The sequence below is a fragment of the Bubalus bubalis genome, chromosome 4 (assembly GCF_019923935.1).
Source record: "Bubalus bubalis isolate 160015118507 breed Murrah chromosome 4, NDDB_SH_1, whole genome shotgun sequence".
In the NCBI taxonomy this organism is placed as follows: Eukaryota; Metazoa; Chordata; class Mammalia; order Artiodactyla; family Bovidae; genus Bubalus; species Bubalus bubalis.
Genome location: NC_059160.1, coordinates 103,470,115 through 103,542,203, shown reverse-complemented (window position 1 = coordinate 103,542,203; position 72,089 = coordinate 103,470,115).

Below are 72,089 nucleotides of genomic sequence, written 5' to 3'. Positions count from 1 at the left end.
TGTTTGTCAGTTCAGTTTTTCATGGATTTCTGCATCTAACAGGGATTATTAAAATAAGCATATTAACATATTCACATGCAAAATTAAATATAAATTTCCTGTGTTTCAAAATTGTACCATTTTGTTCTTTAGATTTGTCTAACAATAAAACTAGTTTTTTTTAAATCCATACTCTCTCACTATATATTTTAAGGAGAAAAAAAGTCCTAAATCATATTCTCTATAAGAAAAGACACACAGAAATAACATAACTAGAAAACCACCATACCTACTTCATTCACATAAAATGTAGGATTAAAATAAGCATTGTATCATTCCCCCTCTCTTTCACCTGAATTGTTACTTGATAAGTACTTTCCCAGCTGTTTCTAGAGTAAACATGAAACTCTGCCATGATCAGAGAGCCATCATGGTAGAGTGGTTACATGACAGACTCTGGGCCACAGATCCTATATCCAAACATTTACAAGTCATCTAAGTTATTTACGCTAAATACCCATGGCAGTTGTTTCTTCTCTATGTGTTCCAATTTCCTTATCTGTAAAATGATTATAACAGCAGTTACTTTGCAAGATTGTTGGTAGGATAATCATGAAAAAATGTATGTTAAGTGTTTAGAATAGCTTACAGATATACTCAACAAGTGCAAACTGCTATTATTATTATATATATTTTTTTCAGATGCTGTTCTACCACTAGGACTTGAAAGGGCCATTTCAGAGTGAAGGTAAAATACTCTAATCAAAATACTTTTTCATTAACTTGAGGTATTTGGAAGAATTTTAGCAGAAGGAAAGGGCCAAGGTACATTGTTAGGCTAAAAATAAGTGATATCCTCAATAAAGTAAACTATCACATGCAAGAACATGGAAGTTAGGACTATCTTTTGCCCAAATTTTGGAAGGCTTTGAAAGATCTCTTGTTTTCTAGAAAAAGGGTTGGGAAACTGTGCTTATGGACAAATATGGCCCCTAAGAACATTTGTTTTTATTGGTTTTCTGTTCTGTTTTGCATTACATTTTTAAAGCATGAATAGGGAGAAGAAGGGAAGGAGGAAAAGGAAGGATATGTGATAGAAACTTCATGGGGTCCACAAAGTCTAACATGTTTGCTACTGCTAGTGCTAAGTCACTTCAGTCGTGTCTGATTCTGTGCGACCCCATAGACGGCAGACCACCAGGCTCCCCGCCCCCGGGATTCTCCAGGCAAGAACACTGGTGTGGGTTGCCACTTCCTTCTCCAATGCATGAAAGTGAAAAGTGAAAGTGAAGTCGCTCAGTTGTGTCCGACTCCTAGCGACCCATGGACTGCAGCCTATTAGGCTCCTCTGTCCATGGGATTTGCCAGGCAATAGTACCAGAGTGGGATGCCATTGCCTTCTCCCCTAACATGTTTACCTGTATTAATTTACTAGGGTTGCCATAACAAAGTACCATACACCATAGACTGGGTGGCTAAAGGAACAGAGTAGTTTTTTCTCTCACAATTGTAAGATAGAAGTTGAGATCAAGTTTCAGGGGGGTTGCTTTCTTCCAGGGCTTCTCTCCTTGGCTTATATATAGCCATCTTTTCCCAGTGTCTTGTGTGAATCTATGTCCAAATTTCCTCTTCTTATTGAGACACCAGTCATATTCGATTAGGAATCACCCTAGTGACCTGACGTTAACTTAATTATATCTCTAAAAATTTCTATCTCCATATATAGCCACATTACAAGGTACTGGGATAACTCCCAGTAAGCATATGAATTTTGAAAGTCTCTCAGTCGTGTTTGACCTTTTTGAACCTATGGACTTCAGCCTGCCAGGCTCCCTGCCCATGAAATTCTCCAGGCGAGAATACTGGAATGGGTTGCCATTATGAATTTTAGGGAGAGACAATTCAGCTGATAATTCTTATTAGTACACCTTTCATAGAAGAAAGCCTCCACTCGAGAAGCCTGTGGAAGTTGTATCTGCCACAAGACAACCATATTTTCTTTCTGCTTCCTTTATACAAAATAGACATCAGGAGAGAATTACTAAGCTTAAGAATTTACTAGGAAAAAAACATCTCAAGGGACTGTGGCTAAGCTTTTTAAGGTTAGGTCAAAGGAGTAGGGCTTAGTAAACAAGAATATTTACTTGGAGGAAGCTAGATGTAGGAGAAATATGTAGGTGAACATGAATTTGGGACCTACCCCCTGGGACCCCTCCCCCACCAAAGGTAGCCTGATAACCTAACTGAATAACTGGAAACCTAATATCAGGAGTGGGTGTGCAGATGGTGATGTCATAGGAGAAACAGTAATACTTATTACCATTTATTAGCATAGTTGACCCTTGAAAAACTTGGGGCCTAGGAATACCAACCCTCAAAGCAATCAAAAATATGCATATAACTTACAGTTAAGCCTTCCATATATATGGAGGAAGTTTCCTTCATATCTTCAGTTCCACTTTCTTGGATTTAACAAACCATGGATCATGTAGTACTGTAGTATTTACTAATAAAAATAGATCTACATATAAGTGGATCTGTGTAGTTCAAATCCGTGTTGTTTGAGGATCAACTCTGTACTTATGAACAAGCCCCTGTAATACTATTTTACAACACTGTCATGTATTCTACACCATCATGTGACCATTATTATTATTCTTACACACATGCATTAGAAATTAGAAAACTGAGTTGAAATTAGAATATAGATTCTAATTTCCTTTAAGTACTGGGCCAAAATATCTGAAATTGGCAATGAAAAAACAATAGAACTTCAAGGGTCATCTGGAAAACGAAGTCAGATACCCAAACCTTCATCTTCTCCTTACTGACAAGTAAATTCACAGATATAAAACAGGATGGTACAACAGACCCTGACCAAAAAACAAAAAAAGAAGAAGAATAGTTTCTCAGCAGGTACTTGCTTTTGCATCCACATTTTGATCTAGTTAGAACGTTGTCATGCACTTTGAAAATAATTACTTGGTGGTTCCTTTTTATAAGACTTTTATACATCTATTTCCAAATTCCAATACAAATCCAGATATATACAAATATATAAGACCAACTTATATTATGCTTAATTTTCCTCTCTGTATAATTTAGGATATTAAAGTAGGCTTTCTGTACATGCTTAATTCAATATGAAATGTATCTGAGAAATTCAGACTCAGGATTTTTCAGCAGTCTTGTCACCTAAAGAAAACAGCTTCTAGCTTGGATTTGCATCCTATTTTTGTAAAGATTCAGACTCACAGTTAAGGTCAACATCTGGCTGGATTTAATATTTGCATTTTAACATTTTCACTCTTAATAAAAAATGTTTAGCATTTTTTCAAAGCAAAAGCTGTCTTTTATTTTAATAAAAGTTTTCATATATTTGTTCCATGAGGGGTGGATTTGTATGCTTGAACTACCATATGCAGTTGGAATTTGAGGCCATCTCACTAGACAAGTCATTATAGCAAAGTAAATGCAAATGAAAGGGGCAAAGGGCACATTAAAATGAGCAAGAGGATTTAGTGTTTTGTCTTCTATTTCCATATCTTTTGGGAGAAGGGAAAAGTGGGAAAATGAGATATAGTTCTATCTTTTTTCTCCAGTAAATCATGATTTATTTAGCAATTTGAAAGCCATGGGGAATATGCCAACTAATTTCTCAAACTAATCTTGAATTTAGTAATTTTGCTTTAGTAACTTTATAGAGAACTTTAGTGCCAAGTAATAACTACATAACCAATGCATTATTTTGATTACTAAAACTGTATAACAAATGAACATATGCATATACATACATCATTGATGAAAGAGTCACGATGATTTCAAATGGAACATTCTGTATGTGAAATTATAATAAAAACAGGTACTGTTTATCAAGCATATGTTGTGCACAAACTCTGTGTTTGTTACTTAATGTGCCTGATCTTTACTACCTACAAGAATCTAAAAAGTAGATACCATTATACCACCGATGAGACAGAGGTATAGAGGAGATGATTAACCTACACAGATTTGCTTAACAGATTTAAACCTAGTTTGTCTTACCTACAATTCAGTGTTCTGTCTTCAGTGACACTTTAACATATAAAACAGAGTTAAGGGAGAATTTGAAAACATCTGGATGACTAGTCTGGAATCTTCAGTAAAGGTGGATGAAAATTATTGACTGAATATAGGACTGTCCATGCCTTACACGCATATAAGTAGCTACTAAAGAGTCAGGTGTAATTGCTTTCCTCTGTGGGCACCAATTAGAAATCTTGAATATTAATAAACTGGCTGATTTGTGAGAAATATCAGTATGTATTTTCTTTCTACATATGCTTTTAAGCACCAAACATTTCATGGGCACTCAATAAATATTAAATATTTAACAGCAGCTAATAAAATGAAATTATGGCAATATATTTTACAATTAACTCATCATAAGATGAAATAAAAAACAAGTTTTAGCACTAGACCTGGAAGATGAGCAGATTTAGATAGCAGAGTAAGTGAATGAACCCTCTAGGGAGGTAAAAGACATTAACATGTTGCGGTAGAAAAAGTTAACAGGAGGTTAAAACAAAACAAAAAAATTCCAATCTGAAAAATGAAACTACTCCTCCTTATTTTCAGATTTGTTATATTCATCTAACATCTAAAATGTAAATTAAGGGATATATTTCTAAGCTGTTGTCATTTCTGCCCCATACTCAAACATGAAGTGAATATATTTCATTATTTATTGGTATTATCTTACTCTAAAAGAACATAAAGTATGTTCCCTTAAAATTTTTCCCCTACTTATGCCCTCTTTTGCACACAGTCTGAGATTTTCAGAAATGCTAATTGTGATAATAATTTTAAAAGAATGTTAAAAAATGTTAAATTACATTATCCTTTGGCATACAAAACTCAATGAATGATGAAAATGAGACTCCGAAGTGTATGCAGTTTCAGAGAGCACATTTCTGGAGAGTTAAATTAGAGATACAAGCTATTGGGCAGAAATCAGGCTGGAAGCAAGCTCACTTTTTTTTCTTAAGTGAGTGGAGCAAAATGTTCCATAAAAGAGAGAGAAAACTTGTAAAATGGAGCAATCCATAGGGAAACCTTAATTTAAGCCCCAATTTCTCAATTCTTGGAAGATTAATGAAAAAAGAAGCACTTAAACGTACTCTTTGAGGACTCTATCTCCTTCTTCGTTTCCACTTTTGGCTTTTTACAATCCCTCTGAGGATAAGAGAGAATGAACTTAAAGTTGCTATTTGGGTGACTCATTCCTTCTCTGTTTCCTTTAAGCTTCTAATAGTCTCTGGAATGCTCCAAAGAAATTAGAACACATTTAACAAGTGCTTTCCTGAAGCTCAGCCACCATTTCCTCTCTCAAGTCTGTGATTAACCCATTGATGGGTCCACAAAGTCTGTGTAACAGTCCACAAATCCTATGCTGCAGGTCACATGCACCGCTACTCTACCTACCCTAATAGTCATTCCTGACATGGAAAAATATCAAAGCCACAGTAGGTCTCACTGAGTGAATTCACACAATAATAAAACACTTAGATGTGTCAAAAGCCCTCATACAATATTTTAAAATATTTCTTCAGTTTTCATAAACTCACTGTCATTACTATGCACTTACTTTCTGTCTTACACTCCCACCCACTCTGACACAAAACAACCCCCTACAAATACATCCTTAACTTTCAGGAACCATGCACAGAAGTCACCCCTTTCTGTTTTAATATTTCACAGTTAGATTCTAGTTTAGGATAAGGTTTTCTCTATTTTTATTAGTTTAATAAATATCTAGAAGTTTGTCAGCTTTTAAAATTTTACTCTGCTAGTTTCATGTTTTCTATAAATGTATTGAGGTTTTCACTTCACAGAACAAAGTTGGATAATAAATCTTTATAGTATGTGTGCTTAACTAAAATTAAAGCAATTTATCTTAGTATGATGATTCCAAACTCAAAAATATAGAACTGAAAGTCAACAAAGTACACTGATATAATATTCTCAGGAATACTTCCACTAGTTTCTTTAAATACTCTTGTCATTCATATATTCAAATGTCATAAGCATCCACAACATCAAAACCAATAGCAGCATTTGAGACAAAGTTTTGTATTTTGGAATACATGGATAAAATATCATGATTATGTAAAAAGAATAAAACATGTATAAGGTTAAGTAAGTTTCCAAAGTCTGTATTCTCCTTTATTATATAGTACAGCTATAAAAGAAAATCCTCAAGAGAATTCATATGAACTTATGATAATGAAGCCTGCAGCATGGTTTGTTTTTGTTTTGCCTGTTTTTGCTGATAATGCAATTCAAACTATACCCTACTAATCCTTAGTACAGGAATCAGATAATTCTCCTATAAACATGCAGCCATAAAGTGTCATTCTTTAGTCAATACAGACTAAGATCTTTCTCTTTTTCACAGGTTTGGCTCCCCAGCTCATTAGATCATTACCTGATAAACAGGAAAAGGGTAATGAATTGAGAAAACAACTACGTACCTTCAGAGAAAACCTGCCCGATAACAATAATCCATTAGAAAACTGGCAATATCCTCTGATCTATTGCCCGCAAAGCTATGACTTGATGGAGAGTTTCATTCCCTGGGCTCAGTTCTCCAGAAGAAAATCAGCACAATTTAAATATTTCTTGGAATGTGACAGCTCTCTAGATCTCCGGTTGCATTCTGTTCCCTAGGGACGACAATCTGGTGTTCCTGTGTGCATAGAGCAGTGAAGATGAATTGAATACGCTTGAGATAAATTAGGAATGGCTAAGTTAAAACTGTCTCTGCTCCAGACTCTCTCATCTGCAGTCTGTAAGCCTGTTTTTCTGTGAAAAAGCTAGATGGCAGGCTGCCTCAGTAAGTTCTTCCTAAGCGACACAGAGCATTTTCAATGAAGAAAAATTCTCCCATTATCTAAGCTAATGTGACTGCTGCTAAATCTAGTTTTTAAAGTGTCTACTGGCATGGAATTCATTTTCACTATTGCTTTCTTTCAAACTACAGTCTGGAATCCATACTATCCTCATATATACATTTCTATCTGAGAGAAACATGTAAAGTTTTTAGCTAACATATTAAATCATATCCCTTTTTGCAGTTTTAAGAATCATTCATGTATAGGGAATGTCCTCTTTATGTCCTAAAACCACTGTATTGAATTTTATAATATTTAGATGGTTTTGTTTTAAATTACAGTACTGAAGATAGATAAATGTATTTTTATTAACACTTATTACTTGTTGCAATGTAGAAGTATATCATTTTTAAACATTACTTAAAATGCAGAAGTTAGATAAAAATAAACAAAGGGAATGTAGATCCTTAATATGTGACCATAGGCATAAATATTGACTTTGAATATCCTCGTAAAGGAAATAATATGTTCCCAATAAAACCAAGTTGCATAAATTATTCCCTTCTAAATAAAAACAAGTGATTTTTGAATTCTGTTTCAGTTGAATGATATGTTGTGATACGACAATTCCTTGTAAATTAGAAAATTATTTTAGAATTTTAATAATATTCTGGAATGAGAGATAGAACATTTTATTTGGAATATTAGCAACACACGAAACATAAGAGGAAGGATCATTGGAATTTTCAGTTCCATTTCTTTATTTGGAATCTCTGTATGAAACAATATTCATATTTTAAAAAAGCATTTAAAAAGCATAATAATCCATTGATATATGGATGTCTCTTAAATGTTGGCTAAAATATAGAACTTCATTTTTCTATAACTTTCTACATGGCATTCTCTAATGCTCTATGTCTAATTATTTGATAGATAAGCAAGTTGCTGCTTCCACAGCAAGAATGGGGTGTACACATATATATAGAAAGGGAGGTAATGACAATATAGTCACCTGCGAACCAACAGAAGAAGTAAATGAACATTTTTATTTTCTCTCCACCCATCCTGTAGCTACAGCTGATCACTTTATTCAGGAAGGTGGAAGGGAGAAGAAATAGGGGGACAAAATAAAACATCACATAGAAAATGCCTCCAAGCCCTTCTCTCTCTCTTCAGAAGTGGAAACTCTGTAGATATTTCTGAGGAGAAAGCATAGGGGAGTTGGAAAGAAGCAGCCTCAGCATCCCAAGTGTTTAGTGCTCAATATGCATAAAACAAATAAAAAAAGATAAAAGTTTTTTTTGGAGATAAAACTATCTCCAATATTGAAGATATTTTTATATCTCCAAAAATATCTCCAAAATATTGGAGATAAAAATATCTCCAAAATATTAGAGATAAAAATATCTCCAAAATATTGGAGATAAAAATATCTCCAATAACCAATGGTTGATTGAAAATCCAACTACACTGCACAAATGTGCATTGCACATCCAACTAATGTAATAGATAATTATAGTAATAAAGTAGGCACACGCTTTTAAGAAATTCAAATGTCCCTCTCCACTTAGAAACTGCCCATTTTACTAGCACTATACTGCAGTGATAAATTCAGGGTATAAACAGTAAAATATGAGCTATGCCTAAATTATTCTTGGAATATTACAAATTGGCTCTTGTAGGAAGTAACATTTAGAAAAGGCCAAGAGAGCCTTGGTTAAAAAGTTACGGAATATTTCCAGGCACTGAGAACAAAGCCCAAAGGGAAATATGCATATCACATTTGGATAAGTGAAACAATTCAGTTTGGCTGGAGTGTAGAGTGCGGTATGAAGGACATGGCAGGAGATGAGTCCTTTATATTATATAAAGGAGTTTGGACTTCTCTTTGATAGTTCCTAAATGGGAAGGATAAATGATCAATACATTACAAAAAGATTACTCTCATATCACAGTAGTCAGGTAAAAAGTATTCAGTTCAGTGCAGTTGCTCAGTCATGTCCGACTCTGCAATCACATGGACTGCAGCATGTCAGGCCTCCCTGTCCATCACCAACTCCCAGAGTTTACCCAAACTCATGTCCATCGAGATGGTGATGCCAGCTTAATCCAACCATCTCATCCTTCTCCTCCCATCTTCAATCTTTCCCAGCATCAGGGTCTTTTCAAATGAGTCAGTTCTTTGCATCACGTGGCCAAAATATTGGAGTTTCAGCTTCAGCCTCAGTCCTTCCCATGAATACTCAGGACTGATTTCCTTTAGGATGGACTGGTTGGATCTCCTTGCAGTCCAAGGGACTCTCAAGAGTCTTTTCCAACACGAGAGTTCAAAAGCATCAATTGTTTGGCACTCAGCTTTCTTTATAGTCCAACTCTCACATCCATATGTGACTACTGGAAAAACCATAACTTTGACTAGAGAGATCTTTGTTGAGAAAGTAATGTCTCTACTTTTTAATAGGCTGCCTAGGTTGGTCATGGAGAAGGCAATGGCACCCCACTCCAGTACTCTTACCTGGAAAATCCCATGAACGGAGGAGCCTGGTAGGCTGCAGTCCATGGGGTTGCTGAGGGTCGGACACGACTGAACGACTTCACTTTCATTTTTCACTTTCATGCATTGGAGAAGGAAATGGCAAACCACTCCAGTGTTCTTGCCTGGAGAATCCCAGGGATGGGGGAGCCTGGTGGGCTGCCATCTATGGGGTTGCACAGAGTCGGACACGACTGAAACGACTTAGCAGCAGCAGGTTGGTCATAGGAGTAAGTGTCTGCCAAGGAGTAAGCATCTTTTAATTTCATGGCTGCAGTCAACATCTGCAGTGATTTTGGAGTCCAAATAAAATAAAGTCTTCCACTGTTTCTCCATCTATTTGCCATGAAGTGATGGGACCAGATGCCATGATCTTAGTTTCCAATGTTGAGTTTTATCCCAACTTTTTCACTCTCCTCTTTCACTTTCATCAAGAGGCTCTTTAGTTCTTCTCTTTCTGCCACAAGGGTGCTGTCATCTTTATATCCGAGGTTATTGATATTTCTCCCGGCAATCTTGATTCCAGCTTGTGCTTCTTCCAGTCCAATGTTTCTCACGATGTACTCTGCATATAAGTTAAATAAGCAGGGTGACAATATGCAGGCTTGATGTACTCTTTTCCCAATTTGGAACCAATCTGTTGTTTCAATTTCAGTTCTAACTGTTGCTTCTTGACCTGCATACAGATTTCTCAAAAGGCAGGTCAGGTGGTCTGCTTTTCCCATCTCTTTCAGAATTTTCCACAGTTGGTTGTGATCCACACAGTCAAAGGTTTTGGCATAGTCAGTAACATAGATATTTTTTCTGGAACTCTCTTGCTTTTTTGATGATCCAACGGATATTGGCAGTTTGATTTCTGGTTCCTCGGCCATTTCTAAATCCAGCTTGAACATCTGGAAGTTCACGGTTCACATACTGTTGAAGCCTGGCTTGGAGAATTTTGAGCATTACTTTGAGCGTCTGAGATGAGTACAAATGTGTATTAGTTTGAGCATTCTTTGGCATTGCCTTTCTTTGGGATTGGAATGAAACCACACACCTAGTTAGCCAAGCTAGACCCTTAGTGTGTGCGTGCTAAGTTGCTTCAGCTGGTTCAACTCTTTGTGACCCGATAGACTGTAGTCTGCCAGGCTCCTCTGTCTACGGGATTCTCCAGGCAAGAATACTGGAGTAGCCTGCCATGTCCTCCTCCAGGGTATTTTACATCTTGTGCATTGCGTGGCCTGCACTCGCAGGGCCTTCTTTACCAGTAGCACTACCTGGGAACCCTTTTCTTAGTAGTCAAAGGATTCACCTCCTCTTTCTTTACTTCTAATATCCTGTTTGTATCCAGGAACTAGGATCCCAATAACAAACTGGTTCAAATTGGGAAAGGAATATATTAAGGCTGTATATTGTCATCCTGCACAATTAATCTATATGCAGAGTACATCATGCAAAATACTGGGGTGGATGAAGCTCAAGCTGAAATTAAGTTGCTGGGAGAAATATACATAATCTCAGATATGCAGATGATATCACCATAATGGCAGAAAACAATGAGGAACTAAAAAGCCTCCTGAAGGTGAAATAGGAGAGTGAAAAAGCTTATTAAACAACAACATTCAAAAAACTAAGATCATGGCATCTGGTCCTACGACTTCATGGCAAATAGATGTGGAAAAAATGGAAGCAGTGAGATTATTTTCATGGCTTCAAAATCACTGCACACAGTGACTGTAGCCATGAAATTAAACGATGCTTGCTTCTTGGAAGAAAAACTATGACAAATATAGACAGCATATTAAAAAGCAGAGACGTTACTTTGCCAGCAAAGGTTGGTATTGTGAACGCTATAGTTTTTCCAGTAGTCATGTACAGAAAATGAGAGTTTGACCATAAAGAAGGCTGAATGCTGAAGAATTGGTGCTTTTGAACTGTGGTGTTGGAGAGGACTCTTGGGAGTCCCTTGGACTGCAAGGAGATCCAACCAGTCAATCCTAAAGGAAATCAGCCTGGAATATTCATTGGAAGGACTGATGCTGAGGCTCCACCTGATACAAAGAACTGACTCATTTGAAAAGACCCTGATGCTGGGAAAGATTGAAGGCAGGAGGAGAAGGGACGACAGAGGATGAGATGTTTGGAGAACATCATCAACTCAATGGACATGTGTTTGGTTGACTCTGGGAGATGGTGGGAGACAGGGAGACCTGGCATGCTGCAGTCCATGGGGTCATAGAGAGTCAGACACAACTGAGATACTGAGCAACTACAAGAAAGGATCCTGCATGCTCTGTGGCATGGCAAAAAAAAAAAAAAGTTAAAAAAGATGACACAAAGAAAAAAATGTTTGAGAATAAAAAATAATATATAAACATAAGCCAGTCACAAAAGGACAAATTCTGAGATTCTTCCTATATGAGGTACTTAAATTAGTCAAATTCATAGAGATACAAAGTAGCATGGTGGTTGTCAGAACTGGAGGAGGAAGGAATACGTACTATAATGAGTATGGAGCTTCATTGTGAAGATTAAGAAGTTCTGGAGATGAATATATTACTCTTTATCTTAAAATAATGGAATAAAAACATTAATTTTCTTGGGTTAATAATGCAGATATCTAAACACAAACATAAGTTGTATTGTTTCTTAGAAAAGAATTGTAGAAAAATCTGAATACAAATGTTAAGAAGAATAAAATACATAAATCCACCATTGTTAACATTTTAAGATCTATCTCTCCTTCCAATCTCTCTCTATTGAGAAAAACATATGTATAAAATATGTATACACATATAAAGATTTATATATGCATACATTTATAAATTCCTTTGTATGATGGCTCAGAGGTTAAAGCATCTGCCTGCAGTATGGGAGACCTGGGTTTGATCCCTGGGTCTGGAAGATCCCCTGGAGAAGGAAATGGCAACCCATTCCAGTATTCTTGACTGGAGAATCCCATGAACAGAGGAGCCTGGTGGCTACAGTCCATGGGGTCGCAAAGAGTCAGACACGACTGAGTGACTTCACTCACTCACTTTGTATACATATAGAAGTTCTTTGTATGTACAAGGAGCATATGCATACACACACAGAATCTCAGCTGTTCAAGATGAAATGAGTTCTAGAGATTGATCGCTCAACTATCTGAATGTACATAAAACACTACTGAAGTATACACTAAAAATGACTAAGGTGATAATTTTATGTTGTTGCAACTTAAAAATAATAATAAATACATTTTAAAGAATATTTTCTGTGGAAAAATGAATTTTAAAAGTTATTACAAAAATATGTGATAATATTTTTAAAAAACAAGAGTCAATGCGTATTAATACTATAAATTACAATCTATATGAAAGAAATTTAATTCAGCTATTTCCTACAAGTAAGCATCTTTTTCTTTTTAAATTCAAATTTTACCAAGTAAAAATTAGTTAACTTTTATTAAATTTTTTTTATTCAAAGTAAAATGTTCTTGATAATTATATTAAATTTGGCAGTATGTTATGTTATACATTATAACCTGGACTGAAGAGCATAAATTCAAGTACATGGAGTATTCAAGAAAGCTGAAATATGAATATTTCAAAGACCCCATCAAGAGATCCAATGATAGAAACCTCACAAGTAGCTTAAGGCAAAAGACATGGGAGATGTCTTAAGTTTCTTTAAACATGTGAACCCTGACTTTGAAAAAAAAAATTTCAATAGGATTAGCAAACCATATTTTGTTTCTTCAAAAATAAATGAGTTTCTCATTTATTCTTTATAATAAAACACTAAAGAGCTTCAGCCTAGTTTCCTAGTCAAAAGTTATTACTGATTTCCATGAAAATAGAGTACTTATAAATGACTTGAGAAAAATGTAATACTAATCCTATTAGAACTGACATCTCTGATTCAATGAAATTCAATTTTACTATAAACAATAAACTGTTCTGTCAGAAAATATTATTTTAAAATTGTTAAACTACTTGAAAGCATTTTTAAATCAGTGTTAAATATTTTATAAGGTAAGTAAAACACAACTTAAGAGTTCATTTAGACTGCATTGAGAAATAATACTCTTTTGCAGGTACCCAAGCTTTAATAAAGCACCAAATAAAAAATAAACAACATAATTCTTCAATTAAAATAAATGTATATAGGAAATTGTGGCAATCAATTTCCAATCCAAATGATCTGAATTGATTCTAGCCTTCAGAATTGCTGTCTGCTATATATGTCATATAGGAACACTTTGATATATTTCTGGGTACAAATAAAGCACTTGAAATAGTTTATATATCAATAAGGCTTGTGTTAGATGAAAGCTTTAAAATCAATTATGAAAGATAGTCAGCTACATTTTTAACTCTCAAGTGACAATTACAACATATGTCATCAGATTTGTTGTCAAAACAGTGAACACTCTACTGTAAACCTTTAAAAATTTAATATTTTTATGATCTATGTTCTTTTATGATTCAAAAAGTATTTGAATCAATTTTCAAAGTTAAAATAATACAATGTATAACAGAGAACTATGAACTTCAGGCAGACAAAATAATACAATTTCAAATAAAAGTATGTCAAGGCCATACTCAAGGCCAAAAGACTTGGAATGATGTCTTGTTATTATAGAGCAGAAAATTTGGGAAATATGCAAAAGTTTATTTTTCTATGGAGAGTGGAGAAAATATTAAAAATTATACACCAATAGCCAACTTTATTGGATCTTCTCCCAGATTGGTGAGAAAGCTAAGTGTGATAATAGAAAGCAATATATTCTGCCCTCTTGAGAAATAACTGTACGAAGGGCTTCTAGACAACTATTTCATAGTATTTTTTAACATTTTGGCATGTTTGTAAGGCTCCAGGGAAATATAGGACATGTGATCTCTTTTGTGGAGTATAACTTAAAACAGTATACATTTAAATTTATGAAAGAACTGTAGAGGTCATGTACTTCAAACCCTTTTTATTTCCTAGTTTGTTTTCTTCTCTGAAGTCAGAGATTATTTTTAGTTCAATACTCATCCCACCATATCATACTATGCCTTCATCTATGAAAAACCTGGAAATATTAATATATTTACTTAGTATTTTCCAGCTAAGCAAAAATTTTAGTAATTATACTGAATCATTGTGTAAGGCAATCCAGGTGATAAAGTAAGAAAAATACTATGCCTATAAAAAGGTGAAAGTGTTAGTCATTCAGCCATGTCCAACTCTTCAGGACCCCATTGACTGCAGCCTGCCCGGCTCCGATATCCATGGAATTCTCCAGGCAAGAATACTGGAGTAGGAAGCCATTTCCATCTCCAGGGGATCATCCCTACCCCGGGACCGAACCTGGCTCTCTTGCACTGAAAGTAGATTCTTTACCATTTGAGCCACCAGAGAAGCGCCATTCCTATAAGACCATAGAACAAATCAGTAGGAATGCTTACAACTGATCAAAATAGACCAAAAAAAAAAAAAAAATTGTACACAAGGCAAAGCATGATACGACATAAGAGAGTTATAAACAAAGAACACCTGTGACTCTACTTTTGTTTGGTAAATCAGCTCATTTGTATCCTTTTTTAGATTTCATGTATAAGCAATATCATATTTGTCTTTCTGTGTCCAACTTATTTCACTCAGTATGACAACTCTAGGTCCATCCGTATTGCTGCAAATGGCATTATTTTATTCTTTTTTATTGCTCAGTTATAGTCCATTGTATATATGTACCACATCTTCTTTATCCATTCCTCTGTGGGACATTCAGGTTGCTTACACATATTGGCTATTGTAAATAGTACTGCAGTGAACACTGAGTTGCATATATCTTTTTGAATTATGGTTTTCTCTGGATGTATGCCTAGAAATGGGATTGCTGGGTCATATGGTAGTTCTGTTTTTAGTTTTTGAAGGAGGCTCCATATTGTTTCTACAGTGGCTATACCAATTTACATTCCCACAAATGACTTTATTTACAAAAAATCTGGGAGACTGGGGTTGACATGTACACACTGATGCTAAGTCACTTCAGTCGTGTCCGACTCTGTGCAACCCCGTAGATGACAGCCCACCAGGCTCCCCCGTCCCTGGGATTCTCCAGGCAAGAACACTGGAGTGGGTTGCCATTTCCTTCTCCAATGCATGAAAGTGAAAAGTAAAAGTGAAGTCGCTCAGTCATATCTGACTCTTAGCGACCCATGGACTGCAGCCTACCAGGCTCCTCTGTCCATGGGATTTTCCAGGCAAGAGTACTGGAGTGGGTTGCCATTGCCTTCTCCGCATATACACACTACTATATATAAAATGCATAGCTAATTATCTGTAATGACCTATATGGGAAAGAACCTAAACAACAAAAAAAGAGTGAATATATATATGAATATGCATAAGTGATTCACTTTGCTGTACATCTACAAATAACACATTTTGAATTGACTATAATAGTAAAAAAAAAAGAAGAAAAAATAATAAAATGAGGACCTCAGACCAAAAAAACAACCAAAAAAAAGTGTATTTTTATCTAAGTCTTCTGAAAATAAAATCCCTAATTTGCTGCTTGTCTGAAAATGAAAAATAAAATACACAAAGAACAATTAAGAATTGACAGCAAGGATTTGGTAGTCACCAAATATATTGTGAAGAACCAAATCTGATAGAAATTAGAATTACCTCATAACAATAGATAGTTATATTCTACTTAAAAAAGCAAGGTCAAATCTATTCTTCAGCACCAGTAGAGTGAAGAAACACTGTATATTAGGAAAAATCTTATTCAGTCTCTTGAAAATAGCCAATGTAAAACACACAATGGCATGGCAACTATTAAAATGCTTCTAGTTCTCCAGCATATTTTCAAAATCCAACAGCCGGTGAACAATATAAAAAGGCCTTTAGAAAGCTATACAAAAGTTCTCAAATGTGGGAGCTATCTCTAGAAATTAGACAACTGGATATGCCAGCGACCGCATGCAACACTTTGCAACTTCACAACAGTATCAACTTTGAATCACATAGTTGGTTTAATGAAATATGGCAAACCTAGAATCACCATGCCAATTTACACTGATGTATAGAACAGTCTTTTGGACTCTGTAGGAGAAGGAGAGGGTGGGATGATTTGGGAGAATGGCATTGAAATACGTATAATATCATATAAAAAAATAAAAGCTATCTAATGAAAAAGAGTACCTGGCATACAAGGAGTTTATGCTCTCTAGATTCTTCATTTTAACTATAAGTACACTACCAAGTTATCATTCTAAATGTTTTAATATGTTTACAGGTAGTTTCAATTATTATCCTAATAATTCCAATTTTATTGGCAATATACACTAAACCTATTATTAGTTGAAATTTTCCAAAACATCCTTATTAACATTGTTCTCTCAAGAAATAAATACTTGTTATCTTTAAAAATTAAATAAATATGATGTAGCCATAATAAAAAAAATTGGGAAGATAAGCCACATTCAAAGCCACCTTACAGATATCTAGAACCTATGGATATTGCTTAATTTGTTACTAATATATGCAAAATATTAAAAATATTAAAACTATAAGGTTACTTTCTAATTTTATTAAAAAGATAGATGATTCTGAATATACATAATATAACATTATATACTTTATATTTTAGAAGAGTTTTAAATTTTCAGAAAAATTGTAAAGATTTTAGTTTCCATATACCTTCTCAACTAATTTCACTATAATTAAAATCTTATATTAATATGGTATGATCTTCAAAATTAAGGAGCCAATATTGATACATTAACTAAATTGTATAATCTATTCAGATTTCTTTCATTTTTAAACTAATTTTTTTTTCCTGAAATACCACACTTCACATGTTTTTTGTGTCTCTTTAGGCTTCTTTTGTTTGTGACAGTTTCTCTTATTTTCTTTGATTTTGATGATCTTAAGGGTTTTGAGGAATACTGGTCAGACATTTTGAACAATGTCCTTCAATTGGGATTTGTCCAATGTTTTTTCTCATGATATGTCTTGGCTTATGGGTTTTTCATACCAAGAGTGCATAGGATAGACATGACATGTCACTGTTGATGTTGAATTTGATCAGTTGGAAGAAATAGTGTTAGTCAAGTTTCTCCACTATAGAGTTAATTTTTTAATAATGCTTCTTCTCATATTGACCTCTTTGGAATGAAGCTACTATGGCCAGCTCCTTTTTAGGGAATGAGGAGTTACTCTTCCCTAGCTTGAAATTAGAGTATACAAATTATCTGGAAATTTTCTGTTTATTTAGCTGTCTCCATTTATTTAGCTAATCATTTTTATCAGTACAGACCCATAAATACTTGTTTTAAGGTTTGGGCTATAATCCAATACTACTTTATTTTGTTGATCAAACTGTCCAGCTTTGAACATTGGGAACATTTTAGTAGGCCTTCTGTGTCCTGTCATACTCCCATTGTTGAGGGTTTTTTTGAGAACTTATTTTTTGGAAATATAAAATGCCCTAGACTAATTTACATATTTCCTATTCCATCCTACAGTCAGCCATTTACCCAAGGATTGCTGGTTCTGTTTATTGAGATTGTTATTAAAAAACCAATATCTAGATTCTAAGGGTGCTCACTATTACTGGGGTTTTCTTGTTTCTTAGCTCCCTGAGCTGGTAAAGCAAGGAAATATATGCATGTCTACTAATCCACGTATAAGCAAATACTGATAAATATTTCTATATGTAACAATCTATATTTGCTATAGATGACTTTATACTGATTCCTTCCTCTCTCTATGACCTTAGTCTATCACACTTCCACCTGCTCCAAGTAATGAAATCTTTGCTTATCTGTCAATTCCAAATACAGTCATGATAATTTTGGTACCTATCATGAGTCAGCTATATACTAAATTGTTTAGATTCATTACACATGAGTAGTGGTATCAGAATTATTAACATGCACTCCCTACAGAAACAAATTTATTATCTAAAGTACAGTTGCTGCTGCTAAGTCACTTCAGTCATGTCCGACTCTGTGTGACCCCATAGACGTCAGTCAGCCCACGAGGCTCCCCCATCCCTGGGATTCTCCAGGCAAGAACACTGGAGTGGGTTGCCATTTCCTTCTCCAATGCAGGAAAGTGAAAAGTGAGAGTGAAGTCGCTCAGTCGTGTCCAACTCTTAGCGACCCCATGGACTGCAGCCCACCAGGCTTCTCCGTCCATGGGATTTTCTAGGCAAGAGTACTGGAGTGGGTTGCCATTGCCTTCTCCAAAAGTACAATGCTTATACACAAATTCTAATCACCTCTGAAGTTACTTAGGTCAGCATCTTTTTCCTCCCCCTCTCTTTCTGTGAGACTGTTACATGCATTTGTAATAAGTTAGAGTGTTTATCCAGAGAAGGCAATGGCACCCCACTCCAGTACTCTTGCCTGGAAAATCCTATGGATGGAGGAGCCTGGTAGGCTGCAGCCCGTGGGGTCGCTAAGAGTCGGACATGACTGAGTGACTTCACTTTCACTTTTCACTTTCATGCATTGGAGAAGGAAATGGCAACCCACTCCAGTGTTCTTGCCTGGAGAATCCCAGGGACGGGGGAGCCTGGTGGGCTGCTGTCTATGGGGTCACAGAGTCGGACATGACTGAAGTGACTTAGCAGCAGCAGAGTGTTTATCACTTTCTCAATCCATTCTGAGATGCTTGACCTTCCTCACAAATTTTATGTTTGCATATATTAGGCTTCACTCTGTGTAGTAAATTTCTATGTTCTTTGGAAATGTATAGTAACATGTATCCACCATTAACTACTTACAAAAAATAATTTAACAGTCCAGAAATAACACTGCTTCATCTCTTCAACTCTACAATTCCCCTTGAGAACCAAGAAACTATGCTGTTTCTACAGTCTATAATTTTGCCTTTCCCGAAATATCAAATTAGAAACCTATAGCATACATCCTTCTGTTACTAGCACATTTCATTTTGCAGTATGCTTCTAAAATTCAGTAATTTCTTTTCATGGTTTAACAGTTTATTCCTTTCTATTGAGAATAATATTTCAATATATTGAGGCACTCACAATATGTCTATCCATTCAATACCTATTAGAGGACATATTGTTTGCTTCCAGTTTGTGTTGATTATGAATAAAACTTCTATAAATATTTATGTAATAGTTTTCTTGGGACATAATTTTTCAAATCAGTTAGCTAAATACCAAGAAGTATGATTGATGGATTATATAATAAAATTATGCTTAGCTTTGTAAGAAACTGTAGTACAGTCTTCCAAAGTAGCCACTAGCAATGAAAGAATGAATTTTTGCTGTTTACATCCTCATTAGAATTTTTAAATTTTTTGAATTTTAGTCATCCTAGTATTTGTGTTTTAGTACCTCATTATTGCTTTAATTGGCAATGCCCTAATGACAAACGATAGTAAGCATTTTTCTAATGTGCTTGTTCACCATCTGTATATCTTCTTTGCTGAAGATGTCCATTCAGATCTTCTGCCCTTTTTTAAATTGGGCTGTTTATTTTCTTACTGTGGATTTTTAGGACTTCTTTACATATTTTGGCTAAAAATTATCAGATATGTGTTTTGAAAATATTTTCTCCCAATGTTTGCTTTGTTGCTTTATTATTATAACAGTGTATTCCTCAGAGCATATACGTATTTAATGTTAATAAATAACAATGTCATTTATTCATCATTTATTCATAACCACAGATTATGCTTTGGTATTATAAGCTAAAATCTCATTGATTGATCTGTATATCTTTTCTCTTGTAGGTTATATTTTTCTTGCCTTTTAGCATGCCTTGTAATATTTGGTAAAATACAATTATGATATAAGGGGGTAATAGGAAGTGGGGCAATTAGGTTAATATCAAGTTCTGTATTTCTCTAGTCCTGTCAAGTCTCAAGAGAATTTTTATTGGCTCTTCACCATAAGAACCTGGTGGTGCACCTGAGCGTAAAAGCTATAAACACTGCCTCCAAACCTGTGGTCCCATGTGTTTCTCACAACTCAAGCATGTTTACCTTCAGCTTCCAATAGCTCACCAAAATTGCCATCTACATGCTCCTACCACGTATAGCTCCAAAGGGAAGTTCACCTTGGCTGTGATCTCAACATTTACTCTCTTTTCACATTTCAGGGTGGTGGTGTGTCCTACAATCTCATTTATCAGAAGATTCAATGAAAGTTCTTCTTTCCCATTTTGTTCAGTTTTTGTTGTTGTTTTAAGGACAGGGGTGACAACTTTTAAGATCTTTTTTTGCATGTTTGAGCTGAAACTGTAAGTCCTTCTGTTTTGTTTTTGTTTTTTTTTAATCACTAAATAAATGCTTTAAATCATTAAATACATGCTTTAGATTTCAGATTATAGAATTGTTGCTAGAATGCAATATCAGAATAAAATCTCTTTGTATTGAGATTTTAAAATTTTATGACAGAATAAAAAGCAAATGAGTAATAAGAGGTGAAATAATAAGAAAAGGAATGGTTACAAATTCTAAGAATGTGATTTGAATTTAAAGAAATTATATATGGTAATAATTTTTCTATGCAAGATAACTCACCCTATTTAGTCAATCATTATTTTCATTTTGTGTTCTCATGTTAACATGAGTAATAGCCTATACAGTAAAATAGATATTAGTCTGTTAAAGAAAATGGTTTCAAAAAGATCAGTCATGTTTTGTTTTGATCTATATGAAAAACTGTATTAATATGTAGTTCTACATATATACTATAATTATCTGCTAAACAAATTATATAAGATGCAAAAAGCATGGCCATTTTAAAGAAATTGAATTTTAATGGAACTCTCAGACATTCACATTTTACACACTTCCCTTTAAGTCACAGCCTATGCAGAGGTATAGTTATCAGTAAGCAACAGCAGGCACTAGCATCCTGTACTGTACAAGTTGGTGCACAATACTTGTTAAAATACTCTAAGATACTAGTGTTACTTGCTATTGTCATCACTAACAATGAAAACATCATGTCAAAAAGGTCTCCAGAAATGTTATTGTCTCTTAAATAAGGCTTCTACCTAATATCACCTTTTATTATTTATAAGTATTTGTGACTGGGTGATCAGCCGCTTCAATCATGCAACCCTATGGACTAAAGCCCGCCAGGGTCCTCTGTCCATGGGATTCTCTGGGCAAGAAAACTGGAGTGGATTGCCATGTTCTCCTCCAAGGGATCTTCCCAATTCAGGGATGGAACTTGAATCTCCTGTGTCTCCTATATAGTAGGTGCGTTCTTTACCACTAAGCCACCAGGGAAGCCCACGTACATGCATACTGAGTGATAACTGTGTTCCATGTAATAGGTTATACACAATTTCTCAGCATTAAATAATACAAAAATAAGCTTTTCTCATATAGTTTATACTCCAGTGTAGACAAATTCTCTTCTCATCTAATATTAGCCTTCTTTACATTGCAAAAATTGTTTACAGCTAATTTCTAGCATCCAGTCATTCTCAGGAAGAAACATGAGGTGGAATTCAATCTTGTCTCCAGTCCACCTTTTCATAAATGTGTGTAATAAAGGTTTTGGAACTAAGATATTCAATGCTGAAGTGGCTACAGCAGGATGTACCCACTATTTTTATGACTTCAAATAGTAAAAAAAAAAATTTACTTTAAATGCAAATAAAGCAATTTGCTTAAATTTTGTATTTAAAATATAATGCTTTCACTAATAAGGACTCCAAATAAAAATGAAAGTTCAGTTAAACATCTAACATGAGTGAAGAGAGATGATTGCAGTCAAACGGCATCCCATTCATTTGTTTTTGCAGTCTATACATGTAAAGGAATTTTGTGCTGTGGGCTTCTGGTGACCTTCTAGGTCTTAAATGGGATGAGGAGCTGAGAAACTTGGAATAGGCATATTTTTGGAGTTTGAAACTAAAGGAGTAATTTAATGTACACCACAATATTTAATGAAATAATAGATTTGTACTAAGAAAAGCAAATTCAAATAGACCAAACAAGACTGGATTATGATGGAAAGAGGAGTTTTCAAGTGCAAAGATGGGTTAGGCTGTAGTGCTTTCTTCTTACACTCCTGCTTACCACTGCCAGCTTGAAAGTATGTAAGTTTTAAAGGAGTTAAAAGGAGTAAAGAGTAACTAATCCTCACTCATTTTCCACACTCATTCTGAAGCAGCTGCATAATAATCTTTAAATCCTTGACATTACTTGATTATGCAGTTTAATTAGCACAACACTCATTGCTAAATATTAGAAGTATTCCGTCTCATGTCTCATACCTCTTCTCAAATCATGTCTCTGAATGCCCTAGTTTTTTTTTTTATAACAATCAATTAAGCACAGTGCTAATCATATACAGAAAAAAATCTTTATTTATTTTTTAAAGTATATTATTTTTCAGTTTCATCAGATTCATCATTCAAAATTTAATACTGTGCTGTTCAAAAATAATTTTAAAGCCAGTATATGGCATGTGATGTTTTTGATAAATTATATGTGAATATATCTAGGTGGCATCACATGATTATAACTGTATATATATAAAGGACTCTTATAAGCCACAAGATTATGAAACTTACTGAAATATTTTAAGATCATATGTCAGAAATAATTATATTTCTAATAAGTACTAGGTTTTACATAGACAAAACATATTATATAGAAGTATATGTTAACTGTATGCGAGTAGCTGTCAGTAACATATATGCACATGTAAGAGTGCATTTATATATATTTATCCATATATACATATATAAAAAATTCAACAATATATACAGTTAATATATGATACATTGAATTTCACCTATGACTTCAGGATTCACCTCTAGTTGACTAAAAATGTAATTCTAAAAATATTTCATTTTATTAAAGTGGGTACAAATATATTAAATTGGGCTTTCCCTGGTGGCTCAGTGGTAAGGAACCCACCTGCCAATGTAGGAGACATGGGTTCAATCCCTGGGTCAAGAAGATACCCTGGAGAAGGAAATGGCAACCCATTCCAGTGTTCTTACCTAGGAAATCCTATGTACAGAAGGGCCTACTGGGCTACAGTCCCTGGGGTCACAAAAGAGTTGGACACAACTTTGAGACCAAAACAACAACATACATTAAATTAACACTCAAATTATTTTTATCACTTAAACTCCAAGTTGTTCCTGAAAGGAACTTCCCATCAGATATAATGTTACATTTTGTGGTAAGTTTAACTTATATTTTAAATCATTACTCTTTTTTTCAAACCAAATATTATTATTTTGTGTATTTTTATTGTTTATTTTGCTAAGTATATCACTGCTGCTAAAAAATAAATATTATTCTTTTATAATATGGTTCATTAATTCTTAAGGATATATTAGCATTAGTTGCTCAGTTATGTCCAACTCTTTGCAACCACGTGGACTGTAGCCTGGCAGGCTCTTTTGTCCATGGGATTCTCCAGGCAAAAATCCTGGGGAGGGTTGTCATTCCCTTCTCCAGGGGATCTTCCCAACCCAGGGTTCGAACCCAGGCCTCCTGCATTACAGGCAGATTCTTTACTGTCTGAGCCACCAGGGAAGCCCTTAAAGATAGGTTTAGATGTTTTAGACCTTTATGGACAATAAAGAAGGCTGAGCACTAAAGATTTTGATGCTTTCAAATTGTGGTGCTGGAGAAGACTCTTGAGAGTCCCTTGGACAGCAAGGAGGTCAAACTAGTCAATCCTAAAGGAAATCAAGCCTGAGTTGGAAAGACTGAGGCTGAAGCTGAAGTTCCAATACTTTGGTCACCTGATGCAAAGACCCAACTCATTGGAAAAGACCCTGATGCTGGAAAAGATTAAGGGTAAGAGGAGAAGCGGGACAGAGGATGAGATGGTTAGACAGCCTCACCAACTCAATGGACATGAATTTGAGCAAATTCCAGGATATAGTGGAGAACAGAGGGGCCTGGTGTGATGCAGCCCATGGGGTCTCAAAGAGTCAGACATAACTTAGCCACTGAACAACAAACAGCCAAACACTCACATCCCATATTGTTATTCTTTATAAGTTCTAAAGCTTTTTCCCTTAGAGTTAATTTAACTAAAAACTTTTAAAAAGCATGTGATGGTGGGGGAGGACACTAATAAAAACTGGTTTTGTGCTAATTCTGCATTTTACAGACAGTTTTTATACTTATTACTTATGAGAGAAGTCTGGATTGCCCTTTCTCATCTAGCTCTGTATATCTGGAGTGTAAATAGTTGTTTTCGCTTAGCAGGGCTTCTCACAGGTTAGAGAAACATTGAAGAGTACAAGGCGAGAAGTGTGTTATGACAAAATGAGATTCACAGAGTAACAGAGATAGACAATGTTCAAAAGCTCCTTTAAACAAGTTACACCCCATAAAAGCACTCCCTTATTAAATGTAATTCATAGCAATTTTCTAAGTTTTCACAACCAAAACGTATTGGCAATGATATAAAAATTCAAAATTCAATCACTCCAATCCTATGACTGGGTTTCCCAGGTTTCTCAGTTGTAAAGAATCTCCCTGCCAGTGCAGGAGATGTGGGATCAATCCCTGGGTCAGGAAGACCTCCTGGAGAAGTAAATGCAACCCACTCCAGTATTCTTGCCTAGGAAATAGCATGGATGGCCCAGCCTGGTGAGCTACAATCCATGGGGGTTGCAAAAGTGTTGGACACCACCTAGTAATTAAAAAACAAAACAAAACAAAAAATCCTATTACTATAGTATCCATGCTTGTAGTAAACACAATCCTACAATCCTCTTACTATTGTGCTAAGGAACAGCCATACAGATAGGAGCCAACATAGAGTAAGAGCCTTATTTTTCCACTAGTGAAATAACACATAGTTTTACCTTTGAAAGTACTCTCATTTGGCACTGCAGACACATAGCATGTATGATTTCTAACAAATGTTGTCTACCTATCAGTCTAAAGAAATAAACTGTGTGTGTGCATTCCTTCCCATACTCGGTGATTTGTTCCAGTCAAATCGTATTACCATATCCAGAAGGATTCTTTAGCACATGTAGAACAATTTTATTGCTAGAACACGTAATATTTTGAAAATTGTTTCCTCTATCCACCCCCACAACTGTCACCCACAAAGCCCAGATAACTTCTTTCACGAAAGTCAGCATGACATATTTTTTTGTGGGAGTTCACATAGCAGTTTTCTCAAACAATGTGTTAGTCCATCTGATTTATCCTGCTTCATTTCTAGTAATTTATTTATAACCCAAGTCAGATTTCTAGCCCCAAATTTACTCATTTAAACAGACCAATTTTATCTAAACCTATGACTATTTCACTAAAGAAAAATACATTAATAGGTAAGAGGATTTTTTGTTAGATACCCATACATGAATAATAATAATCATACATTTCCAATGTTACAATGAAAACTTGTTTATAATCAAAATTGATTATTTCTTAAACTATAATGACATCTTTCCATGTCTCAAGGAAAAAAATGGATACACGGTTCTTTTTATTGAAGTGAGGGGCTTCCCTGATAGCTCAGTTGGTAAAGAATCCACCTGCAATGGAGGAGACCCCGATTTAATTCCCAGGTCTGGAAGATCCACTGGAGAAGGGATAGGCTAACCACTCCAGTGGATAATGCTGGATCCCACCAAAAAAGATACCCCACATCCAAGGGCAAAGGAGAAGCCCCAGCAAGATGATAGGAGGGGTGAAATCAGGTTTAGATTCAAACCCCATACCCACCAGAGATGCTAGGAGGGCTCAAACCAAACCTCATGTGTACCAGGAGACCCCACAGTTCTGAGTGAGACCTGCCTTTCAGTGTTTTTCTGTCTCCTGTGAAGGTATGGTTCAGCAGAGCCCTGCCGCAGGGGCAGGGGCTCTGGATGAATCAGATGTGGGTGTGGTATAAGACCTCTTGGAGAGGGTAGCCATTAACTCCACCATAGAGCCGACAGAAATTACAGTCAACAAAAACAAGACCCAGAGCTGACTATGGCTCAGATCATGAATTCCTTATTGCCAAATTCAGACTTAAATTGAAGAAAGTAGGGAAAAACCACTAGACCATTCAGGTATGACTGAAATCAAATCCCTTACAATTATACAGTGAAAGTGACAAATAGTTTCAAGTGACTAGATCTGATAGAGTGCATGAAGAACTATGGACAGAGGTTTGTGACATTGTACAGGAGGCAATGATCAAGACAATCCCCAAGAAAAAGAAATGCAAACAAGAAAAACGGTTGTCTGAGGAGGCCTTACAAATAGCTGAGAAAAGAAGAGAGGAAAAAGGCAAAGGAGAAAAGGAAAAATATATCCATATGAATGCAGAGTTCCCAAGAATAGCAAGGAGAGATAAGAAAGCCTTCCTCAGTGATCAATGCAAAGAAATAGAGGAAAATAACAGAATGAGAAAGACTAGAGATCTCTTCCGGAAAATTAGAGATAACAAGAGAACATTTCATGCAAAGATAGGTACAATAAAGGACAGAAATGGTATGGAACTAACAGAAGCAAAAAGAAGAGATGGAAAGAATACACAGAAGAACTGTACAAAAAAGATCTTCATGACCCAGATAACCATGATGGTGTGACCACTCATCTAGAGCCAGATATCCTGGAATGTGAAGCCATGTGGGCCTTAGGAAGCATCACTACATCAAAGCTAGTGGAGGTGATAGAACTCCAATTGAGCTATTTCAAATCCTAAAAGATGATGCTGTGAAAGTGCTGCACTCAATATGCCAGCACATTTGGAAAACTCAGCAGTGGCCACAGGACTGGAAAAGGTCTGTTTTCATTCCAATCACAAAGAAAGGCAATGCCAAAGAATGTTCAAACTACTGCACAATTTCAGTCTTGCCTGGAAAATCCCATGGACAGAAGAGCCTGGTAGGCTGCAGTCCATGAGGTCGCACAGAGTCGGACACGACTGAGAGACTTAACTTTCACTTTTCACTTTCATGCATTGGAGAAGGAAATGGCAACCCACTCCAGTGTTCTTGTCTGGAGAATCCCAGGGACAGAGGAGCCTGTTGGGCTGCCGTCTATGGGGTCGCACAGAGTCGGACATGACTGAAGTGACTTAGCAGCAGTAGCACATGCTAGTAAAGTAATGCTCAAAATTCTCCAAGCCAGGCTTCAGTAGAACGTGAATTTGGAAATTCCAGATGCTCAAGATGAATTTAGAAAAGCCAGAGGTATCAGATGTCAAATTGTCAACATCTGTTGGATCATCAAAAAAGCAAGGGAGTTCTAGAAAAAACATCTACTTCTGCTTTATTGACTACATTAAAGCCTTTGACTGTGTGGATCACAACAAACTGTAGAAAATTCTGAAAGATATGGGAATACCAGACCACCTGATCTGTCTCCTGAGAGGTCTATATGCAGATCAAGAAGCAACAGTTAGAACTGGACATGGAACAGAGTGGTTCAAAACTGGGAAAGGAGTACATCAAGGCTGTATTGTCACCCTGCTTATTTAATTTATATGCAGAGTACATCATGAGAAATATGTGCTGTTTGAAGCACAAGCTGGAATAAAGATTGCCAGCAGAAATATCAATAACCTCAGATATGCAGATGACACCACCCTTATAGCAGAAAGCAAAGAATTAAAGATCCTCTTGATGAACGTGAAAGAGGAGAGTGAAAAAGTTGGCTTAAAACTAAACATTTAGAAAACTAAGATCATGGCATCCAGTCCCATAACTTTATGGCAAATAAATGGGGAAACAATGGAAACAGTGACAGACTTTATTTTGGGGGATTCCAAATCACTGCAGGTGCTTACTGCAGCCATGAAATTAAAAGCACTTGCTCCTTGGAGGAAAAGCTATGACCAAACTGGACAACATAAAAAGCAGAGACATTACTTTGCCAGCAAAGGTCCATCTAGTCAAAGCTATGGTTTTTCTAGTAGTCATGTATGGATGTGAGAGTTGGACTATAAAGAAACTAAGCACCGAAGAATTGATGTTTTTGAACTGTGGTGTTGGAGGAGATACTTGAGAGTCCCTTGAAATGCACGGAGATCCAACCAGTTAATCCTAAAGGAAATCAGTCCTGAATATTCATTGGAAGGACTGATGCTGAAGCTGAAACTCCAATACTTCGGCCACCTGATGCAAAGGACTTACTCATTTGAAAAGACCCAGATGATGGGAAAGATTGAAGGTAGGAGAAGGGGATGACCAAGGAGATGGTTGGATGGCATCACCGACTCAATGGACGAGTTTAAGTTAGCTCCCGAAGTTAGTGATAGACAGGGAAGCCTGGTGTGCTGCAGTCCATGGGGTCACAAAGAGTCATACATGACTGAGTGACTGAACTGAATTGGTCATTTTATCATTATGATTACATGATAACTAGTGTTAAAAATAATTTTTCTTCAAATGCTCTTATAAATTAAATATATTAATTTTAAAGTTTTGAGGCAAGCATTTTTTATTTGTAACTCTATCTTACTTACTCCTTGACACTTATTTACTCCAAGGATGCTTACTCCTTGGCAGGAAAGTTATGACCAACCTAAAGTGAAAAGTGAAGTCGCTCAGTTGTATCTGACTCTTTGTGACTCCATGGACTGTAGTCTACCAGGCTCCTCTGTCCATGGGATTTTCCAGGCAATAGTACTGGAGTGGATTGCCATTTCCTTCTCCAGGGGATCTTCCCGACCCAGGGATCGAACCCAGGTCTCCCGCATTGTAGACAGACGCTTTACCGTCTGAGCCACCAGGGAAGTCCATGACCAACCTAAACAGCATATTAAAAAGCAGAGACATTACTTTGTCTATAAAGGTCCTTCTAGTCAAGGCTATGGTTTTTCCAGTAGTCATGTATGTATGTGAGAGTTGGACTATAAAGAAAGCTGAGCACCAAAGAATTGATGCTTTTGAACTGTGGTGTTGGAGAAGACTCTTGAGAGTCCCTTGGACTGCAAGGAGATCCAACCAGTCCATCCTAAAGGAGATCAGTCCTGGGTGTTCACTGGAAGGACTGATGTTAAAGCTGAAACTCCAATACTTTGGCCACCTGATGCGAAGAGCTGACTCATTTGAAAAGACCGTGATGCTGGGAACGATTCTGGGCAGGAGGAGAAGGGAACAGGATGAAATGGTTGGATGGCATCACTGACTCGATGGACATGGGTTTGTGTGGACTCTGGGTGTTGGTGATGGACAGGGAGACCTGACGTGCTGCAATACATGCGGCCGCAGAGTTGGACACAACTGAGCAACTGAACTGAACTGATATTTCAACAAAAATACTAAGAAAAAAATAAATTAAAAAATCCTGTCAAAATTATTATATTGCCTGTTTCCCTACTAGACTTAGAATTCAATCAGAAAAAAAAAAACAAGTTGTTAAAAAACAAAACAAAACAAAACTAGGGTTCGATTCATCATTTCCTTCCAGCATTTAATATAAGCAGTAAGTGATCAAATGTATCGTGAAGGTCACAGACAATCCCACAACAACTAAGCACTGGACCAGAGGCCCAAAATACAACCCAAATACCCATAGAAATTGGTGAATCACTGGAATACAGTCCATCTGCTTTGTGGAAACTGATTTTGTTCTAGCTCAGCAGCTGATATGTAATTCAACAACTGGAAAGGAAAATGTGAGTCTGTCAATATGGCAAGAGCCTTCTGACCCAAAAAGAAAATTTCAGGATAAGTGTGAGAGGAGATCAAATAAGTTACATATAGTAGAATAAAATTTTACTCACTGTAACACAAATGTGTCACTGGGCAAGGAGTTGTGGCAGGTGAAAAAAGACAGCTTTATTTAATTTCTATAGTGATCCCCTATTGCCCTCAAGCCCCTAGTTCTGCTGATTCAACAGAACAAATCTGTCAAAATATGCTTTAAGGGAAAAAAAAAAGAAAAAGATGTGTTATATTACACAATGGAATATTACTCAGTCATAAAAAGTACAAAATAATGCCATTTGCAGCAACATGGATAGACCTAGAGATTGTCATACTGAGGGAAGTAAGTCAGTAACAGAAAGACAAATATCATATGATATCACCAATTTGTGGAATTTAAAGAAAGGGTACAAATGAAGTTATTTACAAAACAGAAGTAGAGTCACAGATGTAGAAAACAAATTTATGTTCACCAAGACACAATGAGAGGGAGGATAAACTGGAAGATTGGGATTGACATATACACAGTACTATATATAACATAGATAACTAATAAGAACCTACTGTATAGCACAGGGAACTCTGCTCTGCTCTGGAAAAGCCTATATGGGAAAAGAATCTAAAAAAAAAAATAGTGGATATATGTATATTATAACTGATTCATTTTGCAGTGTATCTGAAACTAACGCAACATTGTAAATCTATTATACTCCAATATCAAAAAAAGAAATCTACACTTCAACTTATATATGTAAACTTGAAAGAAAGTGAAAGTGAAAGTCATTCCATTGTGTCCAGCTCTTTGTGACCCCATACACTATACACTCCTAGAAATTCTCCCCGTCAGAAGACAGGAGTGGGTAGCCTATCCCTTCTCCAGCAGATCTTCCTGACCCAGGAATCTAACCGGAGTCTCCTGCACTGCAGGCAGATTCTTCACCAACTGAGCTATCAGGGAAGGCCATATATAAACTTAACACTTACAATTCCCCTTATCTATCATCATCTTTGCTAGCACAGGAAACAGAAATATAGGACTTTCTACAAAGATGGAATGGAATCCAAACATATTCCTTTGGTAGAAAGCTATGTATTTTCATTTCAAAATAGCAGTCTCAAACACAATAAACATGAACTAAGAAAAACAACATTTAAATTAAAAAAAATTCTGTGCCTAATTTATTTATAAATGGCTATTCTACATATAATAAAATATGACTTGAAAACTTGGGAATTAGAATCAAATACTCATATTCTGTATTCATATAAGCTTTTAAAGGGTAATTATCTGCACTATTGTCTAATTAGAAGTTTAAAGATACTCTACTTCATAACACAGTTGAATGTAGTACAGCCAAATGAGCCTTCATTAAATCCAAGAATGATCAAAGTATTTTAAGTTCTGGACATAGTTAAGTGAATACTGAATTAATTATTCCTTCAAATAAAATCCCAAAGGATCTATAAAGCACTCTAAATATCTTCTCTTTTATCCTTTCTCCATTATCCACTTGAAACTTGGAAAATGTTTCACATTTAGTCATGCAGTAGCAAGTAATAAGCTAATCTTTAGAATTCAATGAGATAAGCAGTTGTTAATTTAAAGGATTTAATTCATTTTAATGTGATTTATTAATTAATAAGCTGTAGAACAAAGATGTATGGCTTCCTAAAGTTCCAAAGAAGGTCATTTTCAAGTCTACATTGTTTTGTCTTTTTAAAAATATAATAACACCAACAACAAAACCAACATTAATTGCTATAGCTAAAATTTGACTCCTTCTCTATGACAGACACTATTTCAATTTTAAAATGTATCACATATTATCAAACGTGCCATATCCTGCTTTTTACTAATTATGATCAAATTATGTGTAGTAATATGCCCAAAGGTACAATTTGTAAAGATAAAGCAGCATTCAAACTTCAGCAGCCTGATTCGGAGTCTTGGATGTTACTCATTTTATTCTATGTTATCTGAACCCGGATCAGCTTTTGAAATACGAACTCATATATGCTGTATTCTTAGTGATCAAAAATAAATGTTTTTATGGAAGTTAGAACAACTTGTAATAAATAAAGTGAAGTCACTCAGTTGTGTCTGATTCTTTGCAACCCCATGGACTGTAACCTACCAGGCTCCTCTGTCCGTGGGATTTTCCAGGCAACAATACTGGAGTGAGTTGCCATTTCCTTCTCCAGAGGATCTTCCTGACCCAGGGATCAAACCCAGGTCTCCCACATTGCAGGCAGACGCTTTACCCTCTGAGTCACTAGAGAATAAATAAGGGCCATCACAACACAATGCAAGTGATTCTCACCAATCATAACCACCCACTGCCCTAATCCCAGATAAGAAAATGCTTATTTAGTTCGTTGGCCCATTTTTTGATTGGGTCATCTATTTTTCTGGAATTGAGCTGCAGGAGTTGCTTGTATATTTTTGAGATTAGTTGTTTGTCAGTTGCTTCATTTGCTATTATTTTCTCCCATTCTGAAGGCTGTCTTTTCACCTTGCTTATAGTTTCTTTTGTTGTGCAGAAGCTTTTAATTTTAATTAGATCCCACATGTTTACTTTTGCTTTTATTTCCAATACTCTGGGAGGTGGGTCATAGAGGATCCTGCTGTGATGTATGTCGACGAGTGTTTTGCCTATGTTCTCCTCTAAGAGTTTTATAGTTGCTGGTCTTATGTTTAGATCTTTAATCCATTTTGAGTTTATTTTTGTGTATGATGTTAGAAAGTGTTCTAGTTTCATTCTTTTACAAGTGGTTGACCAGACATTTCTCCAGAGAAGACATACAGATGGCTAACAAACACATGAAAAGATGCTCAACATCACTCATTATCAGAGAAATGCAAATCAAAACCACTATGAGGTACCATTTCACACCAGTCAGAATGGCTGTGATCCAAAAGTCTACAAGCAATAAATGCTGGAGAGGGTGTGGAGAAAAGGGAACACTCTTACACTGTTGGTGGGAATGCAAACTAGTACAGCCACTATGGAGAACAGTGTGGAGATTCCTTAAAAAACTGGAAATAGACCTGCCTTATGATCCAGCAATCCCACTGCTGGGCATACACACTGAGGAAACCAGAAGGGAAAGAGACACGTGTACCCCAATGTTCATCGCAGCACTGTTTCTAATAGCCAGGACATGGAAGCAACCTAGATGTCCATCAGCAGATGAATGGATGAGAAAGCTGTGGTACATATACACAATGGAGTATTACTCAGCCATTAAAAAGAATACATTTGAATCAGTTCTAATAAGGTGGATAAAACTGGAGCCTATTATACAGAGTGAAGTAAGCCAGAAAGAAAAACACCAATACAGTATACTAACACATATATATGGAATTTAGAAAGATGGTAATGACAACCCTGTATGTGAGACAGCAAAAGAGACACAGATGTATAGAACAGTCTTTTGGACTCTGTAGGAAGGGGAGGGGGGGCATGATTTTGGAGAATGGCATTGAAACATGTATAATATCATATATGAAACAAATCGCCAGTCCATGTTTGATGCAGGATACAGGAAGCTTGGGGCTGGTGCACTGGGATGACCCAGAGGGATGGTATAGGGAAGGAGGTGGGAGGGGGGTTCAGGATGGGGAACACGTGTACACCCGTGGCAGATGCATGTTGATGTATGGCAAAAGCAATACAATATTGTAAAGTAAAAATAAAATAAAATAATAAAAAAAAAAAGAAAATGCTTATTGAGGAGCTTTATTGTGAGTATTTAATGTAAAATCACTTTTTTCATTTTTACAGCCTTGTATTGTAAAACTCTTTATGCTTCACCATAATCTTATCACATTCTCTTCACCACAATATTGTGGGAATCAATGTATACTGTGATTTGTCCAAGGTCATAAAGCTCTTAATAAGTAAGAAATCAGAAACAAAAAATGAGACATTATCACAAACCCAATGTTCTCTTTACTCTACCACACTGCTTCTTTCGTTTGTGAAAATCTGCAACAATATTTTATTTCATAATCTCCATCAAAATTAGTCACATTCTTGGTTCATTTCAGCCAAGAAATTTTTAAGTCACCCATTAAAGAGAAAAGGTGTAGAAATGTCACAAAAATAATATGAAATTAATAGTGTAATATAGGTAACTTAAGAAATATTTATCTAAAAGATTGAGGTAGAAAGCACAATGTAAAATGACTTCAAGGCATTGGCTTGAAGGATTGTGACACAGATTATGATGATGACTAATAAGAAAAATCAAATTGGTAATTCCAACTGCACCTTCATGAATAAGCCAACATAATGGCCAAAATAATCTCATCTGAGGCATGCAGGTACATAGATGTATGCATGTGTGTGTGAGAGAGAGGGAGACAGAGGGAGATTATAATGCAAGTATCAGTTCAGTTCAGTTCAGTCGCTCAGTCGTGTCCGACTCTTTGCGACCCCATGAATCGGAGCACGCCAGGCCTCCCTGTCATCACCAACTCCCGGAGTTCACCCAGACTCACGTCCATCGAGTCAGTGATGCCATCCAGCCATCTCATCCTCTGTCATCCCCTTTTCCTCCTGCCCCCAATTCTCCCAGCATCAGAGTTTTTCCAATGAGTCAACTCTTCGCATGAGGTGGCCAAAGTACTGGAGCTTCAGCTTTAGCATCATTCCCTCCAAAGAATACCCAGGGCTGATCTCGTTCAGAATGGACTGGTTGGATCTCCTTGCAGTCCAAGGGATTCTCAGAATACAAGTATATATTATATTAAATAAAAATGTTCAATTATCAAACTAAGACATAATATAAAATTTCTTTTCAAAAGACAAACAAAAATTATAAACTATTGGATGTTCTTAATACATCTAGCAACTTAAAACAATTTAGTTTGTCAAATTTAAAAAGGCCTTCTGAGGCTGTTTTGGTCAAGATCCAATACATGCTATTAATATAAAATGAATAATCTTTTTGGAACATAACAAACTCCGACATAAACTCAGATTTTTAGCAAAAATGACATATCTGTCTTTAGTGTGAGAAGAGAATGTTATAGCACATAGCACAATGCTGCTGCTGCTAAGTCGCTTCAGTCGTGTCCAACTCTGTGCAACCCCACAGACAACTCTGTGCAACCCCATAGCTCCTCTGTCCATGGGATTTTCCAGGCAAGAGTACTGGAGTGGGGTGCCATCGCCTTCTCTGACATAGCACAATAAAGATCCCATAAAATAAGAGGAGGTCAGTGTTCAAATAATTTAAAACCCAAAGCCATGTTTATTTGGGCACCCCTTGCTAACAAATGTTTTTAAAATATTCTAAATATGCAGAATTAAATATAGATTTTCCCATTTCTCTATCAGGCAAGTAAAGAAACATTTTCCTTTTTTTCTCTCTCTCTCTTCTATTTCACTTCAAACTTTGATGTGTCTACATAATTAACAACAGTCATAGGTTCTTTCTTCCCTTTTCACCTTGCTCTTTTCAAATCCGTTTCCCTCTTACATCCTTTATGGGGTAGCTCTTACTAAAATTTTGAATTGCTCCATGTAATTATTTATTTGATATGTTTCCTCACATAGAAAAAAGCAAAGTAGTTCTCCTTAATACTTCAATATGCCTGGTATAAAGTATATATTCACACATATTTGAAGAAATATGTTTGAAGTAATAAATTCAGTTTAGTATTTCTATTCATCTCTAAAAGATTATGTAGGAGGGTAGTAAAGTGTTCTAGATGATCAGAGCTTGACAGAAGCTCATGGCACTTCAGAAAAACATTAGTGGCAAAAAGAACTAAACAAAGTCAGAACATTCACATTGCCTTCATTATAGAGAGAATACCATGGAGATCTGAGCATTTTTTCCACACTAATTTAGGTAACTCTTTCTTCCTACATTAGTGGAGATATATTATATCTATATCTATATTATATCTATATTAGTTAAGATACACAGGGCACATATTACCTTGTCAAAACTGAAAACTCGAATCCCCTGGAGTTCTAGCAAGAATGAATTCAGGGTTTAGTAACAAACTCAATTCATGCTGTTAGTTCGTTCCAATGGTTAAACTTTAAAAACAGATGACTGGTTGACTATTGGGAAATCAAAAAGAATATTTCAATGCAGTTAATTTGCTTTCACTAGAAAAACAAGATGTTAGCATTAAAATAAAGTTTCTCCTTAAAAAATATGATTGGATGATTCAATAAAAATCCAATCACCATTAAAATTATAATAAAATATTATAGTGATTTGAAAAACATAGTGTTTAATTAGAATTCAATCAATTCTGTGGTTGTTACTAGCCTGAGTCCATTCTATTCTTTCAAACAAGACTAGAAATGGGTACATATGTACTGAAGAAAAATATTTTCCTACAAATTCTGTGGAAATTAGGTTACTGATTTTGTTAAAATAATTTCAGAAAAATGATGACATGAACTTAATATTAGGTCCTGTAAGTAACATCTGTTTTCTCCCTAAATACCTTTAATAATTTTTATGTGTTTTTTATTAATACAAGGAAAAAAGGGACTGTGATTAGGTATTACTCCAATTTTCATTATATTTTTGTCTATAAGACAGGTGTACAATAATAAATGAATGCAGGTATGTAATCAAATGACTTATAAGAAAATTTAATTAGTATGAAAAAGTAACACATTGGGATTTATTTTTGATATTCTAATGATGTAAAATAGCATATTCCACCTACAGAATATATTCCAATTACAGGGTAATGAAGAAAAAACATTATTTGTTTCTCTCATACAGTGGTTCTTTCAGAAATGAATCATTTCTAACTAGCTTAGTAGTTAATTATCTTTTAAGAAGTGTATTTATGAGTTTTTTACATATTTCCTTTGAAAGGAAGAACTCAGGAGAGGGAAAAAATCTTTCTGGCCTCTTTCTCTTGGTCTATGTTATTTTTACTTCCTCTTCATGAGAGAAGTTGGAAATTTAAAGAGATACTTATTAGCTGGCATAAGTGTGACCAAAAGGTGTTGAAAGAGATCTTTCCTTTCTTTCTCTATGTGCAAGGATGCTGTGCTATTTCTCTGTTTCTCACATCCATCATTGTTCCTTCTACCATTAACAGGGAGCTATTCTATTTTTAGCTCACAAATTTTCTGGAAGAATAATCAGAGAGTAAGATCAAATTGGGTCTTTAAAATCTAGATACTTTCTTCTTAGGCAGGCTATCTAACTTTGCTATATTTCAATTTTAATATCTCACTAAGGAATACCTTTATGTTTACAGATGAACTTTTCATTGAAATCCAAGATCACTTACAAAATCCATTAAGGCTTAATTTAAAAGAAAAAAAAAACCCACTTTGGCCATAACACACAAATAAAAATATTAATTTATTTATAGAAATATATATATCTCCCAGCTGTTGTGATTCATTATTCATTGGTAGTAGAATTCTTGCTCTGCATAGATATAAATTAGAATCAATGAGTTATAGTTCTGGATCAAGTTTTATGCATCTGAATTACTAAATTTAGTAAAAATGAACATAGATATTAACCCCAAAGCGGACTTTAAAGAGAAGGCTTATTAAATAATTATTTCCTTTTGCTTTCAGCTTCCATAATGTATAATCAGAATATCAAGATTAATTAAGGCAGTCTACTGTGGTAGAATCAGAATTGGACTAAAAACTGAGAAAACCCAGTTTCTTATTATGGCTTTATTCTTGGCTAGTATTAGTTGAATGAGCACTTCTTTTTTCTGTAAACTAGACTCCAGGATACTGCCCTTGTCATCCCACTCAACATGTTTGCTCCCTTATTATTCATTCATTTAAATACTTGTTCAACAAATACTGACACCTTATTATCAGATGTTGTTCTTGGTGGTGGGGAAGCATGGAGCAGAAAGGAGGCAAGACCAGAGATGCTGCTTGTAAGTTCTCAGAAGTGACAATTTTAAAAATGTTGGAACAACTAGATAAAAAGGCAGGGTAAAACAGAAGCACAAAATAGGGAGAAATTTATACTCTAAGAGCTCTGGAAGACTTTCAAGAGAACTATTTTTAATGAACTTTCAATGCAAGAGTGTGGAACAAAACTCTACAGAACTTAAGAGATCCAAAATGCTGAGGATTGAAAGTCAGAAAGCTCATGGTTCATGCATGGACAATAAGAGTATAAAGTCTACAGTGTAGAAAACTTTAACTATGAGCTTAACTAAAATTTTAATTTTCCTCCCGATAAACCCAGGCTATTAGAGATATTGTTTTAAAACCTCTTCTGAGTTCTTACAATTCAGAAGAAGCCTGTCTTATACTATAGTGGAATAAAGTTTATCGTGAACAATTTCATATGTTTTCATTTTCTTAAGATTCAGAAGTAAATCCTAAAAGAATGGAAGAATAAAAAGTAATTCAAACATTGTAAATGAAGGGATTCCTTGGCTTAGTAATACAACAATCTTGCCAATAATTGTGAAATAATAGACATTTATATATCCTCTGAATATTTTTTGCTGAATGTAGTCTATTGAAAGGCTATAATCTTGTACAGGTTATTAAAATAAACCGTTTTTACAGCATTCCTTCCCAGCAACAGCTTTTTGAAGCCTTCCTCTGTTTCTCATAAGTAAGGATGGCAAACTTCCAAATTTGTAGCTTAACTTTCATTTTCTATGTCAGCAACATGTAGATTGTAAGAAGGCTTTGAAAGAATACACTAGTTAAGAACAAAGTCAACAATCCTCAGAAAAGGCAACCCAGTTTCAAGGAGAGCTGTTTAAGCTCAGTGAACAGAGTCAGAACGCACTAGCTACGATTAGGCATATATCAAGCATGCATCTCACTGCACTGCAATGAAGACTGGGATATGAAGAAGGGGAAATAAAAAAGATTTGATCAGATACCTGTGTTCAACTCATCAACACACTTGAAAATGAGAACCACAGCTAAAATAACAAATGGTTAAGTGAAAGTGAAAATGTTATTTGCTCAGTCATGTCTGACTCTTTGCAACCTCATGGACCGTAGCCCACTAGGCTACACTGTCCATGGAATGCTCCAGGCAAGAATACTGGAGTGGGTAGCCATTCACTTCTCCAGGAGATGTTCCTGACTGTAGGATCAAACTGGGGTCTTTACATTGCAGGCAGATTCCTTACCATCTCAGCCAACAAGGAAGACCCTGGAAGTACCAGGAAGTTGTTAGTAAACATATATTATGACCTATTTGATCCTGGAGCTTAAACTGATTAAATCTTCTGAATGACTTGATACAATGTAGAATCTGTTGAAAGTTAGTATCAGTAATAATAATCATGGGCCTTATGTTTACCATTTAAGAACACCTAGCAGGTTACAGCAGAAGGCAATGGCAACCCACTCTGGTACTCTTGCCTGGAAAATTCCATGAATGGAGGAGCCTGGGAGGCTGCAGTACATGGGGTCACTAAGAGTCGGACACAACTGAGCATTTTCACTTTCCCTTTTAACTTTCATGCATTGGAGAAGGAAATGGCAACCCACTCCACTGTTCTTGCCTTGAGAATCCCAGGGACGGGGGAGCCTGGTGGGCTGCCGTCTGTGGGATCACACAGAGTCGGACATGACTGAAGCGACTTAGCAGCAGCAGCAGCAGGTTACGGGCATTCCACTTGGTAATTGTCATTTGAAGTACTTTTGATACAAGAGAAAAAATAAAATTGCCTGCTCAAATTTGGGTAAAATGGGGCCTGCCATCATTAGCTCTTCCTGTAGAATTGCTTTAGGCCTAGGAAGACAGTTTTCTGCTTCCTGTTTCCTACACTAGAGAAATCATCATATCTGAAGCTGTGCTTAAAACCAGTATTTCTGACGTAGAATCCTAAAGCACTGGTTTCCATAGATTTTGAAATTTCTAGGAATAAAATAGCATGTATTTGTTCTTTATCTTTTTACTGTGATCAAAAAATATCCACCGATTATTTTATTTCTTTCTTTGCCTCTTTTTCTACGAGAAGCAATTAGTTCATTACCTTAAATATGCTTCTTAAATTAGCAGTCTACTTAAATTGTTCATTAAATTGATGTTGCTGCTACTAAGTCACTTCAGTCGTGTCTGAATATTATCTTTCCATTCTCTTTCCCATTTTCTGACCCAGATTTTTACTTTTCCTAACTTGCTCTAAAGTCAGCCTAAAATTGAGATGTGAAGTTAATCAGTAGTAAGTTTGCTAAAGCAATGATTATTAAAGAAAACCCTATTCATGTCACTTTCCATTTCATCATATGATAGAGGGCACAGATCCAGCATTCTGCTGTGGTGCAGACAGTGAAGGGGTGCATGACTGTTCATTATTTATAAAAATAATTAAATTAAAATCCTTAATAATAAAAAATAATTAAAATAATTAAATTAAATTTAAATAATAAAATAATAAATTAAAATATATTTTTTATCGTCACCAACAATTTTAAACAATGTCAGTAACAAAATGCTTTTCCTTGTAGAAACCTGGTTTTAGTTAAGTACAAAAAATTTTTGTGGTTCCAATCAAGTTTAAAAAAGTATATGTGCTACCAATTCATATATTTTATCATTTGTCCTCTATTAAATAATGTATAGTCTATGAAGTTAATTCAGAGAACTTCCAGTTATACAGTGTATTCAGATATAGTCGTTTCCTAAAATGAGTTTGTAAGGGTTTGTGATCATTTGAATTCCCTTGGGTATATTGTGTTGCCAATAAATACGGTACTACATATTACTGCTTTTCAAACGTAGATTCAAAATAAAGTGATAGCACAGTGATTGCATTGATAATGAAATAAATTATTTCAAGGCTCTCATTATACATGACTGCTGGAAGTTTTGTTTTTTATCTTAAAATATAATTAGAGGAAAATAATCTGTAAATTCTGAAGTATACAATTCTTGTTTTTGTGTGTGCTCGGCTGTGTCTGGGTGTTTGCAACCCCATGGACTGTAGCCCACCAGACTCCTCTGTCCATGGGGCTTCTCCAGGCAAGAATGCTGGAGTGGGCTGCCATGTCCTCTTCCAGGGATCTTCCCAACCCAGGGATCAAACCCAGGTCTCCCACATTGCAAGCAGATGATTTACTATCTGACTCACCAGGGAAGCTCTATTTAGTAAATTTAAATTAGTTCACATATATCATACTTTATCAATTTCAGTAATGTTTCAAATTGAAAGGCATTCTTCTATTTTGCTATTCTTTTGTTTAAAACCTAAAACAAACCATGAAAAGAAAATTTCAGACCATAGGAATAATTTAGAGTTACCCAAATTAAATAGTTTATATTTGGACAATAAAATATATTGAGTAATTTATTAAAAATAAGTGATCTTTATATAAGTTGTAGCCAAAGGGTCAAATTTCACAATGTTTACTTAATATAAAACTGACTACATCATTTTTTTTCATTTCCTACAGGAATTTGGAGAAGACTGAATTCATTTGTAGTATTATTCTGAAACCAATAACTAGTTTATAATTATTCTAAGTTTTGTAAAGAATTTTTAAATCAGGTACCTACACTCATCAATATGAAAGGACACCATTTTACTGGAGTACAACAAAGGAAAAAAAAAAAAAACAGAGGTAACTGAATCATTTCTGAATCTATCTTGCAAAGTGTAATACATAAAATACTGCATATAGTTAATGAAAATTTGTAGGAAATTCAGGCTTGCAAATCCCAAGTATCCATACAAGAAACACTATTTAAATGATACAGGTGAAAGATGAAAATGAATCACTTTCTCTAATCCTTGATAATGTTTAACAGAAAAGAAGTATTACTGAGTCAATACTAATGCTATAGTGATAATTAAAATAAAGAGATGTTTTCAAAGATCAGGACTGATGAAAAGATATGGTAAGTGAAATTTTAGTGTAGGATGATGCCATTAGTTGATTAATAATGGTTTGAGATGACTGAGAGTTAACCTGGTTAAAAGCAGTAAATGACCTCATAATAAAGACAGTTGAATACTAATGAAAAGAATAAAAGAAAGAAGTCAAATTCATGGTTTCCATAGTGTTTATTTACATATACTTTCCGTATGGTGGAAAATGTTAACAGTTTGAATGTATGAACTGCTTGAAACTAAATAATTGGTTTTTTAAATCCATTTGTAGGTAATGAGACAAAAGGTTGAACATAGATGTTAAAAAATCACAGCAACATCTGAAAAGTGTACCCTAAAATCTCTGAGCTTGAGATATCTGAATATCTGTCTTCTTACAAAATAGATTCTGGCAACAGAACTGAAAACTATATATAAGTGGGTAAAAAAAAAATGACTTTATTTAGACTTAACTATGCTTTCAGGCAAAAAAAAAATTTCTTTCCCTATTCACAAAAAATATACATCATCAGCAAATAAAGGACATTTTGTTGATGTTGAAGGACTTAACTCTTAAATTATAACCCAAAGTTGAAAGAATATTTTATAAGAATTAGTATGTTATTTTTTTCTGACTAGAGATTGATCCAAATAATTATATTCATCTTCTGGGAAATTACCTCAAAGAACAGATAGTTAAAGATATTAAAAATGCATAGTAGTTTGAAATTCTTAATAGTATTCCCAAAGCTTTATACTTTGACCATTTACACAAGCCGATCAGACACATCAATCTTGAAGATGGTCAAGGGATGAAAATGAAGGGTCAAGATGAAATAAAGGGATTAATTTTGAGCTTTCATTCTGTTTCCCAGAAATTGCTTGAAACAAGTACACAATCATCAAAGATATGACAATGCTCTAACCGTGGCCAATATGCATGATGATAATGACATAAAATGTCAAAAAAAATTATTTCAAATTCTCATTTGTCCTTTGAACACATTGTTCTCTAAAGAACAGAATTCACTCCTTTACAAGGATTTCCTCTGGTGATATTCCTGGAAGTGTGAAAAGTATATCTATATTTTCCAGTTCCATCTTATCAATAGAAAATGCTACAGAATGTAGATATAATTACCAAAGACTTTCTTAAAAAGCAGAATGCTCATTATGGAGCTGTGTGTACAAGAAAGATAAAATTTGAAAGTTAATTAAACCTATGATGTACCAAGTTAGCAAAAGGAAAATGGGGCACACTTCTGTTGTGCCCACACATCAGCTCAGATGTTACTTTCTGCTGCATGTGTCTTTTCCGAGTTATCTTTCAATTGAAGGTGAAATTTGAGATATAAATATTAAAAAGACATATGTATAGCAAACAGCCAGAATAAGACTTGAATCACTTATAGGGAAATATCAAACTTTGAAATTAATCCTTGAAGACTGGCTCACAGAAAAACACAGAGAAAGCTGTTAACTTTGCAGCAAGAAAATATAAGGAAATAAGTGCTTTTTGTGGGGAAAAAAAATAAAATTTAGAAGAAAATTGTCAAAAGAAATGGTAAAGGTTAGTAGACTTATGTCATCAGAAAAATCAGATAGATGGTGTTTGAATGCCTCAATTATTTTTACTAACTACTACACAACTGTTTTAAGTCAGTGGATCAAATGAAGCTGATGTACATTAACATTTAGTGATTTGTCTTTGAAGAAAATTTCAAACCTATTTTTACCAAATGTAATAGAATTGCATGATAAATTATGTGGCAAAGATATTTTTGGACTATAGAAATACTGAATATATGCTAGAGTCAGTTCTGAAGAAATGAAGATAGATATTGTGGAGATGTCTGTATTTTATTGCAAAATTTATCTTTTTATGAATCTCTGCTAAACTAATTATTGCATTTAAGAATTTTTCTTTTGGATAATAGTCACATACAAGTGAAACTCATTGAAAATAAAAATTTACAAAAATACTTCTGTCATGAATTAAATTGATCTGGCTATACAATTTACTAAACATTATTATGTAAAGAATATATATTTTAACTGCTAAGTTTGCAGACCATAAGACTCAAAACTAAAATATATTATCATTAATTACTGCGATAGATCACTATGTAGACATAAAACTGAGTTTTTATTATCTTTTATAAAAACTGATTCTTAAAGTGTTTTATTCACTTTAAAATAAAAGGTCATTTTGTTTTCCTTTGTGTTGTGATGTTTATTTTATATTATTAATATTTGTGTTTTTTACTGGCATTATTATTTATTATAAGATTCAATTAAGGAAAAAATTCACTGTGTGCTCTTTTGGGATCATTATTACTTATTTAATTTCATAATTATTTCAGAAAATAATTTCATCATGAAGGAAAGAGTATTAAAATGAGATTGGTTCTGAGAATCAGATACACCAGTATGCTGCTGCCTTTTGGATCATTAAAAATCATTAAATCTTCTCCCCAAATTGTCTTTTATTAAACAACGTCTAACCCCAGTCTAGACTCAAGATAGCATTATTGTTCTAATTAGCTACTCTTTATATTGGACATGACTTGTACACTATTTTAAAGTCCTCTGGTTGCAAAAACTAGATCCATGCAACCATCGAACAACTTTTGCATTGAGAGCCTTGCCTTGAACTGAGGATCTTACAACATGAGTCCTCCCTAGAGCTTTTCTGATACTCTGTGTGGACTCCCATCTAGTCAGATTGCCTAAGTAGCCTGGAAGTAAAAGGAATCAATGTTAGCAGAGCCATCCTGGCCCAATGGGGAATAAAGAATATTGGACAAACACTTCTGTCTTTTGCCTTTAGGTGGACAATTCTGTGGTCCATTTTATAAGGTTCCTCAGAAGGTCCCAGTGGAAAGGGATAATAGTTGCCTACAAAGCAACCAAATCAATACCACACCCTCCGATTAGCTCTTCCTCCTCTGTTTCAGTCTCCATGCCCTCTACTCTACCTCCTACCTTGGATCACATTCTGAAATATACTAGCCTCACTAGTTTATTTGACTAATAGCTTTGACTCAGGTTCTGATTCCAGGGTGGACCTCAAGCTGTGGAACGTTTAATGTCATTTTGGCTGCATCACTCCTTAGAGGATGACTTGCATTAATTTACCAGACATAATCCATAAGGAAATATAACTGAGCAGAAACCTATGGAGTCTTCCTGTGACAGACCTCTCCTCTGTATCCTCTGCTGTAGTTCCCCTATGAAGTATTCAGATAATAGTATCTCGTGGACATTTCTTGAGTTTTTCAGATGCTAAAAACTACTACCAAGTGGGGAAAAAAATTGACTACTTGATGATCATGAATAAACAACCCACAGAACTTCTGGAACCTAAGGACTGATAACGTTAATCACCCTGTTACCTCAACACCAACCGATCAGAGAACCATGCCTAAGTTGATCACATATTCTGGACACCCTTCCTCACCTTGCCTTTAAAAATGCTTTGCAGAAACCCATCAGGGAGTTCAAGATTCTTTTGGGCATGAGCCACTCATTCTCCTTTCATGGTCCTAAAATAAAGCTATCTCTGCTCCAAACTCCAAAGTTTTAGTTTGTGTGGCTTCACTGTGAATCAGACACATGAACTTGTGTTCAGTAACAATCACAAGGACGTTCTTGCTTCTCTACCCAGAATAAAAGTTTATCTTGAGACTCACATGATCCTTTTTAAAGTTTTTGCATTGATATGTTTAGTCATCCACCCTAAAGTCTGTCTAGACGTTCTGTGACACAGCTGTGATAGTATTTAAATAGTTGCTGCTCAACTGCTGTTGTTACTGGATCTCAATCTGCTACACTGAGGTTTCATCTCCATTTTCTACTGGATCTCAGCTCCCTCTGAAGGAATTATCCCAGTTTGCTCTTTCAGCTTCTGTGTCCTTTGTTAGATCTGCATTTCTAACATGTCCAAATTCAGAAAAAATGTCTGATGAGAGTTAGAATGATAGAGATAAAAACCTTTATTACAGATATTAGTGAATTTGAAGAATGCAGCTTTTGGGTGTTTTAATAATGAGTTTCCTAGTAATACACTAGACTACTATTTCAATAGAGAAACTGAGATATAAATCAGAATGTAAGTTGAGCTGTCCACCAAACTGTTTGGGAGAAACTAAATATATTAAATCTATACCTATTTTTGCTGCCTTGTTTTCTCATTTTAATAATTATCTCAGGAAAATGGAAGCCCAGCAGGTCATAGAGTTCTAATTTTGTCACAAATAACAAGAATTATTTTTCAAATCTGAAAGTTTATTTTTTAAGAAAATATTTTATTTTCTAGACAGCCTGCTTTGAAAATGATGGGTTGGGGAATTCTCATTGGAACATAAAATGACTTATGTTTTCTCAAATGGTTTCTTTCTTATTACTTCTCTTGAACTCTATCCTAATCTTGATGTCCCTTTTTGCTTATAAATCACCTTTGTCTATGGGGATTTTGCAACTTTTGACTTTGGAAAAATCAGATCTATACTAAAAGAAAAATAGGAAAAGAAATAAATGTAAGAATACCTGTAGAGACATGAGTTAACCCTCAGCTGTCTAAAACTATGAATCAATGTAATAGATTCTTAAATTACATTTACTTCTTAAAATATTATTTAATCAGGTATTTTCTATAATAATATTAAATATGTATAAATACTAAGGTAAAGTGTTAGGACTAGAATTGATTTTCTTCATTGTCCTAAATTTGAGAAAGGTTCTTTTTTATATTAAGATGACTCCATCCTTATATTCATCCTTATAGCAGATTCCAATATTTTGCTAACTTTTTTCCTGTGTTTAATATTTCTTGCCGTTTCCCCCTATATTTTAAATCTTAAAGCAGCTAGTTCTTGACACTATGATCAATTATTTTATTTCTCTACTTGGTATATTCTGTTTAACCACTTTTCCCACCATTTTTTTCTAGATGCAAATCTAATCTACTAAAAATGAGGAGACCCCTCTCTGTCACCAGACCAATCTCATATACAAATAATGACAGGTTCTGGCTACAAGTCACTTGGCTTTGAAGAACCAAAATCATTTATGCTCATAGCTTAACTCCACTTTATCATGACTTCACTAATCTTATACTTACTCTTGTATTCCAGAAAACTTGCCCAGAAAGATGAAAAGAAAGTGAAAGTGTAGTCTCTCAGTCATGTCCAACTCTTTGAGACCCTGTGGACTGTAACCGGCCAGGCTCTTCTGTTCCCAGGATTCTCCAGGCGATCTTCCCAACCCAGGGACTGAACCCAGATCTCCCGAATTGTGAGGAGATTCTTTACCATCTGAGCCACCAGGGAAGCCATTGCAAATAACATTACTATTCCTTTCAGAATGAAAGGAATGAAAAACTTTAAGATGAACATCAGACAGCTAACTTTTAATAAATACACTTACATTGGAACCTTTTTTTCAAAACCTTATATTTGCCCTATCCACTAATCTGTAACTATTATGTCATGAGCTAACACTAAACAACCCCTCCTATTAAAATACATGTCTTGAGCCATACCACCCCCAAACCTCATAAATATTTCAATTTTGCCTGTCCCCACTCTGAAACACTATTATGACATCTACAAGTAATTAATCTCATTTATCTTATCTTTCAACACATTGCTTTGGTAGAATTTAAAACTCTGAATGCTTTAAAACAACTGTGTTAAAATTATGTTTCTGAATCTTTTGTCCTTTTTTTTTTTTTTTTTTAATACTAGAAGTACGCAGTTTCCATTCTGCTGTAAGGAGACAAATCCCTATAAACTATAAACTATCCCTATAAAATCTCTGTCTCTCTTCTGTGCAGAAGTATTACTGGTTTAATTTCATATTTCAAAATTGTTTATAAAGCAAATAGCCTTGGAAGTTAGAATCTTCCAGAACTGAGGGCATATTAGTTTGCTGCTCACATTAATAATGACAGTCCTAGGGCAATGTTTGGATAAGTTTTCTAGAAGCCTCCTTGTAAATGATTGGCATTTTCCAACACTCAGTGTTTTCCTCTAACACGAACCACTGTGTACACAGGCATCACCTGGACCTTGTAATGTAAGTATGTGGGAATTAAGGTTTGGGGAACTACTGGTAAATGATAGAGCACTGACTACTGCTGGTGTTGTGAATCATAAAGTTCCCTTTGTCTCATGCAGTACATCAGTATACATGAACTTGCATTTTTGCTGGTATACATGAACTTTTGGCAGACTAACTCATTAGCTTACACACAGGGTAAAATCTCAGACCCTTCACAGATGCTGATGTTGGTATGAAAGATGGCAGATTTAAAAGTAAATTCTTTGCTCTAGTGAGCTTAAATGTAAAATCTATTTTAGAAACTACAATTAATATCGTTAATGAACCACTTCACCCTAGCACGTAGAAGATTATTTTGATAGATTAACTAATTGCAACTATAATTTAATAATAATTATCTACAGGTCAAGCACTTTAAAATGTACTTTAGAGATGAAAAGTGGCTTTATTTTCACAACAAATGGTGTGGTACATTTAGTTACCCAGATGTAAAGATATGGAAATTGATATTAAAAAGTACCTAGCATATTCAAAGTCATACAGGTGGTGATTGATTAGCACTCAGATCTAACATTAAAAGCCAAGTTGTTTACCCCAGTCTACACTGTAACTTCAGGGTCTCAGCTGAAACTGAACACTGGTATTGTTTAAGTGTCAAAGGTTAGCTGACATTACCTTTTCCCTATATGAATAACATATTGAACTTGCTACTATCCAATAAGGAGTTGAAAACCAACTTGATAAAACAATTGAAAAGAAAAAGTCTGTATTAGAGGGGAAAAGAAATATCTTCTTTTCTACTAATCATAACCTTCTTTCCTTTTTTTGTTTCTGAAATGTCATTAGCCTGACATCAGAATTATAGCTACAGCAGATAAAGCTATATGAAGAATTTTGAAATCCAATGAATGACATTAAAACATATTTTAAATTGTGGCAGTGCTAAAGAATGTCCTTAAAATCATAATCAGATAAGATCACAGAAAGAAAGCTGAATTCAATTAGGCAATAAATAAAAGTGGGACATTCCATCTACCAAAGCAGGCAGCTTTAAAAATGGTCCCACCTGTCTAATCAATGTCCTGAGAGGAACCCAGGCATATACCCAGTTCTTGTAAAGTGATTTCAAATTTATGAATGATAAATGGATATATTAATAATTACAACAAACTCACTATAGCAAACAGTATAATGGTTTTTAATTTTCCATCAAGTAACCTCAGTATGCTATGCTATGCTAAGTCACTTCAGTCGTGTCTGACTCTGTGCGACCCCATAGATGGCAGCCCACCAGGCTTCCCAATCCCTGGGATTCTCCAGGCAAGAACACTGGAGTGAGTTGCTATTTCGTTCTCCAATGCATGAAAGTGAAAAGTGAAAGTGAAGTCGCTCAGTCGTGTCCGACTCTTAGCGACCCCAGTATGCCCACTAATAAATTAAGATAATTAAGAAATAAAGACAGAGAAGTAAAAAGAAGCAAAAATCTTTAATATTCCATTATTAAGTTTAGAAAAATCAGTGTATTTTTAATGAAAATGCTTGTGATATTTACGGGGAATGTAGTATATTATAATTTTATTTTTAGTTTAAATGTCTATGATAATTTGGGTTTCTGTTAACATTATTAGAATGCTAAGGGGATTTGATTTGCTAAATTATAGTTTGTATTTTAAAAAAAATTTTAAGAGGTTTGGGAGAGATATTTCTGTTGACTTCTGAGTTTTCTCTGTCATGATTGTTAGATACCTACAAAGAAGACTAAATATACCTAATACATAAATGCAAGTAAAATAGTTTAAAAAAACCTGTTCCTTAAATTTATAAGTGACTTTTACAACAGGAAAAACATTTAAAAATTATAAGTAGAATTTTTTAAAGTATTCTATTCTGTTCAGTTGAAACTATAATATTTAAAGGTCTTGCTGGAAGCATTTTTTATTTGGTATGTAAGAAAACTATAAAATGAATTTTGTAAGTTGAACTTAAAGATTCTTACAACATTAAATTTATAAGTTAATAACTTGAATATAAATTTAATATACAAAATCATTATAGTTTCCAAATAATACCATTAAGTAAATTTAATATATACAGGATTAATTTTATGCATTTACTTTTGCATTGAAATATTTGAATATGCAAAAGATGTTCATCCTAGTGCATATAATTTTGGTGTTAGAATATCTTCCTAGAGACTTTTTCCTATTAAGTAGCAGTTCTCTTTATCGCTGATATTGCTGTGCCTTGAAACTTTTTAAGCAGTAGACAATTCTAGACAATATCTTTTAACTGCCTTTATTATTTTACTTTTATTAATTGAGAGAGACATATTTCAAAAGAGTTCACAATTTAACTTACAGAAAAAATTTGATTTTTATATTTGCTCTTGCATCCTGTGACCTTTTTCTTATTAATTTAATCAGTTAAATATGGAATCTATTGTGTAGAAGCCTTGTTCACATTGCTTATGAGCTTTATACTGCTAATATGACTAATCAGGTATTCTGATATCAATGATAGTTTTACTTTTGTTTAATCATTATTTTTTCTTGCCTTATTTTATTCATTTTGGATTTCATTATAATTGCTAATAGAAATAGTTTTAGCTAGCACACCCATATTTTCTCAATATCAGGGGCAAAGCTTTCAATATTTTACCATTAACCATATATTGCTGTTTAGGACTAGAGGTATTTTCTAGTACTCTACCCACTTTGAAAATTCTGAACTCATTTTATTTTTTTTAGTTCCATGAAACTGCATTCTTAAAAAGGCCTGGCTTTCAGAGGCCCTTTTTGTGCTTCCTGGGCTACTGCACTGGACAATTTAATCAGCAAATGTCTAAATAAGTATATAATTACTGAGGGTCATGATCATTTCTCTGAGCTGCCTTTTTTCCCCTATATATTGAGCTTTCAAGTCCTATTTCCTTTAAAGATTAGACTTCTAAATTCTGTATCCTGAGTTCTGTGAAATTTACAGAATCTATACTGATTCTCCTGCACCTAAAATGATGCTGTTTCCATTAGCATTAAGTCGACCTCCCCAGCCCAGAAAGGTAGAGTTGGATCTCAATAAGTCTCTCTCTGTGCAGATTTTGACCTTTAAGTCCTGATTGCCATAGCAGCTCTCCAAAGTCTCAAAAAAATACATTTTTTAATCTAGGTAAACTTATAAATAATAATCTCTGCATTATTTACAACATTATTGTAAACTATTATGTTTTTATAACCAAAATAAAAATGTTTTATGTTTACCTATAACTTCATTTATTATCTAATTTTATTATAATTATAGTTTCTATCTGATAATTTCATTAGTTGAAGTACAGGAAGTTCAGATACCCCTTTCTATATTTTTTTCTGCTATATCTCCTTAATGACTGAATCACCAATCATATGGGTTTAAATACTGTACTATAAGCATGATTCTATTGATACTTCAGTTTATGTTTCATGTCTGGAAATGCTGTGTAATGTTGGATTAGGATTCATACACCCAACTATAATGTTGCTTCTGCTGGGCACCCAGTAGATCACTGGCTAGGGAATACTCATACTAATAATTTCAGCTCACACTGTCAAACCCTCCATATTTTACATAATTCAAATAGTTAAACCCACTTGACAATGGATCAATGTTATGAGGGGACTCATTTATTTTTTCATTTTTTTGTCAAAGGCCAGGCCAACTGATGAAAGGTTTCCTGATATCTACTTGCTTTGGTGATTGAATTTTATTTCTAATCCACACTTTCTGTTAGGTAGGAAGTTAGGCCTGGAAAAGGAGGGGTGGCCTAGCCAAAAAAGATTCAAGCTGATCTCTAAACTCCACCCCAGACACTCCCCAATGTAGCCCAGGAGAGCTCACAGATATGCTGCAAAATAACCACAGAAACGTTTCCAACATTGCAGTATATGCCCTAGGCACACAATGGATACAAACTAACCACAAGGGCTTCTCCAACTCTGGCCTCTGTGCCCCTGATGTGCAGCTGTGCCCTCAAGTGACCTCAGGCAGCCCAGAGTCCATTATAGGTTCAAACACTGTACATGCATATATCTGATTATAACAGACTGAACTATAGGAAGCCTTGCTGAAGAGAGCCTGTTGTGTCATTTGCGACTGTCAATTAAAACTATCAGTCTATGTCCACCTAGGTGAATAAGTAAAAGCCCTGTCTTGAAAAGCCCGTACCTCATCATTCCTGTGTGCCTCTCTGGACTTGGTTCCATCTCTCCCTTGAGGTGTTCTGTTCTTTCCTTAAAAAAAGTATTTATGCCACAGGTAAGACCTCAGATTCTTCTTTGTGTTCTTACCAAGAACTGAGGCCCACGAGGAAGGGTCCTCTTTGACCTGCCTACCCATACACAGTAACACTTTCTTTGAGGTTATAGCCTTCAGAAGGACTTGGCTATGTTGAAGATCTCTTTTCTAATTCTCTCCTAATGTGCAGACACTTTGTCAAGGCCTTTTTTCTCTATATATATGATCAGTAAAGCACAAATCTTAACTTTCATCCATCCTGTAAAATGCACATTCTTGGGACTTCTAGGACTTCTGCAGAATTGTTTCCTTTGATTATGTTATTTTTATTAATTTAACACTGCTCATACTGAGATGATGCTGTTTATTTCTCTTACCTATACTTTGATACTTCCTAAATTTTAATGTACATCTTAACTCAGATGTTCATTAAAATTTATTTTTAGGTGTTCGAATCATAGCAGTTCCTACAAAAATACCAGAAGTGGATGCTTGAAGGTGATACCTATACACACACTAAATAAATGGCATAGCACTATGCCATCTTAGAGACTGAAATAATCATTGTAGATCTTGTAGAAATTGAAATGAATGGACCAACATATCACAAATCAGATTACCTCCACAGTAGCCTGGAAACTATAAATTCCCACATTATTAAGTGATACGTGCAGTATTAAATTGGAGAAGGCAATGGCAACCCACTCCAGTATTCTTGTGTGGAAAATCCCATGGATGGAGGAGCCTGGTGGGCTGCGGTCTATGCGGTCGCTACAAGTTCGGCACGACTGAGCGACTTCACTTTCACTTTTCACTTTCCTGCATTGGAAAAGGAAATGGCAACCCACTCCAGTGTTCTTGCCTGGAGAATCCCAGGGACGGGGGAGCCTGGTAGGTTTCCGTCTATGGGGTTGCACAGAGTCGGACACGACTGAAGCAACTTGGCAGCAGCAGCAGCAGCAGTGTTAAACCAAGTATATAAATTGTGATTTATTCCTCATAAAATTTACTTTCAGCCTTAAAAACTCCCTTGCTGTTCAATTTAGAATTAAATATCCAGCTCATATTAAATGGGTAAAATTAGTTAAAATATTAAAGAAATAACCATTATGATTGCAAGTCCAGTTTCAGAAGAAAGTCAAGCATCAGAAGAGAGTTTTCAAATAGAATACTGCAGGCAGGAGAGTTCTTTCTGCAGCAGAGTCGAGTTTGCAAGGCTGCCCATAACTGCACTTTATCACAAAACACAGACTTGCATGGCTGAAAAAGATAGTGCTTCAATGCCAGACAGAAACTGTGTGGTGAGCTTGGCAGCACAGGCAAGCACTCTCAGCAAGAAAATGGACAAGAGTGTGGCAGCCTATTCACTTCCATAGGGAATGGATAAATAGCTAGGTGACTAAAAATACACAATGCTGTTTTTTCTATTAATTGAAAATTAAGTAATGCCTATATTCCCACTTCTTTTTGATGAATATTAATCACTTCAGGCTAGTTTAAAAGTAGGAGCTGCACTAAAATATCTATGGTGTACTGGAAAGTTGAAATTTTCTACATTTGCATTATTTAAACATAAGTTCCAAACCATTTTCATGTTTTTATACACTTTGTGTCATTCTAGGTAAATTTGTCTAAGTACATACACACATATGTACCTATGAATAAATATGCTGTATCTAGTTCAATTGTAAAAATAATTTTACTAGGATAAGTTATTCAGACATATAAGCCACACGAATAATTTGTAAATCATGTCCTTTCCCAAGGAGAAATGGATTTTCAAGAAGAAATTCTATTTCAAACACTGTTAATTGTTTGCTTTTCATTGTTAATGTACTCACATCTTCTAATGAAACAGCAAAGGAAAAATTATAACTACTATTAGTGACAGTATTAAGCAGATACTTCATTATTATATTAAAGTTATTATATAAATATTTATTCATGATCTCTAATACATTCTAATGAAAATATTTTTAAAAGAATCATTTCAGCATCTTATCATGTTTGTGATTATTTCAATAGTATTTTTATATCTGTAAAGCACAGAATGAATGAGCAGTATCTAAAATCACATTATAATGCTAGAAATTTTAAGTACATCATTAAAAGATGATATGAACTGAAATGATTATCTTTCCAGTGAAAATCTTGCCAATGTATTTTTAAAACACTCTAATTTATAAGGGCTGTAAAACAAAATCTCAAGACATGGAATATGAGATTTTTGTCTTATCAATATTGAAAAATGCACTGTAACATTTAGCTGTCTATTTGTCAGTATTAAGTTTTCTATTCAAGGACACATGATTATCGGCTAAAAAATGAAAATATGAGCTTGGGTTATATACTGTATGTAATGTACTGACTGTAGAAAAAAATCCAATTCATATTTTTTTAATTATCATAATTAGGTTCTCTATCCCAAAAGTCATAAGCTACTTCATTCAATCACATTTTTTTGTTTGAAAAAACTTAGCCTCTGACCAGAGACAGCTAATATTATAATGGTTTGCTCAGTCTCTTCATATAAAATCACTTGGATTTATTGTGGCGTTACTGAAGAGAAGCATTGTTTTAATAGTCAATAGTCTGAATGCTGCTGCTGCTGCTGCTGCTAAGTCGCTTCAGTTGTGTCCAACTCTGTGCGACCCCACCACAAAATTGCAGCCCACCAGGCTCCTCCATCCCTGGGATTCTCCAGGCAAGAGTACTGGAGTGGGGTGCCATTGCCTTCTCCGAGTCTGAATGCTAAATCTATATAATTTTCATCCAGGCTCTGAACTTGTGTTCTTATAACCATAACTGACCATTTGCCTGAGCTACAGCTGCATGGAATCAAATGGTCACAACTTCAGAGGAAAAACAGAGAAAAAGTAAAAAAGTAAATACATCTTCATAATTGGTAATTATCTAACTTGCCTTTTGGGCCAAAAAGACATTTTCTTCCCCTTCCTTAAACACATTTATTTAAAATAGACTTTGAGATGTGACATAGTCATTGTTCTGTGTATCTGCTTACAGAACAGACAGGTTGACAATGATGATGATGATAAATATCTGGAATTGACTGAGAAGCTAACTGCAGAAGACCAAAGCCTGTTATACAAATATTAGGTAATATGAGTTAGAGCATTAGCTAGTTTCATGATCTCATTGAACTTTTAAATATTATCATTACTCTTATTACATTTGAAGGAAGTGAGGATTAGAACTGCTAAGTATATTGCCCAAAGTCATAAAGCTGATAAATGGGAGAGTTACCATTCAAACTCAGACATCCTGAACTAGTGTGCAATTTTCATCCTTATTCTCTACTAGTAGTTGGAATGGATCACTGTTTACTAAAGTTTTGGAAAAATACATGACTTAAGGAGTACGTCATGCTGTTTGCTGCTGCTGCTAAGTCACTTCAGTCGTGTCCAACTCTGTGTGACCCCATAGACGGAAGCCCACCAGGCTCCCCTGTCCCTGGAATTCTCCAGGCAAGAACACTGGAGTGGGTTGCCATTTCCTTTTCCAATGCATGAAACTGAAAAGTGAAAGTGAAGTCGCTCAGTCGTGTCCGACTCTTAGCGACCTCATGCACTGCCGCCTACCAGGCTCCTCCATCCATGGGATTTTTCAGGCAAGAGTACTGGAGTGGGTGCCATTGCCTTCTCCGAGGTCATGCTGTTTAGAGGTGATGAAATGCTTGTGAAACATGTAACAGTGGAGCTGATAGTTTGTAAAGAACATGGTGTGCATTAGAGAAGCAGCAGTTTTATAAAAGAATTGACAGTAGCCAATGAACTTGATGGAGTTTAGGATTGTGGTTTGAAATCTCATAAAGTAAGGTGAAGAGTTTTCAAACAAATCAATGAATTGGAGAACATACAAAAGCTAAATAAAAACAGATATAAGTGAAATGTTATCTTCAGATCAGATCAGATCAGTCGCTCAGTCATGTCCAACTTTTTGCGACCCCATGAATCGCAGCACGCCAGGTCTCCCTGTCCATCACCAACTCCTGGAGTTCACTGAGACTCACATCCATCGAGTCAGTGATGCCATCCAGCCATCTCATCCTCTGTCGTCCCCTTCTCCTCTTGCCCCCAAACCCTCCCAGCATCAGAGTCTTTTCCAATGAGTCAACTCTTCGCATGAAGTGGCCAAAGTACTGGAGTTTCAGCTTCAGCATCATTCCTTCCAAAGAAATCCCAAGGCTGATCTCCTTCAGAATGGACTGGATGGATCTCCTTGCAGTCCAAGGGACTCTCAAGAGTCTTCTCCAACACCACAGTTCAAAAGCATCAATTCTTCGGCGCTCAGCCTTCTTCACAGTCCAATTCTAACATCCATACATGACCACAGGAAAAACCATAGCCTTGACTAGACGAACCTTTGTTGGCAAAGTAATGTCTCTGCTTTTGAATATGCTATCTAGGTTGGTCATAACTTTCCTTCCAAGTAGTTTGAGCATTCTTTGGCATTGCCTTTCTTTGGGATTGGAAAGAAAACTGATCTTTTCCAGTCCTGTGGTCACTGCTGAGTTTTCCAAATTTGCTGGCATAGTGAGTGCAGCACTTTCACAGCATTATCTTTCAGGATTTGGAATAGCTCAACTGGGATTCTATCACCTCCACTAGCTTTGTTTGTAGTGATGGTTTCTAAGGCCCACTTGACTTCACATTCCAGGATGTCTGGCTCTAGGTCAGTGATCACACCATCGTGATTATCTGTGTCATGAGGATCTTTTTTGTACAGTTCTTCTGTGTATTCTTGCCATCTCTTCTTAATATCTTCTGCTTCTGTTAGGTTCATACCATTTCTGTCCTTTATTGAGCCCATCTTTGCATGAAATGTTCCTTTGGTATCTCTGATTTTCTTGAAGAGATCCCTAGTCTTTCCCATTCTGTTGTTTTCCTCTATTTCTTTGCATTGATCGCTGAAGAAGGCTTTCTTATCTCTTCTTGCTATTCTTTGGAACTCTGCATTCAGATGTTTATATCTTTCCTTTTCTCCTTTGCTTTTTGCTTCTCTTCTTTTCACAGCTATTTGTAAGGCCTTCCCACACAGCCATTTTGCTTTTTTGCATTTCTTTTCCATGGGGATGGTCTTGATCCCTGTCTCATGTACAATGTCACGAACCTCATTCCATAGTTCATCAGGCACTCTATCTATCAGATCTAGGCCCTTAAATCTATTTCTCACTTCCACTGTATAATCATAAGGGATTTGATTTAGGTCATACCTGAATGGTCTAGTGGTTTTCCCTACTTTCTTCAATTTAAGTCTGAATTTGGCAATAAGGAGTTCATGGTCTGAACCACAGTCAGCTCCTGATCTTGATTTTCCTTTCTGTATAGAGCTTCTCCATCTTTGGCTGCAAAGAATGTAATCAATTTGATTTCAGTGTTGACCATCTGGTGATGTCCATGTATAGAGTCTTCTCTTGTGTTGTTGGAAGAGGGTGTTTGTTATGACCAGTGCATTTTCTTGGCAAAACTCTATTAGTCTTTGCCCTGCTTCATTCCATATTCCAAGGCCAAATTTGCCTGTTACTCCAGGTGATTCTTGACTTCCTACTTTTACATTCCAGTCCCCTATAATGAAAAGGACATCTTTTTGGGGTGTTAGTTCTAAAAGGTCTTGTAGGTCTTCATAGAACCATTCAACTTCAGCTTCTTCAGCATTACTGGTTGGGGAATAGACTTGGATTACTGTGATATTGAATGGTTTGCCTTGGAAACGAACAGAGATCATTCTGTCGTTTTTGAGATTGCATCCAAGTACTGCATTTTGGACTCTTTTGTTGACCATGATGGCTACTCCTTTTCTTCTGAGGGATTCCTGCCCACAGTAGTAGATATAATGGTCATCTGAGTTAAATTCACCCATTTCAGTCCATTTCAGTTCGCTGATTCCTAGAATGTCGGCATTCACTCTTGCCATCTCTTGTTTGACCACTTCCAATTTGCCTTGATTCATGGACCTGACATTCCAGGTTCCTATGCGATATTGCTCGTTATAGCATCGGACCTTGCTTCTATCACCAGTCACATCCACAGCTGGGTATTCTTTTTGCTTTGGCTCCATCCCTTCATTCTTTCTGGAGTTATTTCTCCACTGATCTCCAGTAGCATATTGGGTACCTACTGACCTGGGGAGTTTCTCTTTCAGTATCCTATCATTTTGCCTTTTCATACTGTTCATGGGGTTCTCAAGGCAAGAATACTGAAGTGGTTTGCCATTCCCTTCTCCAGTGGACCACATTCTGTCAGATCTCTCCACCATGACCCGCCTATCTTAGGTTGCCCCACGGGCATGGCTTAGTTTCACTGAGTTAGACAAGGCTGTGGTCCTAGTGTGATTAGATTGACTAGTTTTCTGTGATTATGATTTCAGTGTGTCTGCAATCTGATGCCCTCTTGCAACACCTACTGTCTTACTTGGGTTTCTCTTACCTTGGGCGTGGGGTATCTCTTCAAGGCTGCTCCAGCAAAGCACAGCCATTGCTCCTTATCTTGGACAAGGGGTATCTCCTCACCGCTGCCTTTCCTGACGTTCAACGTGGGATAGCTTCTGTAGGCCCACCTGTGCCCGTGCAGCCACGGCTCCTTGGACGTGGGGTTGCTAATAGAATAGTCGCAAAAGAAGGCTCCATAGCCATAAAAGACCACCCTCCTGACCTTTAAAAATTATCCCTCTGAATCAAAGGAAAGAGCAATATAGCAATCATTAGTTAAAATAAACATCTATATTCATCGTCTTGTGATTACATTCAATGCATGATGTTAAATAATAAGTTCACAAATTTATTTACAGAGTGACAAAATTATCCATCTGTATTTATATGAAAAATAGTTGATGGAGAAGCAATTTTATTATCTTATATATTCTGCAATTAAACTTTAAATCATAGTGATGTTTTTAAACAAAGAAAATAAGCAAAAATTGCCAATAGTTTAATTTAATTGACCCTAGTTAAACTATAGCATGTCAGTAAATGTAATTACACTATATTTTTCATGGCTTTACATTTCAAAATGCATTAAATGTTATTATTCGTTGTGGGCATTTTATTCTCAGTAAGCTGATACTTATTTATGGCTTTTTATGAGTTAAATTAAACAGCTACTAAATCTTTTCTAACATAATTTACTTGGATGGATTTGAAAAAGAACTTTTATAGTGATATAATATCTCCAGTGCCAGAAACATCGTATAAAGAAATCTATGTGTTATTAGATACAATCAAGTTTGTTTCTGGAATAACTGTATCATCTGAACACTTGAGAATTGTGTAGCTTTTCCCAATCTAATTTAACCTTACAGATATCAGACTTTATATAGTTTTTCACCACTAACCCTCCCCAAGGAGTAAGTATGAGTGTATCGTAGGTCAGCAGAGATTGAAGAGTTCTTTAAAAATTTAAAGCTCCCTGAATAAAATTACTCTTGTATTTTTAGACTAAGCAATATTTCATTTTTACAATTTTATTGTAGAGTAATCAATTCCCCATGAAATTGACAATAAGCTTAGCTGTCACTTGTTTACTATCAAGGTGACAGTAAGGGTTGTCTCAAAATTAGGAAAATCAAGATCATTTAAATTTTAAGATTGTGGAGGGGAGGAGATTTTCAGACCAAAAATATGGTTGTGGGTGACTAACCACAGTGCTTAATTGCATAATGCATTTGAGCTAAGCCATTGAAAATCCTAGTTAAAAATGCAAATATCTTTTGGATAAAAGAACACAAGACACATAGTAACAACTATACTCTTTTTAGTCACTCCTATACTAACACCATGAAAATGAAAATATAACTATCTGCATTTAATAGACAAAGTACAAAGGCTGAAGTTTATACAACACAAGGAATAAAGCTTCTGTAAAGCTTTCAAGAAATAAAGCTTCTTTCCTGTTTCAAATCACAGCAGTAGACCCTATGCCCCTTGGTATCTATAGGGGATTGGTTCCAGATCCACAGTGAACACCAAAACCCACAGATGCTCAAGTCCTTTATATAAAATGATGTAGTATTTGCATGTAACCTATGCATATCTTCCCACAGGCTTTAAATCATCTCTGAAATCTCAAAGTGTTAGTCGCTCAGTTGTGTTCAACTCTTTGTGACCTCTTGGACAGTAGCCCGACAGTTCCTCTGTCCACGAAATTCTCCAGGAAAAGAATATTGGAGTGGGATTTTCTTCTCCAGGGGATCTTCGCGACCCATGCATTGCAGGCAGATTCTTTACTGTCTGAGCCATCAGGGAAGCCCTTAAATCATCTCTTGATTACTTATAATATCGAGTGCTCTGTTAAAGCTATACAAAGAGTTACCAGTATGAAACAATTTCAAGTTTTGGCTTTGGGAAATTTATGGATTTTTAAAAAATATTTTTGATCTGAGGATGGCTGAATCTGCAGATGTGGAAGCTGCAGATGAGGAAGGCTGACTATACATATGTTATGCTGCCTCTCACAATTTAATGACATCATTAGCTCTATATATCAGCATTAGTCACAAACAGAATTTCCCCTTGAACAACACAAGTTTTAACTACACAGGTCTACTTATAGGCAATTATTTTTTTCAATAGTAAATTCTATAGTACTACATGATCCTATAAGTTAGGAGTTCTCATCAGTGTAGAGGGTTGGCACCCCTAACCCTTGTATTGTTCAAGGGTCAGTGGAAAGAGATTCAAACAGATTCAATTCCATTCATTTGATATTTACAAAACTTACCATAGACATGTTTAAATAAAAGGAATATGCCAAAAGCACACTGGAAGCATAGAGAAGGGCGTGATTAACTTGGTTTGAGGGTGGGGTCAATAAAGTCTTTAAAGGTCACTATTAGAGAGTAAATAAAATTTAAGGTAATGGAGGGGAAAACATGCTCAGAAGGAAATAGTACTCAGAACTGATTACTGGAAATGAGTAAATATATAGGCAAAAGTCTACAGACTATAACATGCCACCCAAGAGGGCAGCATCCAGTAATGTGATGCTTTATAGCAGGAATTGGAAAATTATGACCCTAATGATCTGAAACAAATAGTTATTTCTCCAGCAAAGATGGATTCATTCAAGATCAGCAAAGAATTGCATTCTGGGGTCTGCAACCATGGCAAGCCTCATGCAAATTTCCACACACAGCAAGGGAAGGAGAACACTTATATAGAGACAAAAAGGAGTTTGGGAGAGCTATAGCATAAAAGTGCATAACTTTTCATTGGCTAGGCCCTTGGAGGTGGGGTTAGGAGTCTTCTTCCTATTGAGTTGTCCTGTTGGAGCAGATTGTGAGAGCTCCTCCCTTCTGGTATATCAACTCTATGTAACTGAGGTTTCTGTTTATTAATTTTTTACAGCCCATAGGTCAAGTCCAGTCTGTGAACTGTTTTTATATTGTCCCATGAACTGATTAATTTTTACATTTTTAAAGACTATCAAAAAATCAAAGAATAGAGATATTCTATGGCACAAAATACCTAAAATATTTAGTCTCTGGTCTTTAAAAAAAAAGAAGCTTGCCAAATCTATGTTTTATATACAAGAGTTAAGGTTCTAAGAGAATCAGTGAGGAAATTGGACAGTTGGATCAAGGAAAAGGAAAAAGGAAAAAATAATTCAAGGAAAAGGGTACAAGAACAAAATTAACCTATTTTGTAAGTGTGTCTTATAAAGTAGGAATAAAAATAATAAAGAAGTCTTGAACATGAGCTCAGTTAAGGCAAAAAGAGATTCAAAAGAGGAAAATATTTTTTCTTTACCAAAGCTTTACTGTGTTGTACCAATAATTCTCAACATGCTATACTCACTTATTTCTCACATGAATTCCATACATATATATAGCCAATTGTTCATTTCATAGTTTTATTAAGATATCCAATCCATATATCCAAAATTATAATTATTCTATCTATCACTCCTCAAAGAGTCATACTCTAGTATTTAGCTTAGACAAGTGCTACCACCCAAATTTTTACATTAAATGTATCCCCAACAATTACTTCTCCTTTGTCCACATTTCCAAACAGTCTTTAAATCCTGTTGATTTTGCCTATTAATACCTTTCATACCAATTCGTATCTCTTCCATTCAAAACCTTTCATACCAATTCGTATCTCTTCAATTCAAAACTTAGACTAACAGAAGACATCTTACCTTTATCACTGCATTTATCACTGAAGCTGTATAACTGTTTACACTCATATACTCTCCAATCCATTTGCAAAAAAAGAAAAGTTTTGAAATATACATTCTAGATAAAGGATTTATTATAGACTATATAAAGAAATCTCAGAACTCATTAATAAGAAAACAATTTTAAAAGGACAAACAACTTAGACACTTCACAATAAAAGATAAAATCAGGTAAATCAGTATATGAAATGATGGTCAATATCACTACTCAGAGAAATTCAAATCAAAATGATAATCACAAAACACCCACTAGAATAATGATAAAGTGACTGACCTATCAAGTGTTTACAAGAATGGCGGACAACAGTAATTGTTATGTTTTGCTGTAGAAACACAAAATGACACAGATACCATAAAATGACAAAGTTACCATAAAAAGTTCCCTTATCCCTTTGAAATTGATTCCCCCAGTAATAGGCTGAATGTTGAAGTCTTAACCCCCTCCAGTACCTCTGAATGTGACTGTATTGGAGATAAGACTTTTAAATTGGCAATTAGGTTAAAATGAGGTCATATATATGAGCCCTAATCAAATATGACTGTCATGTTTAAAAGAAGAAGTGATTAGGATAGAGAAACACTCAGAAGGAAATCCATGTGCAGATAAAGGTAAACCATGTGCAGACAACTTTTTACGGTTTGGAGGTATCTTAGAGGATTAAGTGTATGTTACAGAATCTAGCAACCCCACTTCTAGGCATTTGTCTAAGTGAAATACATCCACATGTCAACAAAAAGCTATATCCAACCAATGGAGAATAGATGGCAACACTGTGATACACTATAAAATCTCTTCACCAATAAAAAGGAAATATGAAGACAGCAACAACATGAACGAATCTAAACCAATCAGAAGTAAAAACAGCTAAATGCTTAATGCTATATATTGTTATCATTTCATTTACATAAAATTCAAGAAAGGTCAAAATTATGACACCATATAGATCCCATTGATTGCTTGGGCTTGAAAGTGAAAATGGATATATTATTAATAGTCTACTAGGGTTGCCATAACAAAGTACCACAGATTGGGAGGCTTAAAGAACAGAAATTATTTTCTCACAGTTCTGGAAGCTAGATGTTGGAGATTAAGGCATTATTGGCAGAGCTCATTTCCTCTGAGGCCTCTCACCTTGGTTTATAGACGTTCATCTTCTTCCTTTATCTGCACATGGTTTCCCTCTGAGTGTTTCTCTATCCTAATCACCTCTTCTTTTAAACATGACAGTCATATTTGATTAGGGCTCATATATATGACCTCATTTTAACCTAATTGCCAATTTAAAAGTCTTATCTCCAATACAGTCACATTCAGAGGTACTGGAGGGGGTTAAGACTTCAACATTCAGCCTATTACTGGGGGAATCAATTTCAAAGGGATAAGGGAACTTTTCACGGTAATGAAAACTTTATAACACATTTGTGGTAGAGGTTACATGATTGGAAGCAACGATTAGAAGAGTATTCTATAGTTAAAAAAGGTGACTTTTACTTTATGTATAATGTACCTCTGAAAGCTAAAAATACTTCAGGAGTCAAACTTTTAGGTTTTACCACTTTGAGTTAAGCTTTACTATAAAAAAGAAATGCTAGTTTGCATGTGAATAACGTCTTCTTAAGTATTTCATATTTTTTTTAATTGTCTAGATCAAAGACAATCTACATTTACCAGAAAGCATTAGACTTCTCTTTATTTTGGTTTACCATGAAGTCCTCTTTGTACTTGGTTCTCATTATAATATGTAAAAGTAAAGCACTTAGAAAATGCTCAATTTAAATAGGCTGAATTGCAGCAGATGTTCCTAAGACTCCTAGTTTGGGGTAACAAAGCAAATCAAAATTTTATTTCTCTAGATTTCTATAGCTTATCATCCACTTTCATAAACTTAGGGATTACAAATCCAATGAAATTGTCATTTCAGAAAAGGAGGAAAATTGCATGGATGTTTTCTCCTGTTCTCTCCTACATGTTCCCTGTACCTCCTGGCTTCGGTGTCCTGGAGGTGGTCCTCTGATCATGCCAGTGCCGGCACTATCTACAGTAAGAAGAATCCTCAGTCACTCTTCTCTCAGCCCATGGCTACTTATTATGAGAATTACAAGTCCAAGTTCCATAATCAGTCTATCCTTACTCCCTCCAAGAAACTGTTACTAGAACTCCTGCATTGTTCAAATTAGTTGAGGCAGATTTTTAAATCAAGATTTTATAAATGTTGATTTTAAATTTTGGTAGGGCTCTAACTTTTATCCATACTCTGGGTTCGACTATGGTGATAACCAATTACTCAACACATCTCTATTACCTGTTAACATACCTCACTTTCCTGGAAGCATGAATTAGTTCCCCCTTTTTAACATCTGAATTGTTTTTCCACTTTCTTTTTTCTATCTCCCAGCTACACCTGTTCCATATTCCCACAATCTAGCCACGTTTCCTCACATGATATGATTGGGTAACAGTTTACTTACCAGTTTCTTGCAACATCCAAGGAGTAGAACTAAGAAAAGAGGGGGCTTAGAGTTCAATAAGTAATAGGATGGGTAAACTAGAAATCAGATATGTTGATGAGCATGAGGTAGATACTTATCAAGATTTCATCATCACGTTACTGGATAAAGTTTATACATATATAGAACCCAGAACTGAGATGATGTGCTTGCAGGTAATTAAGAGATATCAATGCAGATTTCAGCATCCAGAAGAAATAAGCCTTTATAATGGGTAGGCGTCAAATAAGTAGAATAAGAGATGGAGGCTCTTTAAAGGAATCTAGGAGCAAATACCAGTCAGAGATTCAGACTGATAGCATCAAATTCCTATCTTCAGAAAAGAAGGCCAAGTCACTGGGTAAGATTTAGGAAACAAACCCTCATTTGTATGGGTTAGTAAAAGGAGAGCAAAATTTCTGATCTCATGGTGGTGGTGGTTTAACCACTCAGTCGTGTCCAACTCTTGTGACCCCATGGACTGTACTCAGCCAGGCTCCTCTGTCCATGGGATTCTCCAGGAGAGAATACTGGGGTGGGTAGCCATTCCCTTCTCTGATCTTATAGGAACTAGAAAACTAGTAGACTTAACTACATTTCCTCACTTACCCTCACCCACACATTTTGAGAAAGAGCACTTTAACTATTGTAATATACTAGAAGCCTACTATAATAGCTTCTTAAAAATAGCTGGATCTTTTCTTATTAATCTCATTTTAAAAATATTTCAAGAATGTTCTTCCACATATACTAATAAAACCCTACTGTTGGAGTCACATTGATGTTAGGCAAGAAAGAATCCCAGGAGTTTCTATTTAGGCAGTATTATGACATTATACTTAAACCTCTGCTTACTGCAGCTAAATAACTCAACTTCTTTTAAAGTCTTCTCTCATTATATAACCTACATCTTGCCCAGAAAAAGGTTAAAAAATGAAAAATGATAACTTTAAAATGTCATGTACATAAGTTTGTATCCATTTGTGTGTTTGTCTATAATTCATGCTGCAATATATTTTTCTATGAATGGATACGTTAAGATGTAACAAGTCAGTCTTCTGTGATCTCTTTTTTTCCTTCATCTAAAAAGATTCCTAGGATAAAAGCTAGTAAATACTTATAGGAGAAATACATAATGTTTGTTAATACAGGCATACTTCATTTTATTGTCCTTCTCTTTATTGCATTTTGTTGACATTTTATTTTTTACAAATTCAAAGTTTGTCACAACCCTATATCAGCACCATTTTTCCAATAGTATTTTCTTGCTTCATGTCTCCATGTCACATACAGTATTTCAAGTTCTTTCTTTAGTATTATATTTGTTATGGTGACCTGTGATCCATAATATTTTATGTTACTATTGTAATTGGTTTTGTATTTATTTAGCCTTAAAGTATTTTTAATTATGGTATATACATCCTATAGACATAATGCTATTGCATACTTAATACTGTAATATCATATAAATATAACTTTTATAAGCATTGGGAAACCAAAAAAGTTTGTGACTCATTTTATTGCAATATTCATTGTATTTCAGTGGCTGGAGCCAAACTCATAAGATATCCAAGGTATGCTTATACTTAAAATACCCACTTGCAAGCACTATGCCTGCCTTATTAGTCACTGAAGAATAAAGAAAATATTTATATTTATGTGAGTATTATGTTTTTTCTGTTCATGTGACTATCACTTGCACAGTTGTGTATATATATGACATTTCTCTGACTCACCACACTTTTAAGGATACTCTTTCAAAAGTTTCTAATTTTTAGTTCCTCTACCTAAAAAGTAAATGAATTTGCATTCAAATTATCTAAGAGTATAAAATCTTAACGCTGTATACTTATATTTTTGTCAAACATGCATTAAAGATGAGCTAATCATTCTGGTGGGCTTCCATCTATGGGGTCACACATAGTCAGACACGACTGAAGCGACTTAGCAGCAGCAGCAATCATTTGTATATATATTTAAATGTTACTGTAAAATATGAAAGTTACCTAAAATTTTAAACAAATGTAGTTCATTTTCTCAAAACAGTGACTGAGTTGGAATTTTTAGGCCAAAACTGTCATCACATTGATTATAGAATATAATTTATGTAATTTTTATACTGAGTCAGTTTTATCCAGTTCACACCCAAGCAAAAAAGGGCTTTAGAGAAAAAGAATATACCAGAGTGTGTGTAAATTGATCCAATTATCCATGGGAATGTTTTTTTTTTTGAGTAATACAATATATAGATATATGTAAAAATACATCATAAAAAAGTGACAGGTACAAATATTTACATATAAGTATCCATGAACAATTGTTGATAAGGACAAAGGAGCTGGAAATAATTTAAATGTTCATCAAAATGTAAATTGTTAATTAAATGGTCATATCGAAATGATATTGTGCAGTTATCATCATTTCTAGATGTGTTGAGTGCACGTAGAGAGAGTAGAAAAACATTAATGACCAACATAAATATGTTGGTTATATGTTGTTTATCATAAGTAGTTAATTATGTACATAAGACTTTAGAAACCTGAGCCATCTCTGGAGATTATGTCTTCGGAAGAGAGCTGACACTTAAGAAAACACAGAATGGTAAAGAAATACAAAAATATTTTCCTTGATAATAAACCTTGGGTCTCCTGACAGTGATTATTGTTGTTATCCAGAACACAAAGACAATTGTTTCCCAAAAAGAAATATGGTATTCAAAACTTTAAAGAAATCAGTTGCTACTTATTCTAACAGACACAAAGGCAGTGGAGAGTTTTTACGTATTCAAATGCAATTACCAACTTTCATCTCTCTCTATGTACAGATTCTGTTTGCTAATAACTGTAACTATTTTTTTTTATTTTTCCATTGTCTTATCTATGTCTCTCTAATCACCACACTACTGAGTCTCATTTTTTGCATTTCACATTTAAATTTCTCCAGAGCAATTGTCTGTTGGGGTTGAAAATCACCCACTAGTCTATTATTGTCAGAAGACATTCTCATCATGATGTCATGATCAGACAACGAATGCCTGATTATTCAAGTTTTGCTGCTAAGAGTTGTGTACAAACAATTAAAACCCATGAAACAAGATCATAGCAGAATATTTTTGTTCTACCATATTCTTTAAAAATTATTCTGTAGGTACCTCCTCTGCCCCTGGATAAAAACTTGGGCAAATGACATGATTTCCCAGAATCCTTCTAGGTGATAGAAAATTCTAAATTACCTATATCAGAAAACACAGCCTTGATTTAGAAATAATCTTATATGCATCCAAATATATCACTTTGCTGCAACCTGAAACTAATACAACATCATAAGTCAATTATATTTCACTACAAATAAAATTGAGTAACATGAGTGAATTACTTAATGGAAGTACCATTTACTGATTCAAGAAAGATAGGGCAGGGATAGGTTAAAGGAAGGCATAGAAATCAGTAATTTGCTTGGAATATGTTAAATTTATGCTATTATTTCTGGATCCAAGTAACTTCCATAGCAACTAGGTAACTGGATATAGATTCTACAGTTTAGGAGAGAGGTCATTGATGGAGCTGTTAATTTAAAAGACATCAGTTTATAGATAACATCTCAGGCCAGAAATAGCCCAGAGAACAAGTAAAGGAAAAAAAGAGGGCGGAAGGAGTCTGAGAAAAAAGTTTTGAGATACTCCAATACTTAGGAGTGTTGAAGGATGAAGATACAGAGATGGAGAAGGAGAGAGAGCAGCCATGAGACAGAAAAATGGGGAGAATTTACTGTTCTTTGGGCCAAGAGAATAAAAGCATTTAAAGAAGAATAGAAAAGAAAGCAGCTATTTAAAAAGTCAGAGTCTCTATGATTTACAATTACATTCTTTAAAAAACAAAAAGCTACATGTATTTGCACATGTTCCATAGCTGTTCTCTTTCATTTATTTGTGTTTCTTTTGTGTTTGCTTCATGTTGTCAGTTTCATCTGTGCTTTGGTTATCATTTAATAAGATGATTATGATAGCAATTTAGTTCGACATAGTGCTAAAGAAGACCCAGAGACTGATTTTTTTTTTTTTCTGTGATTCAGGGATCTGAAAAATTGTTGTTCATATGCGTGGCTGGATTCTACAAATGCCTTTCAATATGGGGACCACAGAGGAAGAAACATTATGTAAAGATAACATTTGAAATAATGTCATCCGTGCAAAGGCTTACATAGGAGTTCACAAAGGAATAAATATACAAATTAGGAGGGGGACTTATAACATTTGAAAAGGGCAATACATTCATCTTTATTTAGTCTTTCTGTGAAGTAAAAGCAATCTATATTTTGATACATTTCCAGGTATGACAAGGAGAAAAACCAGCCTATTCCCGAAATGGCTACAAATCTTATATTTGATACATTTGAAAATATTGGAGACATGGCTTGAACTACTTGAAGAAGAACTCATTATCTTTATAATTACAGGCTTTTCTCTATTAATATGAATTTATTAGATGCTTAATGCCTTGTGTTGAATGAGTCATTAATGAAGCATACTTAATACAATTTGGCTGCTTCTAGACATAAATGCAGAGAAGGCAGTGGCACCCCACTCCAGTACTCTTGCCTGGCAAATCCCATGGATGGAGGAGCCTGGTAGGCTGTACTCCATGGGGTCGCTAAGAGTCAGACACGACTGAGCGACTTCACTTTCCCTTTTCAGTTTCATACATTGGAGAAGGAAATGGCAACCCACTCCAGTGTTCTTGCCTGGAGAATTCCAGGGACGGGGGAGCCTGGTGGGCTGCCATCTCTGGGGTCGCACAGAGTTGGACACAACTGAAATGATTTAGCAGCAGCAGCAGCAGACACAAATGAGAGATACTCTTATGCCCAGACGTAGCTGAATTACTGCAGAAGTTACAGATTAAAATTGTCAAATATCTTTAAAATATTTTCTATGATTATCTGGCAATCTGGGTACAACTTAGACTGATAACTAAGTGGATGAAAGACACAGTAGATAACAACTTTTGGCTACAATAATCACACCAGTGGAGACACTCAGATACGGACCCACAGACCAGTTCTGCTGTCTAGAATGTAAGCATTTAGGACTCTTGTTATCACATTATTGTTTTGAGTTCTCAGGTCCAACACATTGGAGTTTTCATTTCTTCTTAGAAAACAGATTCACAATTTTGATGCCTCCCACTTTATTTATTTATTTTTTTTTGATGCCTCCCACTTTAAATTTTCATATGTATTTAATTTTTTAAACCAAACTTTTCACTAACAGCATAGAAAAATCAGAGTTGAGGTTGTTGCCCTGACAATAGAGTCCAGCATAAAATGTCATATGCTCTCTGGTTTCTATTATATAATTAACCCGTTTTTGTCCTATTAAAAATTTTAATATTAAAAATTTGATTTTTATTCTTAACCAATTTGTAAGTGATATCATTGGATGTCTTAAGGTACCAAACTAATTTGCTATGAAAAACAGTCCCCAGTAAGCTACAGTGATTTGACATTTGCCTTTCATAAAACAGGGTAAGTGGTATGAATGGACCCTGTTGCAAAATGTCTGCAGTTTTCCCACATGGTTTTGCCAATATTACACCCCTAATGGCACCCCACTCCAGTACTCTTGCCTGGAAAATCCCATGGACGGAGGGCCTGGTAGGCTGTAGTCCATGGGGTCGCTAAGAGTCTGACACGACTGAGCAACTTCACTTTTACTTTTCACTTTCATGCATTGGAGAAGGAAATGGCAACCCACTCCAGTGTTCTTGCTTGGAGAGTCCCAGGGACGGGGGAGCCTCATGGGCTGCCGTCTATGGGGTCGCACAGAGTCGGACACGACTGAAGTGACTTAGCAGCAGCAGCAGCAAGGGCAATTTATGAAGTTGTAGTTGGTTTGATTGTTCTTTTTCTTGTTTTCTCACAGAAAATGGGGTGTTAACATCAATCATCATATTAACATTTTAGAGAGTTAGAATAGAAAACAGGTGAAATGGAGAATAAACAAATCATTTACACAAAATAAGAGAGAAGTAGTCTACCTCACTCTATTCATATTCCATTGACTCCACCTAATCATATGGCCATGCCTAGTTAGGAGGAAAGGTAGGGAATACCTTTTTTAGCTTGGAAGTCAAGTGCATTTAAAAATATTTTGGTACAGAAGAAGGAGAGAATGGATTTTGTGGGGAAAAAACAGAAACACGCCACAAGGCTATCCGAGAGCCAATGATTTGATTACGTTTCAACTCCTAACCTCTTAAACCCAGGAGAGCTTATAGATAATAAATGTTAGTTATTTTAAGCTACTAAGACCACAGTAATTTGTTAAGCAGCAGGAGATAACAAATACAAGCTCCTTCATATCTTGCCTCAGAGCCCCTTTCAGTTACATGTGGATATGCAAAGCTCTTTCAGCTTCAGCTACTCTTCTCCATTAACTGGCCTTCTGCACTCTTTAGGGAGTACCTTTGACTTTCTGTTCTCTGCTCTGGCAGATGCACTTATCTTCTCCCTGGTAATATAATGTATACCTTAAAGCTGTAGGTGATTTCTCTCTATTGTATTTTAGGGTTTATGGGTATACATTTTCAGTTAGTTTGTATTTTTGATGTCCAAAAATTTTGAGATGAGGAGTCATATTTTCCTTTTTATACTCTCCATTCAACAAAGGAAATCAAAGATGTTAAAAAAACTATGTCACACTGCCATCTTCCAAGAATTGCCTTATGCATGTTGTTAAAATTCACCAGATCTTGCCAAATTGCTCTTCAGACTGGTATACTCACTAGATTTGCGGAAACCACATTCAATTACTCAACACTCTTGGCAGCAGCAGGAAATGTCAGATTTTAATTTTTTTTTTTTCAGTTGCTAGATGTAGGATAGTATCTAACTGCGGTTGGATTTTCATTTCCTTTCCTACTATATCTGTAGTCTTTAAAAAAAATATGAACTTATTCATTGCTTGCTCTCTCTTTTGAGCCATTTGTCTTTATTGATCTCAGTGATTATTCTATTTTGGAAATTAATGTTCGGTTATTAGATTCATTGTAAATATCTTTGCTAAGACTTCAGCTTTTCTTTTGATCTTTAATAATAAAAATATGTAGAAAAATGATCATAATGTTAAATTTATTCATATTTTATTTTAGATGTGTTCTATTTGCTCCTTTTCAATATGTTTTCCCTTGTCTGTACTTATATTCTTCCAAATACTTTTTAAGTTTTGCTTTAAAATTTAGATTCTTAAAATGAAGTGGAATTGATACAAGTTCTGCGTTTTTT